Here is a 60,948-nt window from a genome sequence, read left to right on the forward strand (position 1 = left end):
ACGGTGGTGCCAGCATAAATACCACAGAGGACAGATTTAGCGTAACTAGCACTAGAGAGCGAAATACATATTTAATAACTAGAAACAAGAGAATTTTAGACTAGGTGGAGTTGGTTGAGACTCTGGTGAAGAAGTACTGAAAAATGGGCTGAAGGATATTCCTCAAAGTCTATAGTCTGAACGTTCACCTTGAACAATTCAAGGAGAATATGACAGCATATATTCAGAGGAACAATGGACATAATGGACTACCGCCTCCATCAAACACAGTATAATGAGATCATGATGGAAGACTATATTTCATGGCTAATTCGTTAAAGTAATTTAGTGTATACATGTAAATTTGAAAAACGACTCATATCTAATATGAGGAGGTACTTTTCAAATTGTATTAAGTCCACTTTTTGACGTAATTGAGTTTTATATCATTTCCGCATATTCTGAACACGCTCTATCCAATGGTGAAGTCAGTTCGCGTCTAAATGTGTTATGTCCCAAGGAAACAAGGCTTGAAATATAGCGTTTACTTCAAATCATATTTTCTCCATATCTCCGTCCATTTCAAACCATATTAAGTCCCCGTCAATATAAAAAGGACAATTTATTTGCGTAAAGTTCTTTGCACTGAATGATTTGACGCTAATTCTTAACTGTCTATTGCCACTCCATTGATATTGGTTATCAATGTGTGAAGGTTTGTTTCTACTATATACTGTTAACTAAAGAAGATGGAAGGAAAAATGGACAGATTAATGTGTTAATGAATATGAAACCCACATACCACATGGATCATCCGTTAAAGAAATATAGCTCTATTTGCAAAAAGTGTAGAAAACTGGATGAAGTATCAGTTCCATCGGTGATGCCTCTACAAAACAGGATCTCAAAAAAGAAGAAAACTGATGTACAGAATTTATTGAAGAAAAGGTATGGAGAGGACTGGAGGACTAATGATGACTTGAACTTCTACATCAAATTTTTGATGATCCAAGAAACACTCTTGAAACCGGAGAAGATATAACAAGATGTGATTGCTTGGAAGATGAAGGATTGTTACAATTTTGAAATAATAATTAAATTCAGTATTCTCCCAGATATTAAACCGTCCTGTATACTAAATTGTATCATAACACCTTCCTTAATAGCCTTTTTCAGAATAAGACAAACATCTAAAAAAATATTAGCATATATATTAGGCTATGTTTTGTTTATGTAAACGAATTTGATAAATTTGAAGCAAATTCAGAATTCATTTATGTAGTATTCCACATCAAAACATATCATGTCCATACTGTTTCTGTGATTATCAATAACCCCATTTTGAAAATGATTTCAATGAAAATAGATCCTGAATCTCGAAATCTATAAATAATTTTGTACACTTGAAATTTAAATTTATCTCCAAGGATTTAGGAATTAACGATTTCTCTTCTCTCCTGAAATTTTGCTTCAATGGACATAATACGATTTGAAAAGTACCTCCTCATATATAGTATTGTATTGGTCTTTGTATAAGTTGAGTACATATTCATTCTAATTTTGTTTCACTGTAGTGTTTTTTATTTCAATAGACTATTTGAAATTTGAATTAGGTAAATTTCAAAATGTCATTCTCTTGGTCACAGAACCAAAATTTTGAGGTGAATAATTAGGGATACATTCTTCTCATTCTTCTTCCACTTACAGTTCTGGGTAACTAATGCCCGTTCTGCGATAACAAAAATTGATCTGTCCATCGACGAAATGGTCTTCCTAGGTTTCGGGTTCCTCTCGGTTTATAATTTAATATTTTTCCAGTAAGCGATTAACTGGAACCTCTGAACGTGACGACTCCATTTGGACTGGAATTTTTTCATTTCTGTTACCATTTCTTCGACATCCCACTTTCATCTAATTTCACAATCATAGCTTCTCCTTAACTCTTGCACGTCTCATGGTCGATACAAATGTTTATGTCATATAATTACATATGATTAACTATGTAGCCTAGTGAATGTTAAAGTTTCAAAGTCAAGGAGACTTCATACTCTCATAATAAATTTCTGACCTTTGTACTACAATATACCCTGGAAGATTCTCAGGAACGCATTCAAAACCGGAGAGTTGTCCTCGACGTTGCGAAAGGTATAGAGGAACTTGGTCAAGGCACAGAGAAGCCGGTTTCTGCGACGTCAATTCGAGCCAGCTCATATTGAAACCTGCTTTGCACTGCCAAATACTTTCACGGAATTGCAGCTTGAGTTTCCTTTAAGAAGCGGAGTTGCAAATACAGGGTGATTCAGAAGGAATAGTAAATATTCTAGCGGTGACTGTATGGATTACTCTGAGTAAAAATGTTCATATGAACTTGTGTCCAATTTTCAATGTGTGTGGAGCTAGAGCTGTTTGAATGTTACGCATAACAAATCTTACAAATGGTATGAAGGAACGGCAAATGATTACGTACTTTGTATACGTCCAAAGCAATAGCAAGTGTTGCTGTTCTAAAGTTGTTTAAGATTAGTACTGTTCATAAGGGAATTAGAAAAACAGCTGTTTGTACTAATTAGCCTCTACAGATGCGATGCGCGCGCAAGTCTGAAACAGACGACAAGCACTCAGCACTTTGAATAACATGACGTGGAAGCGAAGCATGTATTGTACAGGACTGGTAACTGTGTCCGCGGTCTTGTTGGTGAGGAAAAGGTTTTCTGAGGGAAGCGAAGAGGAAGGGGGGAGTTGAACTTAGTGGTAAACATACTATTATGCGTGCAAGAAACATTTCCTCCATCTAAACTGCATGCTTTTCACGACTCTGTTTAGTGATTTTCTGCCCTAAGGAAAATTGATTTTTTCTTTAATTACCGTCAAAAGTTTAGGTATTGTCGGCACTCTCTTTTCTTGAATATAGAAGTCTTGTATTGTATTTCTTATAACACACTTGTCGAAGTCGTCTACATGCAGTATATTACGAGATATTATTAGTCTCTTCTTTCCTGGCGATTTCAGAAGTCTATCCGGACTGTTTTCTTTTCTTATCTTATGTTCCTTCCTAATCTTCTTTATTATACTATATCCCACACCAGTGTATTCGGCCGCTCTTTCAGTTGATGTATTTAAGGGAATCCTCAAATGTTTTTGCACTCTTTCCTCATCGCACTTCTCTATGATGTTAGCTATTATTTCTCTTGCTTCACTATGAATAGTTGTGTTTGCCTTTCTATTAGCCACACTAAACGAAAGTGTTTAAGACTATCGTTCTTGCTAATATCACTGCTCTATAATCTCGCACTATTATATCTATACTATAGTTATACACATCCTATACTATTTTTACACTACACTACACTACTAATCCTATTCTAAATATACGCACTACACTGAATTGCACAGATTTACTGTAATTACTGTATAAGGAAGTTCTGAATTGAACAATGTAAAGAATACTGTAAACTCAAGTTGACTGCACTCTCGCAATATATATTCAGAACTGGTAGTTGCCTGTCAATGTCATAGCAAAGCCACCCCCATCCCGAACCTTTAGTACCTACCCTCTTCCCCGCGGTTGCGGCAGACCCCTCTCACACGGACACAGTTACTATAACTTGGGAAGGTCTATGTTGGCAGAGCTACCTGATGTCTTGGGAAGGGTCAGGGAGGGTGAGTTGAACTAATCCTGGGACACAGACACTTGTATAACAGTATTTCCTCTTTCTTTCCTCCCTCTCCCTCACCAAACCAGTCCATCTGGAGACGTTGTCAGTGGTGGATGTTATTACAACTGTGTGTTAACATTTTTCAGTGTAGTTTGAGAAGGTGCCTATAATCATTTTATAATTAAAATGTTAGAAGTATTGTGCTTTATATTAGGCCTACTTGTCCTAGTGTTTGTGATTCTTGGTGTAGGAACAAGAGGAAAGCCACTACAGTCTGACGCCAGGGAAATATTGTGCAATGTACATAAGTTTTTCGTAGAGGAGTACGATGCCTTGAAAGTCGGAAATCCTACAATAAGCGTAGTCGAAGTAGCAAAGCGAACTGCTGTTGCGTGTGGAGTATCTGAACGCACTGTTTACCGTATCCTAAATGAAAAGAGAGAAGCAGATGAATCAGGAAGAAAAGTTTCAACTCCAGGCAAAAAGCGGCCGCAAAGAACGCCCACGAAAACCAATATAGACTCATTCACTGCTGCCGACATCAAGAGACAGATTTACTCTTTGTATAAGGCTGATTTCATTCCGAGTGTGGAAGATATTCGTGATTCTCTCGATAAGTCTGGCTTATTTTCTGGCAGTAAATGGTCGGTCCGGGAATTATTAAAAAAACTTAATTTCCGTTACGCTAAGAATAACTTCGGACGGAAGCTTCTGCTAGAGAAACCCGACATAATTGCTAAGCGGTTCCATGTCTCAAGGAGGATGCGCGACTTAAGAATAACCGGCCGCCCTATCGTTTACCTAGACGAAACATGGATAAACATCAATCACACGAAGAGCAAAATTTGGATTTGTGAAGATGGTGATATCCCTCTGAACGTGCCCCTAGGAAAAGGAGGACGATTTATTATTGTGCATGCTGGATCTTCCTCTGGATTTATACCAGGAGCCTATCACAGCTTTAAGTCCAAATCTACCAACGATCCCCATGAGGAAATGAACGCCGTTAATTTCAAACATTGGTTCGAAAACAAACTCCTTCCGAACATTCTACAAAACAGCCTCTTACCATTCTGTACAGTTAAATAAAGCTCCCACTTCTGCATCTTCTAAATCAGACATGCAGTCTTGGTTACGTCAGAACAACATAGAGTACGACCCAAAGGCGACAAAAATCGTACTGTACGACATAATAAAATTCAAAAAGGAAAAAATGGTAAGGTACGAACTGGATACTTTAGCTCAAAGTGAACCACACCGGCATACCGTAGTACGACTGCCACCATACCACTGCAATTTTAGCGCCATTGAGTTCATCTGGGCTCAAGTGAAAAATGATGTCGCTAAACACAATGTATCTTTCAAATCCAGTGAAGTTATAAAATTATTTGAAGAAGCGTTGTCCAAGGATACGCCAGAGAATTGGAAAAATGCGTGTGAACATGTTAAAAAGGAAGAGGATTTTTATTGGGAAAGGGATGGAATGATTGACAAGGCGGTGGATCGTTTCGTAATAAGTTTGGACTCTGATAGTGACGACGATGACGGTGATGACAACATGGAAGTAGAAGTAGAAGAATCCGCCACTGCACATACAAACAGTTTCATGGAGGGTGTCTGTCTCTTGCCACCATCCCCCCCGCAGAGTTCCGGTCAGCCACTGAGTGAGTGAGAGGTAAGAAATATATCCTTCTCTGTCTAAATTTCTCTGCCAACTAAAGAATTCTATACTATAGTCCTCCACAGTAAGGGTGAAGAGAACGTGACTCGCGAGACATTGTGGCTCGCAGTGATAGCTGTGCTTGCTTCTAACCTCCGCCAACCCCCACCCTCTCACTCACTGGAGTCAAACTCCGTTCCATTTGTATTTGTCTCTGACCTGCGAGTGGCATATATCTCTCTCGAAACCATGTACGAAAGTTCCAAGTAGGATGAGAGGACGCACTTTTTTGCTGTCAATATGATGAGAATATTAAATGTATGATTTGTTCACAAGTATTATGAGGAAAACGGTTGTATAACATAAAACGGCATTATACTACATGTTACTGATGAAACATTTAAAGGTTAAGTGTTATTGTTGTTGTTATAATCATCATCATCGTCATCATAATCATCATCATCATCTCTGTACGTCGACCCTTTTTCAGCAAATGTACGAATAATACGGTTAGCTCTTCAATTTGAACTCACTGATTTACTATGTGATGTCAAATGAAAGCCAGATGTAAGGACTTGACAAATGTTGAACTTTCAAATCTTTGCCAAAAAATAAATATCCGAAGCTTCGTTCTTGTCCTTGCTCTGTTGAAGCCATGTTCGCTAAAACTTACGTTTGTGAAAAATTATTTTCAACAATTAAAATAGTAAATACCAAATTTAGATCACAACTGACAGACAAATACCTTCGTGATCAACTACGACTGGCAGTAAGTGACATAATTCCTGATTTTGAAACTCTGTCGCAGAGACATTTTTTTTTAAGTAGGTTATTTTACGACGCTTTATCAACATCTAGGTTATTTAGCGTCTGAATGATATGAAGGTGATACTGCCGGTGAAATGAGTCAGGGGTCCAACACCGAAAGTTACCCAGCATTTGCTCATATTGGGTTGAGGGAAAACCCCGGAAAAAACCTCAACCAGGTAACTTGCCCCGACTGGGAATCGAACCCGGGCCACCTGGTTTCGCGGCTAGACGTGCTAACCGTTACTCCACAGGTGTGGACGAGACATTCTGAAGACAGTTAATTTTAGCTTGTGATATTGTTCATTTCTTTCTTCGTTACACGTATTAAACATCAGATTGTAGTCTTGTACTGTATAAAATTATATTTAAGTGCTTGACATAAGGAAAATGAAAATCCGTTAATAAGTCAGACGGTTGCTTCACTTCACCTTCGGGTGTCCGCCTCCCTCCACAGGTGCTATGCACGTTGCATTTTCGCCAACGCTGAGTAAACTAAAATAATCGAGTCAATTGAAAACCGGTAAGAGTCCTTATGTTCGGTTCATGTTTGCCGAGCCTCTGTAGAATCGAAGCTCCCTTCGCGTTTGTTCAATCTTTCCATTTTCTTATATAATGTTCGGTGTATTTCTCCTTAGTTCCTCCTCTCCCTGCGCCATTATGCTTTAGCTATATAAGGATGTCAGGCACATATCTTGAGAAGTTACACAAAGTAATGAGTATAGGTAATTTTTCTTGTTATTAATATGATTAATATTCACAAAAATACAGATACGTATAAATAAATCAAACAAAATATATTTAAAAACGCATATGTTCAAAGTACCGACTAGTATTGTGCAATGTTAAACCATGAGAGAGGAAACGAAGACATTACAAGCTTCGTTTTCGTCTTATTCCATATGAAAAACTAATCGCAAGAAATGTGCTCAAATCTTTAAGCGGTTTAAAATAGCGTCCTGCAATGTTCAAACATGACAGAGGTAACTTTCTCCACTTTTCTTTAAGTAACTTCCTCCATCTTAGCCCCAAATATTTTCCTAAGCACCTTATTCTTTAACACCCTTAACCTCTGTTCCTCTCTCAAAGTGAGAGTCCAAGTTTCACAACCATATAGAACACTCGGTAATATAACTGTTTTATAAATTCTAACTTTCAGCTATTTTGAGAGCAGACTGGACGACAAAACCTTCTCAATCGAAAAATAACAGACATTTCCCATAATTATTCTGCTTTTAATTTCCTCCTGAGTGTCATTTGTATTTGTTACTGTTGCTCCAAGATTTTTTAATTTTTCCACATCTTCAAAAGAAAAATTTCCAATTTTTATATTTTCATTTCGTAGTCTACAATATTCTGGTCATGAGACATAATCATATACTTTGTCTTTTCGGGATTTACTTCCAAACCTATCTCTTTACTTGCTTCAAGTAAAATTTCCGTGCTTTCTCTAATCGTCTGTGGATTTTCTTGTAACATATTTACGTCATGCGCATAAACAAGGAGTTGATGTAACCCGTTTAATTCGAAACCCCCTCTGTTATCTTGGACTTTCGTAATGGCATATTCTAGAGCAAAGTTAAAAAGTAAAGGTGGCAGTCCATCTCCTTGCTTTAGCCTGCAATGAATTGAAAAAGCATACAATAGAAACGTAGTGTATGAAATTCATTATCGTAAGAGACTCGTAACGAACCTGATCTGCACACATAGAACGAAGCTCTATTTTTCGCAATTTACATATTTTAAAAAATCCAATAAAATATTTTTAGTTTTGCTTTATTTTATTGTAAAATTAATTTTCCATCCAGACCGGGAAATGAAATTAAATTATTCCCCTTCGTGTAACTGTGTTGACGAATCCTCTACAACACATTTAACTACAAATATGGCGACGAGTTTGATTAATAGATACTACCTAATTCCGGTTCACCCGTTGTTCTCCAAAACTGAGGAACAAGAATGCAATATTCCTTATGTAAGAAGTTCATTATCATCATCATCATCATCATCATCCTTTTCATTGAAATCTATGGTGAATATTCTAGTGCGTTGATATATACAGGGTGTTTCCGGGCTGGTTTTATAAACTTTCAGGGATGATGGGGAAGGACACACGTATCAATTTGAGATAAGGAACCCTGGTCCGGAAATGGCTGAGTCGAAAGTTATAAGCAAACATAGTTGTGTGGAAATGGAATTGTAATTTCGCACCACGTGCCATCCTTCCCTTAACCTTTGGAACAACAGTGGAAAGATGGTATGGGCCGGATGTCTCCTACGTGGGTACTTGTCCCGATACAATCTGTGAGCTTGTCTACTGTTTCCATTGGCTCATCCATATTCAAAAATCAGGTCTCGTGTACTCCTCCATTTCACTAGAACTGATCGACTGGGCACTGCAACTTGTACACATACACTGCTGTCTACAGACGTGCATATCAGGACCGAGCATGTCCGTTACACATTACGCCATCTACATTGCTTTAGTGTAGTTTCCTGTCCCCATCCCTCAGACAGCGCACTGAATGGAATACTGTAAGTAGACAACGTAAACAACGTCATATGACTACAGTATGTGTAAGCTGTACAGATAAATACACATAAATAAGGTGTACAGAGGAATAAAATTATTTCATTTCCACACAAATATTTTTGCTTGTAACTTTCGACTCGGTCATTTCCGGACCAGGGTTCCTTATCTCAAATTGATAACTTACATGTGCCCTTCCCCATCATCCCTGAAAATTTGTAACACTAGCCTGGAAACACCCTGTACATAGATAAAATAAAATATAGTGATACTGTAATTTGTTTTACAAAATAAGACAAAGAGAATGTACTACTTTAAAATTGATTAGTTTACGTCTATACAAAATTACTATATGGCAGTGAAACATGAACGCTGAATATAAGAAATAAGACCGTGTTACAGACGAATTAAATAAATTTATTAAGATATGATGTACAATACTGAAAAAAAATAAGAAAACAGTCACAGATTTTCGAGGATAATTCAAAGCACAGGGTAATTGATATACTACCTGCAACGAGAAAGCATTTCAATGTTACTTCAGAGGGTGCATAATCACAAACCAAATGGTGAAAGGAATATAGATGTACAGACGAAGTTAAAAAAAATGTAGATTACTACTGGTATTATTATACAGGAACATCACTTTATTTTTACTTCAATTTTTATTGTACCTGATTTTTTTAATGTACTTCACTCCCACCCCTTCTACTAATGAAGTTCAACCGTCCTCCACACAGATCCAAGACCGCATACACAGTCATAGTAGCCTTATGATCATAATAAACAGTACGTTCCAAAAATATGTTCGCGTTTTCCAGTGACGAAAGAGCTTACAATATTCAATCATTTTCGCACAGGTACTGTCGTCCATTTGCCTACGTCGCATCCCGGTTTCCCCCACCAGCTTTTATTCGCCAGCTAGTGGCTGGGTTGCCTTAGCTCTTTTCTGAGAACATTAATTTCTGTTAGGAATTGGACGTCTACGTAATATTACACAACTGTTTAAAATAACTTAAATAAAAGGGTCTCGTTAAGTAATTGTCACGTGATTTCCCCCCATTCTACGACCCTACGACATAACCACTTGGACAGACAGTAGATAGTATGTCTGAGTAATTTTATCTTTTCGGATCGGGCAGAAGTGAAGATTGAATTTACAGTGCGTAAGGTACTCTTTTATAGAGTAGGCACAGAATTATATCAACATGAGTTGCTACTACGAAGGACGAAACTGGTAATTGGAATTAGGTACAATAGTCTATAGTGCGATAATATGCACAATAGAACCGAAGCCTGTATCGAAATGAACGGTCACCATTTTAAAAAAATGTGTTTAAATATCCATATTATGATTATTTTTCAATTTAACTTCATTCTCTATATTGTACGCTAATGTGCTGTAGACAGCATAATATAGGCTACACTGCATAATGAATACGTCCACATGGACAGCTCAGTTCGTGAGTAAAAACACTCATTGTTAATGCTGTACTGTATTTTGATTAAACAAAAATCTAATGAAAATTATCAAACTCAAAATCGCGATATTTCCTAGTTTACGTAAATGGATGAACTACTTTTCTTCCCTCCTATACCTAGTAAAGTAATTTGTTTGTACATTACGCCATTATCATCGAACTCCACTCGTGGAAGGGGGTAGCAAACGGCGTTGATCCAAAGGTATAGCCAGGTTAATATTAAAAATGTTAGTAAAAGTAAAATGATGTCCCTGTATTATCGTCATCATCATCATCTTCATCCTTACCTTTGAGCTTTTGCAAGTTAATGCAAAATGACAGCATATAGACATATATGAACCAATTTGATTCACAGTTACTTTAGGCGTCACAAGCAACATTCAATTTCTGGAATTTAATCCTTGTCACTGATTAACTTTGCATCTTCTTTACTGTGTTACTAGAGGAAACTACAAGCTTACTAGTTTGGAAGTGTTATTCTTCATTTTCCGAAGCCTAGTGAAGTTCTCGCGCTACCTTCTGGTTTCCTTTTGTGGTAGGGTATATTCATGATTGTGCTGCAAAGGGCGTGTGTTCTGAAATCGAGTTGATTATATAAATGTTAAAAATGTATAAAGAACAGTGATGAATTCTTGAGCCTTTGGCAAGAATCCATGACTGCAATTACAATTCACTTTTCGTTCTAACGAACTGGATTTCACGAAGCATGCATTTAGCGTAATGCCAGAAAATAACATGTCCAACTTAAACGCTGTCGCGTCCCACCTAACTGACAAAACCGACTTTTGAAGTTACCTTGATACCTGCCAAGGAGACATTTCGTGGTCTGACGTCAGCAAGCAGAGGCAATTATTTCTGCCTCTTAAAAAATCGCAATTACTTGCCAAAATATAACAATAAAACCAATTGTTTCCGTTTATCAAGTCCGAAAAATTCAAATTATGTGTCTAAATGTCGACTTAATTGACTGAAAATTCGTAGAAAATGACATGTATATAAAGGATGCATTAAAAGACAAAGTTTTTGAGCCGACCAATGGATTTTTGTTGTTTCTGTTCGCGTTTTTTTATTTTAAAAATGTGGTCTAAGTAGAATCTTGTGTTTTAATAAAATGAATAAAACATCTAGTTATTACGTAATGCAACAAAATCTATTACCAGAGAACAGAAAACTGAAAATTACATGCACAGAATAATGTGTAATGTTAAATTAACTTTCTGTTTTAGCTCCTGGTTTAGTTGCCTTTTAGTGATGCCTTATTGCTGTCACTTATAAGGTTCCAACCGGTCTTTGGACTCTTGAGTCAAATATTAGTGATTATGTCGCTGAGAGACAGGAAAATAAACCATGGCTTTGTCTCTTAAATTATTTGGTTAATAATAGTTTTCGCTCCTTCGTCTTCCACTAAACGTGACATATCATCATCATCTTGGCGTGGATTGGAAAGAAAGGAGGCTGTTCAGTAACCTTTATATGAAACAACAATGCCCTTTATCACCTACCCTGTTCAGCATCTATTTGAAGAATTTAGTGAAGAACCGTTTTCAGAATATGGCAGGAGTGATAGTAAGACGAAGAAGAATAAAGTGTCTAAGACTTTGATGATATGGCGTTGTTGCCAGAAGAGGTGATGATACTAAGGGATAAGTTAAATGACATCTGTGAACAGTATGGAATGAAGATAAATGGTAACAAGACGGAGACTATGGTCATAGGAAGAAAAGTAAAGAAGGTAAACTTGCGAATTCTAAATGAGGCAGTAGAGCAAGTGAACAGCTTCAGATACTTAGGGTGTATTGTAAGCAGTAACATGAGCCGCTGCCAGGAAGTCAAAAAGATAAGAATTGCCAAGGAATAATTTAATAAAAAAAGGAGCATCTTCTGCGAGTCTCTAGAAAAAAAACTAAGGAAGAGACTAGTGAAGTGCGTTGTGTGGAGTGTAGCACTGTATGGGCAGAAACATGCCCATTACGACGAAGTGAAGAGAAGCGACTAGAAGCATTTGAAATGTGGATATGGAAAAAGATGGAGCGTGTGAAATGGACATACAGAATAATAAACGAAGCTGTGTTGGAAAGAGTTGGTGAAGAAAGAATGATGCTGAAACTGATAAGAAAGAGGAAAAGAAATTGGCTGGATCACTGATTGAGAATAAACTGCCTACTGAAGGATGCACTGGAAGGAATGATGAACGGGAGAAGAGTTCGGGGCAGAAGAAGACATCAGATGATAAAATTAAGATATATGGATCATATGAGGAGACTAAGAGGAAGGCAGAAAATAGGAAAGACTGGAGAATGCTGGATTTGCAATGAAAGACCTGCTCTTGGGCAGAACACTATAAATGAATTATTATCATTATTATCATTATTTTGCATGTGAGACCCTGAAAAGAATTAAAATGACTCTTGTTCTGCTGCATGACTGGTCTCAAAACGAAGGAAATGTTAACTATCGTTATGATGTATAAAAATGGTTATCATGTAATTATATACACCTATAATTGAAATAGCCTAATTTATATTCTGATAAACCAAGGACAGATGGACAACATCGTAGACAGTGTCTGAAAGCTTAAATCATGACATGTAACACTCCCTTCGGGGCAGACAAGTACAGACCTGTTCCCCGCCCCCCAGATCGGTAGACGGGCTAGGTCCTACCGGTTTCGTAAATTTTTTACCTAGTTATTTAACTACAGGTGTACCAACGCAAGAAACAATTTTCAAGTTATCGGCCAGGGGCGGCCCGTCCTTATGTGCTACAGTGCTACAGCACAATGATAATTTTTGCTCAAATAAAGTATTTGCAATACCATAGTATTTGATCTGCCATTTGACAATTTCCCGTTGTTATGTTCATGACGCGTTATAGAGTGTTTAGTCTTCGCTCTTCGCTCTTTGGTGCCTCAGGGGGTTCGTTGTGCTACTCAAAACTTACATGAGAATGTAGACAGTTAATGCGCATGTGCGAAGCTGAAATAACTGCTCTGATTGGCTATTTTTACGCGGGGAAGTGCTGTAGTCAGCTTCAGTACAACACAGCTTGGAGATTGCAAAAGCAAAGCGTAAGGAAAGAATGCTTGTTTGTGGAGGAACTCGGAACTATGTACAATGTATTTGCTAATTCAAATGTTCGACTGCTGCTGCCATCTAACAGTTTTTTGAGGTACCTCCTGAATCAATCAGCAAGCGACGGAAAATTGAATCCCAGAAAATTTATGCCAAGGAGGTATGTAACCGTATAATTCAGGAAACTACTCATCGTTTGCAATCTTTAAGCTACCTAGACGCAACAAAATTGTTAAACAGCGAATTTTTTGACAATTTTTTTCATAATTTTCCTGAACGCGAACTTGAAGTTGCTGTCAACAGCTATACTGTACTGAACAAAAGAATGTTAAAGATACAACTTGGAGTTCTATACGGAAGATCCGATTCCGAAATATAGATGGCTGTTCAATTGTTACAAAACATAGTCTCCAACAATTCACGGGATCCATTCTGTGAAGTAGTGAAGTTGTTAAATATTTTGGTTACAACACCAATGACCACTGCTGAGCCAGAAAGATGTTTTTCTTGCTTGAAACGCATAAAAACGTTTTTAAGGAACACTATGTCCCAGGATCGCCTCACTGCTCTTGCAATACTGTCAATATGATGTCCAGGATGGAGGGATTTAACGTTTAACAAGTTCTGCAGTAGGAAGGAACTCCATATTTCGTCACTAGGCGAGTCTCAAATTAAGATAAATACATATAAGTGTGTACAGTAGGCCGATATAGAGATTGTAGCACACTCATTATTTTGACCACCAGCCGCTACTGGTGTTTATAATACTTGTATGTGGTGCATAGGAAAGGAATGTATGGAAGTTATCAACTTTTAAACTCTATTTTTTTATTTTATTGGGTTATTTTACGACGCTGTATCAACATCCTAGGTTATTTAGCGTTTGAATGAGATGAAGGTGATAATGCCGGTGAAATGAGTCCGGGGTCCAGCACCGAAAGTTACCCACCATTTGCCCGTATTGGGTTGAGGGAAAACCCCGGAAAAAACCTCAACCAGGTAACTTGCCCCGACCGGGATTCGAACCCGGGCCACCTGGTTTCGCGGCCAGACGCGCTGACCGTTACTCCACAGGTGTGAACTTTAAACTCTATGTAAGAAAGAAAAACATTAAATATGTTAAATTGTTTGTGGTATATCACTATTAAATACAGGATATAAAATTGGGTCTAAAATAAGAACACAATCATTAAAACCGATAATCCAAACTAGGCCTATATTTCTTAGCGAACAAAGAGGAATTAGAAAAAGGTAGAAGCTGTAGTGATGTTATTTTTATTATACAAAAACATATAAAGATATATGTAAATAATTAGGGAAAAGAAGCACACATTCTATTTCAAAGCATTTGATGAGGGATATGGAACTCTACTTCGGTAACTTCTACAAAAAGAAAGGTGGATTCCAAACTAACATTAAGTCAATATAATAAGTTAACAGAAAAATGACAAACCCAATGAAAAAATTGTATGCTTCTAGTGCCTGGTATGTCTTTGTTTTTCAAACAGATCTAAGTAGAGGCTTGGGAATGTCTGTTAAATATACTTACATAGTTAGATAGGCTACTAGTGGTCTGAAGCAACAATTAGCTGCGTGTATATTGGATGACTATTTAAAAAATAAATAAATGTATAATTAGACTAAAAAATAAAGAAATAAAGAGCACAATACTTTTGTACAATGTCACTGAAGACAGCAATTCGATCCAAAGACAATTCTTTGGAATAAATCTAACTTTACATACTGCGTATGCGAACAATTGAATCAAACACAACACTGATTGAAAAACATAACTTGACACAATTAGAATGAGACTTATATTACAATAATATTTCTTTGTAAGCAATGTTTTTTGTATATGCCATATCACTATCTTCAATAAACAAAGGATTTGAACCTGGGCCCACTCGTTTCATAGCCAGACGTGCTGACCATTACTCCACGGGGGTGGATATTCCCACTCTTATTGTTTTTAGCTACTGAATATCTTACTACGTTATTAAAGGTCAAGTTTCGTAAGATATTAAAAAAATTGGAGATTTATCCTTCGAAGAAGTGCAAAAATTCAAATATCTTGGCGCAACAGTAACAAATATATAAATGATACTCGGGACTAATTAAACGCAGAATAAATATAGGCAATGCCTGTTATTAAACGGGTGGGAAGCTTTTGTCATTAGTCTGCTGTTAAAAAATCTGAAAGTTAGAATTTATAAAACAGTTATATTACCGGTTGCTCTGTATGATTGTGAATCTTGGACTCTCACTTTGAAAGAGGAACAGAGATTAAAGGTGTGTTGAGAATAAGGTTCTTAGGAAAATATTTGGGGCTAAGAGGGATGAAGTTACAGGAGAATGGAGAAAGTTACACAACGCAGAACTGCACGCATTGTATTCTTCACCTGACATAATTAGAAACATTAAATCCATACGTTTGAGATGGGCAAGGCATGTAGCACGTATGGGCGAATCCAGAAATGTATATAAAATGTTAATTGGGAGACCGGAGGAAAAAAGATCTTTGGGGTGACCGAGACGTAGATGGGAGGATAATATGAAAATGGATTTGAGGGAGGGGAATTAATCTTGCATAGAATAGAGACCGATGGCGGGCTTATGTGAGGGCGACAATGAACCTGCGGGATCCTTAAAAGCCATTTGTATGTATATATATATATATATATATATATATATATATATATATATATATACACACTACTGTGCAAAAGTCTAGGCACCTCGTGCAATACGTAAATATTGTGTTCTAGTTCTTATAACTGAGAATGAAAGTGGTCTGAAACAAGTTAGAATAAAGTCTTAATGGTGAAATAGGTACAAAAATTCGTCTCCGTCATCAAAACCAAGCTTAATGTAAAACCATGGAAACACCACATTCCTCTGCAGACCCATCACACAACTCCCGATGGGGTGTATTGAATGCTGTGTTTACAAATTACATATAAACAGAACACGTTGCAGTCCATACTGTGTGCTAAATGAAATGAATAGAATAGAACAACATTGAAGTTAGTAATAGACTGTGAATCTTCTTGGTAGGTTGAACAAGAAAAAAAAGCAGCTATGGTGAAAATTTCAGTTTAAATGAGATATAAAATTTGCTTTTTGAGTGAGCAGGATCATTCTCAAGCAAGTATTATACGACAAACTGATGTATCGCGTTGCGCCGTACATGAGATTCTGAAGACAAAGCTACAGTTAGGGACAGTAGACGAACGAAAGCGGATTGGCAGGCCCAAGAAATTGACTGTAAGGGATGAATAATATCTGAAAGTGACAGCCTTAAGAAGTAGAGCAGCTTCAAGTGCACAACTGGCAGAAGAACTTTCTGAAAACTGTAATACCACAGTACATGCATCTACAGTACAACGGCAACTCATCAAAAATGGTCTCTATGGACGTATTGCTGCAAAAAAACCTTTCTTACGGAAGGATAATAGGACAAAGCGATTATCATGTGTAAGAGAACACAAACTATGGCGAGCCATTCAATGGAAACAAGTCCTTTGTAGCGACGAATAAAAATTTGAAATCTTCGGAAGTCATCGAAGGCAGTATGTCAGGCAGAGGAAAGGGGAATGGTTAAAGGAGACATGTCTGCAACGAACTGTGAAACACGGGGGTGGTAGTATGCAAGTATGGGGTTAATGGAGTGGTTGATTTAATAAGAGTTGAAGATAAGGTGTCAGCTGTTAAATACAAACAAATATTGATTCGTCATACAATCCCGTCAAGTTTGGATTAATTTGGAGAGATTTTGTCTTTCAATAGGACAATGATCCGAAGCACACAGCAAATATAGTGAAAACCTATTTGCAGCAAAAACAAGCTCAAGGAGATGTTCAGTTGTTGGACTGGCCTCCTCAGAGTCCAGATTAAAATATTATCGAGTGTCTTTGGGATTATCTGGACAGAGAGAAGGTAAAAAAGCAGCCAAAGTCTGCTGTTACATAGTGGCAGATGCTTTCGGAAACATGGAGGAATATTCCTGCCACAGTTTTCCAGAATTTGCAAAAAAGTATACCTAAGAGAATTCAGAGGTACTGTTGGCTAAAGACGGTCACACATCATATTAGTGTCATGAACCTACTCAGTGACTCTTTGTGTGATACTATTGTTTTTTTGTGTGTTTCTAAATACTTTGGTAATAAATACTTTATTTTTCATGGTATTTTTGTTCTTTTTTTACCATTTTTATTGCCTGCCTAAGACTTTTGCACATTAGTGTGTGTGTGTGTGTATATATATATATTAAATAACTATAAAATATACTGAATAGCACACAAAATTTTACTAAACAAATAAATAAATGAACGAATAAAACATAAACAAATAAAAATGAACAAACGATTACACGAACAAACCGAAAAATCAGACAAAGCAAAAACCAAACAAAGAAAAAAACAAACAAACCAAAAAGAAAAAACAAAAAACAAAAAACCTAAATTAAAAAAAAAAGAAGAAAAAACGAAAAAAAAACGAAAACACCAAAAAACAAACAAACCAAAAACCAAACTAAAGAACAAGGAAACCAAAAACCAAAGAAACGGAACAAAACAAATGAGCCGTTCAGAGCAGAAGTTGTGTAAGTCAAAATTGGGTAATGAGGTTTAACCCCTTCAGACCTGAATTTAGATTAAAAACAATTGAAAAAAATTGGTCACATAATCATTCTAGGGATCCAAAATTCCCAAATCAAGTGTTCACAGAAAATCAAAATTTGGGGACAATTTTGATCCCTGGGGCCCCAAAATTTTAAATTTTGTTTTTAATTTAGGTATAGAAATGTTTCAAAAATAATAATCTCCATTTCTATCACATTGAATTTTTCAAAATATTTAAAAGCATCGGAGACATTTAAAAAAAAAAGAAACTATGTACACTATAATGTACATCAGGCCTGAAGAGGTTACAGTAAAAATTCTGTAAAATACAGCGCAAAGTAGCAATTAATATGTCCTTCGTGCTATCCACTGAGTACTAATAGTTTAAATAAAATAAATATTAGTTGCTACTTTGCGCTCTATTTTACAGAATGTTTACTTTAACCCTCATTACCCATTTTTGACTTACACCACTTCTGCTCTGAACGGCTCAAAAATATACACAAGAAAGCAAAGAAGCAAGCAAACAAGCAAAAACAAACTAAACAAACGAAATAAATAAATAAATAAATAAATAAATAAATAAATAATATCAACTGCTGTTGCGTTTTTACCTACGACTTTAATGGATCCGGTTTCACTTTCCAACACATTGTTGTACACTTTTCCTGAATTTTTAAGCTGTGTCTGTATGTCACGTTGATAACATAATGTTCAGGGAATGGAGCTACTTGAGAATGTTGTGTTGCTTCAAAACGACAAAACCATCATAATATAACAATAGGACAAGCACATCCATTATAGTTTGTGGTAGCAAAGCCAATCCGGGACAGATTTACTTTGAATATTAATTTGCACTGCTGTTTATCAATCATCATCACATATCATCCTTTCACCTATTGATACAACCTATGATTTAAAAAAGAACTTAAACAAAAAAAAAGTTTACCTTGTGTTATGTTATTCACGGACAAGTAAAGCCTTCGTTTTTCTGAACCGACGCATGCGACGTGCGAGATACGAGGCCCGCCTCGCACAAATCCGGACTACATGAGAGATAGTGAGTGGCTTCTTTACCTGCGAAATGCGAGGTCTGTTTACCTCGCAGCCATAGAAACCACTCACTATCTCTCGTGTAGTCCGGATGCATGCGTCGGTTCAGAAAAAACCAAGGCTAAAAAGGCTGCGCCGCCAAAGTCTCTAATGATGTTAAGAGCAAGTGATTTTAAGTAAACTATGATGACTTCTAGTGAAAAAAATAAATAAATTTCCGAAGTAACATACGCGTTTAAGGGGAGAGGATGGTATTTTTTGGTGAAAAATGAGTAAATTTTCAAAAAAAAATTCTTTAAAATACCCTGTGATATGTGTGGAATGCATAGCATAACATTTTGCGGGTATTTGTGCCCTTATCGGATGTTGAGTCGCCATTTTTAAACTTTCTGCGTTATGGATTTTTAAATCACTCGCCCGATTTTCGAAAAAAAAAATTCTTTAAAATATCCTTTGATATGTGTGGAATGCATTGCATAACATTTTGAGAGTATTTGTGCCCTTATCGGATGTTGAGACATCATTTTTAAACTTCCTGCGCTATGGATTTTTAAATCACACGCCCGCTTTTATCGGTTTTCAGTAACTTCATTTTTTTGCTACTTTGCCAGACAAAAATGGATATAATTTCTGAACTATTAAAGATACATGCATGAAATTTAGAACACACATTCTTTTAGACCATTAGGAAACTTTTCTCTGTAACATAATTTTGTTAATTGATTTCAATTTAAAAATACGTCCGTTTGTTTGGAAAGGAAATCAGAAAATTGTTAATAAATTTTTATTGTTTATTTTACAAACGTAGGGACTAATATCAAAATTCTGTTACAGACAGTTTGTAGAACATGCTTTTGCAAATACATTGCCAAAAACTGTTTGAATATATCTTTAAAAACGGTTTAGATATATCGGTTTTAGTACAATCCTGCATTGGGTATATATATTTTTTTTTAAATTTGGGCCCCCAAATATATTTTTTTTTTTATTTTTATTTGGTTGAGTTACCACAGCTATAAGCTCTCTACACACAAAAAATTAATATTTTACACCAAATAGGAAAAAAGTTTTAAAAAATACCATCCTCGCCCCTTAATAAGGACGATTGAAGAGGCAATAAATGGCTTTAATTTCGTCTTCTTCGGAATGTTACGAATCTGAGTGTGATCATGGAGCCTGCTGAAGCTCGAAGGTCAGTGAGTTGTTGGGGCGAGGTGCTTTAATGCGACATGCATGGAGGCAGATCAACAGTCACCATGTCGACGTCTGCGGCGCTGCTCCTGATCCTCGGCTTCTGCGCCGGCGCACATGCGCTCAAGCTGCGTGAGTACATCACACACCGGCAAGAGTGTTAAGTTTATGTTGTATTACGTACGTGAGTAGTGAAATTCTGTTTCTGTTGCGTTTTTGAGGATACTTAAAGTTATACTGCCCGAACAGTGAAAGAAAAAAATCCTAAAAATAAATTATTATAGAACTAAATTACGTTAATGTAAACTATTCAAATGTTGACTGCAAACACACGTAGACTAATAACCAGATAGCGGATTTTAGTCCCGATACTGAACATTAGATGTACAGTCCGCGTCACCGTTTTTTGGCGTGTGAAATAAGTAATGAGAACGTTAATTCCAGTGTCTTATACAGGGACATCATTTTATTTTTACTAACATTTTTAATATTAACTTGCCTATACCTCTGGATCAACGCCGTTTGCTACCCCCTTCCACGACTGGAATTCTATGATACTGGCGTAATATACAAACAAATCACTTTACGTAAATGGATGAACTACTTTTCTTCCGCCCTATACCAAGTAAACTAGCAAATAATGCGCTTTTGAGTTTGATAATTTTCATTAAGTTTTCGTTTGATCAAAATACAGTACAGTATTAACAATGAGTGTTTTCACTCACGAACTGAGCTGTCCATGTGGACACTATTCATTATGCAGTGTATGTTATACTGTCTACAGCACATTAGCGTACAATATAGAGAATGAAGTTCAATTGAAAAATAATCATAATATGGATATTTAAACACATTTTTTAAAATGGTGGCCGTTCATTTCGATACAGGCTTCAGTTCTAATGTGCATATTATCGCACTATAGACTATTGTACCTAATCCCAATTACCAGTTTCGTTCTTCGTACTAGTAACTCATATTCAAATAATTCTGTACCTACTCTATAAAAGAGTACCTTACGTACTGTAAATTCAATCTTCACTTCTGCCCGACCCGCACAGAGAAAATTACTCATACATACTATCTACTGTCCGTCCAAGTGGTTATGTCGTAGGATCGTAGAAAGGGAGGAAATCACGTGACAGTTAGTTACTTAACGAGGCCCTTTTATTTAAATTATTTTAAACAGTTTTATAATAATACAGTACGTAGACGTCCAATTCCTAACAGAAATTAATGTTCTCAGAAAAGAGCTAAGACAGCCCAGCCACTAGCTGGCGAATAAAAGGTGGGGGGGAAACCGGGATACGACGTAGGCAAATGCACGACAGTACGTGTGCGAAAATGATTGAATATTGAAAGCTCTTTCGTCACTGGAAAACGCGAACATATTTTTGGAACTTACTGTTTACTATGACCGTAAGGCTACTGTATATGCGGTCTTGGATCTGTATGGAGGACGGTTGAACTTCATTAGTAGAAAGGGTGGGAGTGAAGTACATTCAAAAACTCTGGTACAATAAAAATTGAAGTAAAAATAAAATGATGTCCCTGTATTTATCGTAGTCAGTCTGACAACTGTGTTTGGCAAATGGCTGATGTGACGTGTAGGCATATGAAATGGTACTATTCTCAACTGGACTGGCAACATGCTCACAAACTGGGCACTATACTCTAGGACACACGCCAAAAATGCTGGCGCCAGCTGGAAGTCAGTTGCAGTGAACTCATTGCTACGCTCCCCACGTAAGCCAAGGGACGTGACTAGAGATGACTAGAGACTGGAGCCTTGAAGTTAAAAGAGAACGGAATTTGTGCAATGGGCCAATGACTTGAAGGGTAGCGGCGAGTGGATATCATTGATAACAAACGACGTCCGCATCAAGAAAAACAAACACACACAAACAATTGATTTATAAAGTAAACCTATACAAAAAAACACAATCTTTGCTGTAAACTTTTAACTTAAAATGTTACTGTTTCACAGGCACTACTTTTACTCAAATGGTTAAGCCTATATTATAATAATCTTTCCCGTAAAATTTAACTTAAAATATCAGTACAACAGTAACCCAGGTACTACCATTAATGAAATGTTTAAGACTAAATTACATAATCTTTGCTCTAAAATGTAATCAATATCTATACTAATAATAAATCTGTAGCCAGAATTTTTCTGGTAATTTTCGATTTTCCAAAAATAATTGGTGTTAACATGTATAATTAACCATCCTGAAACCGAAAATAGCTTTTTTGAAATTTTTGTTTGTATGTCTGTCTGTCTGTCTGTCTGTCTGTCTGTCTGGATGTCTGTTACCTTTTCACGCGATAATGGCTGAACCGATTTATATGAAAATTGGAATATAAATTAAGTTCGTTGTAACTTAGATTTTAGGCTATATGGCAATCAAAATACTTTATTTAAAAGGGGTGTTATAAGGGGGCCTGAATTAAATAAATCGAAATGTCTCGCTTATTATTGATTCTCATGAAAAATGTTACATAACAAAAGTTTCTTTAAAAATAATTTCCGATAAGTTTTATTCTATACAAAATTTTGATAGGACTGATATTTAATGAGATAAATGAGTTTTAAAATTACAATGACAACGCCATCTAAGGTGCTGTACTGAAATAAAAACAAATGACTTCGTCTATAAGGGGCATTGGACAACAACAATCGAAAGCTATTAAACATAGCCTAAGGGAATGTTTCTGTGTTTGTATGAAGTAATATCGGAAGCTAATTAATTGTTTAATTATTATTTCATCAATGGAAAGTGTAGTTGCTCTATATGGACATAATTCTACAACGTTATTACAGTAACTTCTGAAACATATAGCAAGTAATATGAAGTATATAGATTAAAACTAAATGATATGTCAATTTCCATTAAACTATGGTTGCATGCAATAACACTTAAGAAACATGTTAAAGGAATTGTCATTGTACCAAATGATTGCACTCTGGACCAAAATTACCGCATTTTAATTATTTAAATACATTTTAACTTAAGTAACATATTAAACGATTTATCTTTCTATCAAACACGAATGTTCCCTGGATCAAATTTCCTATTTTAATTATGTAATTACTTTATATTTATTTCTAACAAGTGCAGCGGAGCGCACGGGTACGGCTAGTTTAAAATACCGGTACTACTCTAACACAGGTAGGCCTACTGCTCTTGTTTACAGATACGGAATTAAGAAATGGCCTGAGTCTTTGTAGCAGTCGTCTATGTATGCAACAAGCTTCGCAAGACTATCTACTAGTAGCATACATTTAGGCGCCCTTGTTTACTGCACATGCGCAACGCGTTGTATCTGGAACTTAGTAAAATTAGGTGACTCAAGTTTTGTTTCTGGGTCTCTACAAGTGTACTTTTCAATGCAATTTTGAAAGTGCTTGTCTTCAACTTCGTTGAAAGGAAAGTTGGGTTTCACATCATTTCACACAGATATCTGCAAAACTCGTCCGCTGACACTGAATTACTACTTTAAGGTAAATCGTCAAACTCGTTTCTTTCTATCAATATTAATTTAATAATTTGTTTCTTTTTCTTTTTTTAATTAAAGTGATGCTACTGTAAGTACAGTCTTTTAGAACAGATTATGACAGCCTTACATAAATTACAAACAATTATTTCGCCACTTATACATACTGTCTTCCGAATTCCTTTACCCACTTCTGTACTTTTGTACACAGATAGTTTTAAACTATAGTCGCGTCGCTGTTATTTCCGGCGTTACTTCTCCTCTTTGCTTACGCCTTAGGAAGTGAAGGTTCTATAAAGTCTATGTAGATAGTATCGTTCGCCATTTTTGTTCTTTCGGTGCCGAGCTACCAGACGAGGAATCTATTTGCCGCACCGTTAAACATTATCATGTCGTAGCTCCTATGATGATAAATCAAACGCACTGTAATTGAGCGGCAAATAACTTCTTCGTGTGCTAACTAAAGAGCCAAAATGACGGGAGATTATATTAAGTATTTATCGAGCCTTAGGAAGTGCATAACGTCATCAGCAGTATATGAAAAGATGCACATGTTTAAATGTAGCCGACCTGCAATGTGATTGGCTGCCGGAAATAAGAGCGACGGGATTATAGTAGAGCAGAGCATAATATCATAAACATTGCCTTACTGAAGTATACTATAGTTCTTTAAGGGTAAGAAACCTGTTCTAGGGTGACCTTAAAGTTCATTCATTTGTTGGTGATTGTGAGCAGAGTCTGTACTGAAGGGCACGTACTGTATTGTATATCCCGTGCACACTTATACTCATTTCAATATTGTGAGACTAAGAAAACGGGCTTTATTGATGACGTTATCTTCGAATACTTCATGAATTTCCTGCGAGGAAACATTGACAGTGTGTGCCATCGCTGACTCCAGCTAGAAAACTACTTTCTTCATAGTTAATTGAGCAAAAAAGGGTTGCAAAATATTTTGAACATAACTATCACTACCGTTTTGTTTCTTCATAAAATTGGATGTATTACTCTGCCACCGCTAAGTGCGCATCACACTCCAAATTTTTTGGTCATGTAAGGATTCTCATATAGCAGATTTGGCTTCTTTTCGGAACGGTAATATTAACTTATTTATGCATATACAGAGCTTTCATTTTAAAACTTCCCAGTCTAAGTAACTATAAAATTTAAATTTAATTTAATTAAAAAAAGAACAAGTCAATTTACATATTGACAGGGAAGTTTAAAATCAGTCTTAACTGATTATTAAGTTTCAACTCCTCACCTCTAGCCACCCCCACTTTTAAATTTCAAATAGCACCCCTAACTTGTGATACTTAAATTTGAAAGAGTATTCAATAATAGTAATATGCGTTACAAGAGCTGTATGTTGAAGTTTTCATGTTCGAGGAAAAGTTTGAAAAAGCGAAACGTAGTTGAGCTTTTTTAATTTCCGAGAATTGAAAGAAAACATACCGCTCGTGTATCGTACATTATTTTGTGCGAAGATCGTTTATTACATACCTGAAAGAGGAATTTCTAATTAGTTGCAATGAAATCTCCATCTTGGTTTCTCTTCAATCACGACAATTTATCTATCTTCAACATTGTTGCTTTAAAATGTTTTCTGTGTTTACTATACTCCAGCAGGCCGTGATATACGTCTGTCTTTTTTTTCCCTCCCCCAGTCTATAAATGCGAACTTAAAACAAACGGTAAAGTTATGTAATGATTTATTTTTCATTTTAATATTTTAACAATATTATTTATATAACATAGCTATTGCAGTAATAACATCGGCATCTGGAATCTTGTTCATTTTTTCACGGCTTCCTTAATGTTACTTGCATCACGAATGCAGTAACTTTAGTGGAGTAGTAGAGTTTACTTAATTTTCGCAAATATTTAAAAACAATAATTAACACTGCAATTTAGGTGAAATTGCAGTGGTAAGTTTCCAACTTGTAATTATTACTATATTGAACGTCTCTAAAAATAATATGTTAAAAGCCTAAAGCAGTAAAATCAATATGTCACTTAAGCGGTAAGAAGAGTGAAATTGTTATGTGTGTTAGGTTGGGAATACTGAATGTGGAATTTTACACTTTCCGCGGATTTGTTTTGTGCGGAAACCAAGCAAATACGCACGATCTCGCACAAAATTGTTTATAGGCTACATCTAATTCATTTGCTTTCCCATCTTTTGTTTCCTATCGTCGTCTGATAACCTGTATTGTTATTGTCAGTTGATTGTAGAATGAAAACACAGTTTATTTTGTGCAATTCCCTAAACTTAATCAATAAGGATGATTTCTGTTCTCTCTTGAAGGGTATACAACATTTTAAAATAATTTAATACACAAACACAACTACTACAGGGACATCATTTTATTTTTACTTCAATTTTTATTGTACCTGAGTTTTTGAATGTACTTCACTCCCACCCTTCTACTAATGAAGTTTCAATTGTTCTCCAGACAGAATCAAGGCCGCATATAGTAAAAAGCACTGAGTTATTGAGTACAGTACGTTCCAGAAATATGTTCGCGTTTTCCAGTGGACGAAAGAACTTTCAATATTGAATCATATTTTCGCACAGGTACTGTCCGTTTGCCTACGTCGCATCCCGATTTCCCCCACCTGCTTCTGCACGCCCCTCTGTAAAAGCAGGGGTGTCTTAGCTCTTTTCTGAAAACATTAATTTCTGTTAGGAATTGGACGTTTACGTAATATTATACAACTGTTTAAAATAACTTAAATAAAAGGGCCTCGTTAAGTAATTAACTGTCACGTGATTTCCTCCCTTTCTACGATCCTGCGGCATAACCACTTGGACGGACAGTAGATAGCATGCCTGAGTAATTTTATCTGTGCGGGTCGGGCAGAAGTGAAGATTGAATTTACAGTAGTCTACGTAAGGTACTCTTTTATAGAGTAGGTACAGAATTATTTCAACATGAGTTACTAGTACGAAGGACGAAACTGGCAATTGGAATTAGATACAATAGTATATAGTGCGATAATATGCACATTAGAACTGAAGCCTGTATCGAAATGAACGGCCACCATTTTCAAAAATGTGTTTAAATATCCATATTATGATTATTCTTCAATTGAACTTCATTCTCTATATTGTACGCTAATGTGCTGTAGACAGTATAATATACACTGCATAATGAATACGTTCGCATGGATAGCTCAGTTCGTGAGTAAAAACACTTATTCTTAATACAGTGCTGCATTCTGATTAAACAAAAACCTAATGAAAATTATCGAACTCAAAATCGCGATATTTCCTAGTTTACGTAAATGGATGAAGTACTTTTCTTCCCTCCTATACCTAGCAAAGTGATTTGTTTGTGTTTTACGCCGGTATTTTCGAACTCCAGTCGTGGAAGGAGGTAACGAACGGTGTTTCCGGTTCTCTAAAGGTATAGCCAGGTTAATATTAAAAATGTTAGTAAAAATAAAATGATGTCCCTGTACATTAAATGCTCTATAGTCTTTGTAGTTTTATCCTCTTCAATTCTAATCAATAATAACAATAATCCAGGTTGCCAAGCGACGATAGAAAACAAAAGATGCGAAAACAAATGAATGAAGTGTATAAACGAATACTCTTTCAAATTTAAGTATCACAAGATAGGGGTGCTATTTGAACTTTTACAGTGGGATGGCTGGGGTTTTGTGGGTGAAAACTAATATGCAATTAAGATTGGTTTCAAACTTCCCCCTCAATATGACGTATTTTCAGTTTAATTAAATCCTATTTAAGTTATATAGTTATTTAGATGGGAAGTTTTGAAATGAACACTCTGTGCATGTATATATACACACACACTCTAATTCGGTGAAAATTTTTTATTTTATCTTTATTATTATTATTATTATTATTATTATTAAGACAATAGTCCATTTGCGACATCATTTCTACCTATGAAAAAAAAACTACAGTTTCTCAAGTGTTTTTTTCTAAAGCAATACAATAAAGAGAACGAATGTGCATTGTATTCAACAGATATTTCTGTTATCTCTCAAATTACAAACATTGAATGTATATATGACAGTTTTCTTCAGAACCCTTATTGTTCATGACAGAGGAGAATAATTTTCAATCACGTAAGAATTAAAATGAAATTTATGAATTGTGTTTCTATTTCAGCCTCCTACATCAAGGCGTGTTCCAGAAACGACCCAAATATCAACGACTGCGCCAAGAAAAGTGCCACGGAGGCCATTCCTCACTTTATCAACGGTAAGCTCTAAATTTATTCATGTTTTTCACTTGCATATCTTGATTAAATTAAATGAAAATAGCAGAATTTCTAGTTATTTTGTCACAAGTAAATATTATCTGATAATTAGATATCTGGATAGATAGGAAGGATTGACAGATAGACTACTGGTAAATATAGACATACTGGTAGACAGACATAAGCAGACATACAGACACCCAATTAGATATACAGGGACATCATTTTATTTTTACTTCAATATTTATTGTACCTGAGTTTTTTAATGTACTTCACTCCCATCCCTTCTACTAAGGAAGTTCCAACTCCACACAGAACCAAGATCGCAGATAGTAAGCAGTACTGAGTTACTGAGTATAGTACGTTCCAGAAATATGTTCGCGTTTTCCAGTGACGAAAGAGCTTTCAATATTGAATCATATTTTCGCACAGGTACTGTCCGTTTGCCTACGTCGCATCCCGATTTCCCCCACCTGCTTCTGCTCGCCCCTCTGTAATAGCTGGGCTGTCTTAGCTCTTTTCTGAAAACATTAATTTCTCTTAGGAATTGGAAGTTTACGTAATATTATACAGCTGTTTAATTTAACTTAAATAAAAGGGCCTCGTTAAGTAATTAACTGTCACGTGATTTCCTCCCTTTCTACGATCCTGCGGCATAACCACTTGGACGGACAGTAGATAGCATGTCTGAGTAATTTTATATTTTCGGGTCGGGCAAAAGTGAAGATTGAATTTACAGTACGTAGAGTAGGTACAGAATTATTTCAAGATGAGTTACTAGTACGAAGGACGAAACTGGCAATTGGAATTAGATGCAATAGTCTATAGTGCGATAATATGCAAAAAACGAACTGAAGCCTGTATCGAAATGAACGGCCACCATTTTCTAAATTGTGTTTAAATATTCATATTATGATTATTTTTTAATTTAACTTCTTTCTCTATATTGTACGCTAATGTGCTGTAGACAGTATACAGTAATATACACTGCATAATGAATACGTTTGCATGGATAACTCACTTCGTGAGTAAAAACACTTATTCTTAATACAGTACTGTACTTTGATTAAAGAAAAACCTAATGAAAATTATCGAACTCAAAATCGCGATATTTCCTAGTTTACGTAAATGGATGAACTACTTTTCTTCCTTCCTATACCTAGTAGAGTGATTTGTGTTTTACGCCAGTATCATCGAACTCCAGTCTTGGAGGGGGGAGCAAGCGGTGTTTCCGGTTAATATTAAAAATGCTAGTAAAAATAAAATGATGTCCCTGTATTTATAGTAGAGTTCAATGATTCGTTTATAATTTCAATTCGCATTTGATCAGGAATTACACATTACGTATCCCTGGTCTTGATAACGAGCTTAATTTATTATTGTATAAAGAGCCACTGAACGATGAAAGAGGACATTAGATTTCTGAACAGCTTAAAGAAATAGGCTGGGTAGGCTACAGTAATTGAGCCTAGAAAGCGAAAATATAGCTACCTGATGTGAATAAGATGCAACTTACGTGAACTTGCTTTGTCTCCTCAATTCAGTAGGCCTATATCAGCGATGTCAAAGAAAGAGCGCATGAACGACGTTCGATTCCTTCGCGTGCTTACGTGCTGGAGTGGAATTCCGTAAACACAGAAACGAGCAAGACACAGGGGCGGACAAAGTGAAAATGATCTGGTGTCCAGATGTAATAATTCCTTACACCTTTGTTTATACATTTATATTAAATGCAATTATCTGATAGCTAAATAATTTATATATGCTTTACAATAGTCAGCCAAGGTTAGTAGTTTTGCAGACTATTATAGCAGAGTACTGTTTTAGTAAAGGCTGGTTCACAATAAACCGGAAAGGAGAATCGGAACGAAAACGAAAACGGTAAAATTGTTAAAATGTACACATTTAAATGTGAGCATTCACAATTGACGAAAAGCTTGCCGGAGCCCGATCGGGAACTGAGAGTTGGCCAAGTTTCAACTTTGGCGTCCACGTTTCCGATCACAGCCCACTAGATTCATTCTATTGCCATCTAAAAGCTATTTTGTCGTCGTATATTTTGTAGCAAGAAGACCGCGACATAACCTATGCATTATTTTGTTCTGTGCTGTGCATCATGGAGCAAGCTTTATTTCATGAGATTCTAATCTTGAGTGTTGAGGAAAATCCTCACGTTTACGATAAGCGGCGCGCCTCGTATAAAGATGAGAAAATGAAGGAGAATACGTGGCTTTCAATAGCTGCGTCTTTGAACACCGTTCCTAAGTGAATCATATTTTATTACTGTATTGGTTGTATTACACACTACATATTCATGCTTCAATTCAATAACTACTGTTGTGATCATTTCTGTTCTATTACAAATGTTTCTTCTATAATTATTTTACGTTATGGTAGACTTAAAATAGGTTGTGCTAATAAAGATGCATGGGCATATTTATAGTACCGTACCTAATGAAATGTTTCAGTTGAAATTTCGAAGTTGGTTAACCTGTGTTTATGTTGGCTGCCTTGTACTCATGAGAGAACTCCATTGGTCAATTATACACAAATAACATCAGAATGCGTAATATCGACTTTACATATCTTATTGACATGCATATCGATATCATAGTCGTCTATATTCTCGGTTTATTGTGAATCAAAAATTGTCATATTCACGTCTTCTGCTTCTGGTTTTCATTCTGGTTCTCGTTCCCGGTTTATTGTGAACCAGCCTTAACTTAAAAATAATATAACAGAATGATTTCTGAATATTCTTGGTTATTACAATTACTACCTTCAGTAATAGCGAAAATAGGGAAAATGAATATTGCAAAATGAAGTTTAAGGAGAATAGTCAGCCAAGGTTAGTTTTGTAGACTATTATACCCGGCAGCCATATGAACTTGGAATTTTAATGTTTGTTTTTATTGAACATTGTCTATAATTACGCTAATGTGATTCTGACAAAAACATGATTGATTGATGATTGATTGATTGATTGATTGATTGATTGATTGATTGATTGATTGATTGATTGATTGAATACTGTTTTACAAATAACATAACATATATAATGATTTCTGAAAATTCTTGGTTACTAAAATCACTACTTTATCTTCTGTAACGGCGAAAATAAGGAAAATTAACATTTCAAAATGAAGTTTCACCAGAATCGTTCCTACGATTTCTGTTCGATACCAGTCTTGTAATATTTGGTACTATGTTATTGAAGTAGTAAGTCGAACTGTAGCACGCATACCGTCATCAGATAATTTGGCCTTTAGTCTTGACTTTGGTAGCTTCATAAATTAAAAAAATATATATTCACATACATATAAGCTACCGAAAATTGTTATAATTTGAGTTGCAAATTTACGGACCATAGGGTTCAGTTCAGGGCTCAAACATTTGTAAAAGGTAAGGAGGTCCTGATTATTATTATGTGCATGTTTTAACAACGTTGCATTCCCAATACCAATTATTTCCAGTGGCGTAGCGTCAATGTAAGCTAAAAAGCTCAGCTTCCCCAGTTAATAATAATTTCATAATAAACCTGCAGTTTATGAACAAAATTATTTATTAATTTTAACAGAGTTTATATTTATGCCTTAAATATTGTGATGCGGCAGCTCAGGATGATTTGTGATGCAGCAGTAAACAAGAAGCCTGCACACACCAGCTTCCAAGCAGACTGGTTTCTTACACTCATTCTTCTGTGTAACCCACCCCGCAGATTTTCCATCCCTTTCTAACTAAACTACACTGGTCGCAAGGCTCGCAAGAAGCTAGCTTTGACATTGATAATAAGTAGTTTCCGAGTTATCCCTTTTCGTAAGTTGTGTTCAGTTGATGTGTTAGTGTGCATTGTGGCTGATATAATAAATAATGAGTGAAATAACAGTTCCTGACACTAATTTACTTGAATTTTTTTAGGACAATTCTATTATCAAGACTGACTTACGAACAAAAGTGTGATCTAAAAAACAAATGACCGACTCCCTTGCTGTCAATGAAGGACACAATCAAAAGACCGACGCATACTTACGTAATGATACTAATACTATATCTATTGACCGTTAATATTGTAATTTTTCTGAGTATGACAGGGAGTGAGCTAATGTTATACGTATACGTGTCTATTTGTTAGGGATATGTGTAAACCGTGAAATCATATTTTACTACGGTAAGTACCATTTGAGGTCATGCCTTATTGGTGTTACGAGGTTCCAACCATTCTTCGACTGCTGACTTGATATTGAGTACTATTTATTTTAAGACTATATTTTTGTAATACGTTTTCTCATATTGCATGAAAGACAACTTGAGTTAGCTTCCCCTGCTCAAAATTTCATGCTACGCCACTGATTATTTCTAGCTGCAATCTAGTGGTACAGTTTCTATGTTTGCAGCAAGAGGTCGATAGAAAATTTCTAGTTTATTTGGCTGGGTGCATGATTAATGCCAACTGTACATTGTACAACCCTCACTGAAGCACGTATTCGTAGCTGCGTGCTCTACGTGCTCCAGTGACGCAAGCGTTCTCGTAGCGCTCTGATTGACATCCCTGGCCTATAAAGACTCAACGTCTTTACTCGGAACAGGAAAGGCGCAATGACGTAGTTACTATAATACGAACTCAAGGACAAGGTAAAGCATGTACGTAGCCTATATGCCCTGGAGTTCATTCTCCTGTTCACTTTATTGCTCTGATTGGACTTGTTTTTGTTTGAAACAGGTTTTCGACACTAGCTGTTGTTCTTGAATGAGGTAACTTTTTTTTTTCGTATTGTCCTGGAAATGTTTGTAGTGTAATAAAAATCTAAATAAATCGATTAAGGAAAATATTTATAAAGTGTTGAATTAAGGACAAAATTCTATTCTAAAAAGGAAAGAAATATAAAAGTTCTGGTTTGCGATGATATCTAAATACTTCTCTGATATCTAATTGGTAGGCTAAATTATTTTCGCGTCTATTAGAAGAAAATTTTGTGTTGTATTGGTGAGGAAGCAAGACCTGGCATGAGAGCTCTGCGAGAAGAGAAAGAATGAGCTTTCAAAAAGGAAGATTCTTTCAGGATGGTTAAACAAAACTGTTTGCAAAAATATACCGCATATCAATTTAGTCCACTGTAAACCTCTAGGGGTCATATACAAAGATATTCTTAGCGCGGGCTTCCAGTGGATGATCAGCGAACTAACGTTTTTCGTATTCATAAACCAGTGTTAGCGATATGATATGATATGATATGATATGATATGATATGATATGATATGATATGATATGATATATAATGTTATATGATATGATTTATAAAACAGTTACTGTATATTACCGGTTGTTCTGTATGGCTGTGAAACTTGGACTCTCACTTTGAGAGAGGAACAAAGATTAAGGGTGTTTGAGAATAAGGTTCTTAGGAAAATATTTGTGGCTAAGAGGGATGAAGTTACAGGAGAATGGAGAAAGTTACACAATGCAGAGCTGCACGCATTGTACTTTCACCTGACATAATTAGGAACATTAAATCCAGACGTTTGAGATGGGCAGGGCGTGTAGCATGCATGGGCGAATCCAGAAATGCATATAGAGTGTTAGTTGGGAGGCCGGAGGCAAAAAGACCTTTGGGGAGGCCGAGATGTAGATGGGAGAGTAATATTAAAATGGATTTGAGGGAGGTGGGATATGATGGTAGAGACTGGATTAATCTTACTCAGAATAGGGACCAATGGCGGGCTTATGTGAGGGCGGCAATGAACCTCCGGGTTCCTTAAAAGCCAGTAAGTATATGATATGATATGATATGATATGATATGATATGATATGATATGATATGATATGATATGATATGATTCCTGTACAAATAATCAGTCGATAGCCGGGCTAGCGAAATGTCTGTTCATAGCATCCTAGGTTCGGACGAGATTGGGAGTAACATTATTATTCCTTGGAATTAGCCAGTTTTAAGGCTGAAGAAGAAATCTCGCGCCATATGCTGAAAATATAACAAGGAAAATCGGATCCGAGGACAACGATGATGATGATTGGTGTTTAATGATTTACGATTGATGATGATGGTAAATACAGTCGTGGTAATCATACTCAAAGTGTGTCGCTCTATTTTCGTGCAGTATCATAGCTCCCCTCTTAACATTTGCACGGCTCTTGGTAGATGGAAAAGTTTCGGTTATAAAATTGCGTATAATTAGCATGCTTTCAAAGTCAGCCTGCATCTTTTCGTAATACATGTCTCACGTTCTTCTATTACAAACTCGAAGCTTATCAGAGATGCATTAGAAGCCAGGGGGTTGCCCTGAGAGTTGCAAAACTTCATAGAGGAACTTGGTCAAGGTATCCAGGAGCCGGTTTTTGTAACGTCATTGCAAGTTAGCTCAGGTTGAAACCTGCTTTGAAGTGCCAAATACTGTACTTTCGCGAAATTACCGCTTGAGTGTTTTAGAAAACAGAGGAGTTGAAATGTAGCGAAATATATAACTGAAATAGGGACTTTCATAATCCTACTTTTAGCAGACAGACCAGCCTCATGGGCTAGTAATCAATCTGACTACAATTAATGAGGTTCCGGGTACGATGTCCGTTTAGAACACAGGAATTTTTCCTTAAAAGGGAATGTTTCTGTGTTCGTTCATGGTCTGGGAATTAGATTAGGCTTAAGGTTAAAGACCTCTCCTGGCACTTCATAATCATCCTATCATAATATCATCGGGTCAGCGTAACTCCGCCTTCCAGGAGTCCCAACCTCAGAAGTTGTTTACAAATAAGCCATTGGTAGGAGAGACCAGAAATATCAAATGACAACCTGGTGGCTTTGGAGAAAAAAAATTTAACAGACATACGTAATACCATATAATGTAATGTAATGTAGAATGGTTTTAGTAAAAGCACAGTATTAGTATTAGATTAGTAGGCTCTGAGTATATTATGATGCTTTTCCAATTCACTACCGGTTAAAGCAAGGAGATGCACTATCACTTTTACTTTTTAGCGTCGCTCTAGATTATGTCATTAGGAAAATTCAGGATAACAGAGAGGGTTTGGAATTGAACGGGTTACATCAGCTGCTTGTCTATGATGATGACGTGAATATGTTAGGAGAAAATCCACAAACGATTAGGGAAAACACAGAAATTTTACTTGAAGCAGGTAAAGAGATAGGTTTGGAAGTAAATCTCGAAAAGACAGGTTTGGAAGTAAATCCTGAAAAGACAAAGTATGTGATTATGTCTCGTGACCAGAATATTGTACCAAATGGAAACATAAAATTTGGAGATTTATCCTTCGAAGAGGTGCAAAAATTCAATTATCTGGGTGAACAGTAACAGATATAAATGACTCTCGGGAGGAAATTAAACGCAGAATAAATATGGGAATTCGTGTTATTATTCGGCTGTCATTAGTCTGATGTCAAAAAATCTGAAAGTTAGAATTTATAAAACAGTTATATTACCGGTTGTTCTATATGGTTGTGAAACTTGGACTCTCACTTTGAGAGAGGAACATAGGTTAAAGGTGTTTGAGAATAAGGTGCTTAGGAAAATATTTGGGGCTAAGAGGGATGAAGTTACAGGAGAATGGAGAAAGTTACACAACGCAGAACTGCACGCATCGTATTCTTCACCTGACATAATTAGGAATATTAAATCCAAACGTTTGAGATGGGCAGGACATGTAGCACGTATGGGCGAATCCAGAAATGCATATAGAGTGTTAGTTGGGAGGCCGGAGGGAAAAAGACCTTTGGGGAGGCCGAGACGTAGATGGGAAGATAATATTAAAATGGATTTGAAGGACGTGGGATATGATGATAGAGACTGGATTGGTCTTGCTCAGGATAAGGACCAATGGCGGGCTTATGTGAAAGCGGCAATGAACCTCCGGGTTCCTTAAAAGCCAGTAAGTAAGTATAATACAATATACAGCACTGTATAGTACGATATAAATACAGTACAGTATATAATAATGAATAAACTGTCTCGCGCTGCAATGTGGCAAAGTATTGACCGATAGGGACAATACGTGCGTTAAGTCTAGTCGTTTCAAAGACTTAGAACGAGTGTAGAGAAATAAGAAGAAAAGAAAAAACGGAACGAACATGTTAGAAAGATAGAAACATCGATAGGAAATTTGTACTATACTTCGTGACAAACTGTCAATGGTTTCACGGCTCTAGCGAATCAGAGGAGTACAGCGTTGTCTAATCGAGAGGTATCACTATCAAAAGAGACAATCGGCGCTCAGGTATTTCATTCTGAAATCCATAAGAGTCCCAGATATATAGGCAATAAATTTCTAAGTACATCGAAAACAAAAAAAAAAAAAAAAAAAACATAATTGTAGCTAGAAACTCTCCCTCTGTACAATTATTTTAAATACACTAGTTGTAGTAGCCTAGTTTTCGATCAGCAACGCAACGGGAAATTGATTTCTCTCTCTTCAATTCTGTTTCCGTCTGTTTCATACGGACAAGCGATATTACTACGTCGCAGCGATCTGCTATTGGTTCTCGCCGTATGCAGGAGATTTGCATTTCAATATAGTATACATGATTGCATTTTTTTCAGTCACCAGTCCATGCCTGGTCTCGGTGGTTGATCAACAACGAGATTCTCTTACATCCATCCCAAAAATAAGACAATATTACGGCATACGGAAGATTATCTTATTGTTTACAAAAACAAGCGCCGAACTGAGAACGAACTATAAATATTTAAAGTAAGAACAAACCTGGAAAAAAGAAGTTCTGAAATGGCTTAAAGAATCAGTAGTCTTGAAAATATGAAAAGTATGCCAGTCATCCAAATCAAAGCTTATATTGGTAAAAAGAAGAGCGGAGATATGTTCAGAAAAAAAGTTTGGAGCACAATTAATTACAAAAGTATATTCAGTATATTCAGTGTTGTACAGTCAGAGCACACAAAATTGTGCAACTAACAAAGTCAGTAAACAACAGAACAATAAAATTAATTTAAAAACTCTCAACAACGTTGACATTAAAAAACTCATTAATTTCATAAAATGGTTTGTTGATTAACCAACCGGAGACAAGTCTGTTAAAAGACTTCCTTTCCAGATTAAGAAGTTATCTCGGAAATTTTTTTTGCTACTTTTAAAGACATAATAAAATAATTATTCATTGTTTTGGTGAGCCTACACTTAGGTATGTCAAAAAGGTATTGTATATATGAACATCATTCCTATGTGTCAACATTTGTGAGTTTTCTTTGACGAAATTTAGGGCTTGATAAATATACAATGATGTTAGTCATAATTTTTTCATTCAAAAATAACGGTCTGCAGTGTGCCTTCATTGATGAATTAGTTACAATTCTAATAGCTTTTTTTTGTAACATAAGTACCTTATTAGTATGAGTACTATTACCCCATAAAAGTAGTCCATAAGAAATAATACTATGAAAACAAGAAAAATAGACAAATATAATGTAATTCTTTGGAACATACATTTTCAAATTTCGCAGAATAAATATTACTCTTGACAATTTTTTACAAACAGAATCAACATGGTCTGCCCAAGTAAGTGTACTGTCCACAGTAATACCAAGAAGTTTAAAATTATTATTTTCCATGACTGTACTACTAAATAACAAAGATGCAGTTTTACTTTCATTTAAAAGAAATTTATTAGAACTAAAGCATTTTTTCGCTTTATTAAAAACGCAATTAGTAAGAGTTTTCAATTCATTAATATCACTATGATTAATGTTGCATTGCTTCTTGTTACAGGAGATCCTAAATACAGGATTCCTCCGCTGGAGCCAATTATAATTAATGAATTGAGTGTGAAGAAAGGTTCAAATAATTTCGGAATGGAATTCATCGCCACTAATGCTGAAATGAGGGGCCTCAAGGACACTGTGATCAGAGAAATCAGGTGAGTGCACGCACGCACGAGGTAAAGCAGGCATTTAATTTCTACTCTAAACCAATCTATAAGAAAGTTATCAAGGAACAGCAGAAGCTACGTGCCTTCGACCTATCTTACGACTAGAGCGTCGCTTTCTATGCTGGAAATCAAGGATCAAATTTAATTAAATTTTAAGTAGAATTTTTGGAAGAAAATTACTGCGACCGAACGGATTTCTCGGAGCCATTTAAACATCTAAAAACGAAAAGTTGATCTGGTTATCACATACCTACATAATTTAATAAACAATACTTAACATGGAAAATATATTTTTGATCCTGATTTACTACACATTAAAATGTTCATCATTTTTTAAAGTCACCATAAATGATGCAGACAATTGCGCATCGGATACCGCAAATCACATGTCCAAACTAGGCTATTTAGTCTGATTTTCCAGTGCGATACTCGTATTACACAGTTATAGCTCTGACTACCCTTACAGTTGAAGACCTAATTTTCTAGAGGTGCTAAGTGCCAATTGTTTCAAATGTCATTTTATTCAATCTCAGGAAGGAATATCCATATGAGAATATCATACCGTACTAAATTCTCTTTGTCGTAGTTCAACTGTAAGTGATTAATTTATATGCCAAAAAATGGTGTCAGAGGTATCTCAACATGCATTCCGCAGTGTATTTTAATCAATATCTCGGGAAGTTGTTTTTGGCACTTAGTACCTTTAGAATGTTGTATTCGACAGATAATGGAGAAAAAATGGGAGTATAAGGGTACAGTACATCAGTTATTCTTAGAATTCAAAAAAGCATATGACTCGGTTAAGAGGGAAGTATTATATAATATTCTTATTGAATTTGGTATTCCCAAGAAACTAGTTCGATTAATTAAAATGTGTCTCAGTGAAACATACAGCAGAGTCCGTATAGATCAGTTTCTATCTGATGCTTTTCCAATTCACTGCGTGCTAAAGCAGGGAGATGCACTATCTATCACCTTTACTTTTTAACTTCGCTCTAGAATATGCCATTAGGAAAGTTCAGGATAACAGGCAGGGTTTGGAATTGAACGGGTTACATCAGCTTCTTGTCTATGCGGATGACGTGAATATGTTAGGAGAAAATCCACAAACGGTTAGGGAAAACACGGAAATTTTACTTGAAGCAAGTAAAGCGATAGGTTTGGAAGTAAATCCCGAAAAGACAAAGTATATATGTATGTCTCGTGACCAGAATATTGTACGAAATGGAAATATAAAAATTGGAGATTTAACCTTCGAAGTAGTGGAAAAATTCAAATATCTTGGAGCAACAGTAACAAATATAAATGACACTCGGGAGGAAATTAAACGCAGAATAAATATGGGAAATGCGTGTTATTATTCGGTTGAGAAGCTTTTATCATCTAGTCTGCTGTCAAAAAATCTGAAAGTTAGAATTTATAAAACAGTTATATTACCGGTTGTTCTGTATGGTTGTGAAACTTGGACTCTCACTCTGAGAGAGGAACATAGGTTAAGGGTGTTTGAGAATAAGGTGCTTAGGAAAATATTTGGGGCTAAGAGGGATGAAGTTACAGGAGAATGGAGAAAGATACACAACGCAGAACTGCACGCATTGTATTCTTCACCTGACATAATTAGGAACATTAAATCCAGACGTTTGAGATGGGCAGGGCATGTAGCACGTATGGGCGAATCCAGAAATGCATATAGAGTGTTAGTTGGGAGGCCGGAGAGAAAAAGACCTTTTGGGAGGCCGAGACTAGATGGGAGGATAATATTAAAATGGATTTGAGGGAGGTGAGATATGATGATAGAGACTGGATTAATCTTGCACAGGATAGGGACCGATGGCGGGCTTATGTGAGGGCGGCAATGAACCTTCGGGTTCCTTAAAAGCCATTTGTAAGTAAGTAAGTAAGTAAGAATGTTAAGTCATCAGTTTACACACATTCTCATATTCAGTCCGCACAGTACAATAACCAAGAATCTCCTTGTTTTGCACAAGTTCACAACTTGATATGAAGTACTTCAATGCATTTTGAATACAACTTCAACATATCGTGTGCAGGCTCGACCTGAAAAAGCAACACATCGAGTACGACCTGCTTTTCCCTGAAGTCAACATCACGTCCCGTTACAACATATCCGGCAGAGTGTTGGTGCTGCCCATCACCGGAGATGGAATCGCCGAAATTAATCTGAGTAAGTATACAATGTTCGCAATATGGCAAAGCAAAACCAGTCGCTAATATATGCTGTTGATTTGCATGATGTCCAGAACCGTTCTCCCAGACTTCTTTCTTTAGAAGGTGAGGTACTTTATTCCTAGGGATTCAATTTCTACGAGATGTAAAGTCGTTATTTCTGATTAGAGAATTTTTATGGTCTAAGTTTATTTTACACAGTGTAAACACAAAAATTAAACGATGTAACATCTGTAGTTTTCTTATGAGTTTAAATGCAATGTACATGGCATGATGGCATTGACCTTCAACAACCCAGGTGGAGGGGTTTGTTTCCCAGATGGTTGTAGGGCGCAGAGTTGCAAATTCTCGTAACTCATGTATTTTAAAAAGCAAGTTTTTCTGGAAAACTATTCAAAATAAAGCAAAATGGTATTTGACTTTTCTGTTGCTCTTTACTTAAGTAATCGCCAACGATCATGTAGGCCAGGGCTGGGCACATTACGTGATTCTGAGAAATGAGCGCTGTGTGCTTTAAAGAGAGGTTCTTCCGAGCGCTGTGACGTATGCATACTGAACGTCATTCAGTGTCGGTGCAGTGGTGACTCTGCAATATGATGGCGAACTTTGAAGACGGAACTTCCGCTTATACACTAAAGCGTCCCGCTACTTCCAATGCTTTTAATGTATCATGGGAGGGGGGAGTTCTTTTTGGTAGAGAGCAGTGGACTAGTAAAGTGTTTTATTTGGCATAAAACACTCCAACTGATTAAGAAGTTCAATATCCAACGACATTATTCTTTACAACATGCTACTGAATATGACGAATATGTTGGTAATGAATGCCATAAATTAATACAACTTAAAGGAAATGTTTCTCAGGTACATTATATTAGAGTATCTATTTGATATTTACATTGCATTATAAGTTATTATACATTTAGTAATATATAATTTTAAATTATACAAATATTATGATATACTATACTATATCACAATCACAATCCCAATCTAAACACCAGGTCATAGGAGAGCAATTCCTGCCATAGAACATCCCACTATTCATCCTCTTTTACTGTCTCAGTCCCCCCCGTGAATGAATTTCTCTACCTCAGAAGATTAGGGGGTGCCAGACAATAACCACTTTCAAGAAAAGGCTAAACGGTTTCTTACGGGCGCAGTAAAATTGAAGTTATAATTGTGATCGAGTTTAATAATTTAATTTAGTTTAGGTATGACTAGGCGGCCAGGTAGCTCAGTTGGTAGAGCAGCTGGCTACGGACTGGAAGGTCTGGGGTTCGACAGGTGACAGGATTTTTTCTCGTTGCCAAACTTTCAGAACGGCCCCGAGGTTCACTCAGCCTCGTATAAAATTGAGTACCGGGTCTTTCCCGGGGGTAAAAGGCGGTCAGAGCGTGGTGCCGACCACACCACCTCATTCTAGTGCCGAGGTCATGGAAAGCATGGGGCTCTACCTCCATGCCCCACAAGTGCGTTCATGGCATATTACGGGGATACCTTTACCTTTACCTTTTTAGGTATGACTATCATAATTACATAATTATTTTATTGGTGTTGCGAAGATGAAAAGAATTTTCATTGTATTATATTAATTATGTATTATATTGTCTTATATTGTAGTATTGTATTGCTTTGAATTGTATTGTATTGTATTATATTGTATTAATTATGTTATATTCACAGCATTGTACTAGTTTTCTATCATACTGGTTGGGTGAAAGTGAAGGCCGAATGGCCTTAACTCTGCCAGTTAAAATAAACCATTATTATTATTATTATTATTATCATTATTATTATTATTATTATTATTATTAATTTATGGTCATATATCACATCATATCATATTATATCATATATCATATGATATAATTATAGGCCTATCATATCATATATCGTATTATCATATTATATTATATTATATTATATTATATTATATTATATTATATTATATTATATTATATTATATTATATTATATATTATGTATTAACAGGATGGCAATAATGCACTTAGTGAATCGGCTATGAGAATTAGCTACAAAATTTGCCACGAAATTGCAAATGAATTGCAAACATTCAACGAAGGTGAATTCATCAAGCGATGTTTAATTATATTGGCAGATGAACTCTGTCCACAGCAAGTAGGGGAAGTGGAAGCCATACGCCTGTCTCGTAGAACCGTGGTGAGGAGATTGCAGTATGTGCGTATGGGTTATGTAAATAAGCTTAATGATTTGTGTGTGTGCATAGATCGAAGTCTATTTCATTAAATTAATAAGAGTGTTATAAATTCTGTAATGTACAATGGACTGATGTAATATCCTTATAAACTATTATGTACTGACAGACTGAATGAATAGAACAACCGTGGCTCTTGTTATATTAATGCAGGGAAGGTAGCTGTAATGCGAGTCCGCCACTGCGTGAGCGTTCTGCTCTGGCTTGGAATTGAATTGCCTTGCGGAACGAGAGCAGCTCTGGCCGACTAAATGGAGCCGCTCTCATGCCCGGCCCTGATGTAGGCGCTGAATAAAATCGGCTCTGTGCGATTCGTCTATGTGTACTACCCGTCATTGAAACGCTGTTAAGATGTCCTCCCTGTTTTCAAACCGTTTCCCACCCAGCGGCTACTTCAGTTGCGGAATGAGATTAAAGTCGCATGGACTGAGATCAGGCGAGTAGGGAGGATGTTCCAAGATCTCGCAACTCCACCGCTGCAAAAGGTTCCTGACAGGTGCTGCAGTGTGGGCTGTTTCGTTATCATAGACGATTGCGCCATTGTCCAACAGTCCTGGACGTGTCCTCCGAATTGTACGCCGTCCACGTTTGAGAGTCTCCAACAACGTGCAACAGTTCGATAAGGCAACAAACTATCACCCAATGCTTCTCATTGCTCAGAATGATACTGACGAGCATTTCTGCGACGAAGAATTGCAGTTTTCATGTATGACGGCTGTTCAACTTAACTTACATTTATCTTGGAGCCTACAGTCTCTAGCATACTAACTTTTGCGTGTGCTGTCAACTAGCCACCAATGCACGCAGAAGCAATCTGGTGGTGGCATCACGTACAGTGTACAACAGGTTTTCGAACGTATATACTGAACTAATCACATTTCCTGTTATTCGGAAGATATAACATAGTTGTTATGACTTATAAAATGACCCTCGTATATACACATATGGTCTGTCCAAAACATCTTCCGACCTGACAAATGGCGCCTTTAGCATATTATCATGGCAACCATTCAAATCAACCAATCACGAGAGACGCGTAACCATGGTAACGGGACGGTGTTGCCGTGTCTATGTTTACAAGTTGCACGTGAATACCACGGCCTAATGGTGAATACAGTGCCCGGAATAACTGAGTTGGCTGGTTAGCGCGTGCTTTGTGTGAATTAAAAATATTATTTAGTTGTATTATTGTTTTAGTGTATCGATAATTATTGTGTTTAAATTATATTGCACGTATTATCTTCGTTGTCATTGGTGGAGTGTGTGACTAGTGTGCGTTTTCTAGATTCTGCGAGAGTTTCTAAACAGGTGACTTGTGGAATGTCGGAAGGAAAGGCAGTCGGAGAACAAAGAATATTGTACAAGGTGCCCCGTTAAAGAGTCAAGCGTGAGAGACGGTGTGTTATGTAAGAGAGTATTTTGTAAGGTAAAAAGATAATGGCGGGCCTCTTTTACCTTTGGCGCAAGTCGGAATGAAAACTGTTGCTTGTGTTAAAATTAGTAAGAGCACTGTTATCGATATTGGAAAAGAAGAAGGCTGTGCAGATTTTTAATCATAAATATGTTTACAGTTTACAATTTTTTCAACGCCTTTCTAACAATATTACATTGAAGACTACCGGCACTACTACTACTACTACTACTACTACTAATAATAATAATAATAATAACAATAATAATAATAATAATAATAATAATAATAATAATAATAGACTAATAAAAATAATAATGTACACAAATTTTAATGCCTAGTGTTCAATAAATTGGTCAGAACTGTGTGTGTTCATGTCAGCCGTTCGTTACTGCACTCTATCGGCAGCGCGCTCGCTTACACTTAAGATGGCCAACATGACAACACTGCTCCCCCTTCTCTGTAAGCTGTCAAGTCGGAAGTAGTTTTGGTCAAGGTATAGTTTTACACTAACACTAACACTGGCCTTATATTATTTCTTATAACTTCTTATACTTCCTAAATTAAAGTTTCGTATAGACTTCTGAACATGTATCGTTCGTCAATCAGGCATTTTCCTGTTCTGATCTCATTCTTTAGCTGCTGTTTTATTGTTTGCGTTCCTGGTTAAAAATCCTAAAATGGCTAAAGAACACTTCTGTCTCAGATACTTACAGAAGACGAGATCGACGAATTACTACTACCTTACTTAAAAACTCCTTCATTCGAATCCACTACACTAATATCTTCATATCAAGCAATGATATGATTAGTGTTTTGAGTGAAGCCATACCTTAACATATCCTTATAAAAGAATGCCTTTCCTAACGTCTTGTCCACACATGTGGAGTAACGGTTAGCACGTCTGGCCGCTAAACCAGGTGACTCGGGTTCGATTTCCGGTCGGGGAAAGTTACCTGGTTGAGGTTTTTTCCGGGGTTTTCCCTCAACCCAATATGAGCAAATGCTGGGTAACTTTCGGTGCTGGACCCCGGACTCATTTCACCGGCATTATCACCTTCATCTCATTCACACGCTAAATAACCTGAGAAGTTAATAAAGCGTCGTAAAATAACCTACTAAAAAAACTTCTTTATTTTCTTTCAGTCTCTCACGCCGATTCTTTTGTTTTAAAAACACAAGAGCCTGTATTGCCGTTTTTTTATATCCATAGCATTCCAGTTCAGTATTAACATATTTATGTGTGTAGTATGTATGTATTTTTTTTTTAATTTAGTACACATAATCGCCATGCTCCGTTACTCGTGGATAACACTACATGCCTATCTAAACATTTAACTAATAATCATTATTAAATACTTAGTCTAGCCTAACATGTCCTTTCTTTATCTACATATGATTCAGTTTCTCGAAGTCTATTGAATTTACAAATTTTATGAAACTGTTTCTATAACTCTTTATTAATCTATTTTCCGATACTGGCCAGTTTTCCCGTTTTAGAACAGTATTCACTAGTTTCTCTCTTTCACTCGATATCACTTGGCATTCGCAGAGGATGTGGTCCACAGTCTGGTTCCCTCCGTTGCAGGGGCACATTGGAGAATTTACTATCTTGAAGCGGTGGAGATATGATCTTGTTTTGCCTTGTCCTGTGACTATTGCAGTGAAGTTTGGTGTGGGCCTGATGTTTGTTTTTAACCTGTCATTGATGATTGGGAAGAACTGCTTGGTTTCTGCTCCTTTTGTTGTCTGGTTCCATTGCAGTTGCCACTTTTCTGTGCTCTCTACTTTTATGCGGTGTATTATTTCCTTTCTCTATATCTTGTGTATATAATTTGTAGATTGTCTTGTTTTGCTGCCTCCTTAGCGAGTTCGTCTGCCAGTTCATTTCCGTAGATCTCTATGTGAGCCTTCACCCATTTTATGTGAATCGTCCATCTATCGTCTTCAAGCTGTTTGTATTTTTGTTTAATGTCGTCTATTATTACATTTCGGTTCTGGTTGTTTTTTAAGAGGTCTATGGTTATTTGGCTGTCAGTAGTTCCTCGCTTCACACTTTTAGCATCCCACCACAACCGTGATACACGTTTACAGCATAACCATGTTCTATCAATTCCATTCCATCAAACATCTCTCTACTCTGCTTCCTTCACAATACACACAGCCCGTTCCTGGAATTCCTTGTCACAGGAAATCAGGAGCAGTCGGAGTCTAAAATCTTTTAAGTACACTCTACTTAGAAATGTCTTTAATGAACAGAACTAGACTCTTGCGGAAGTTTCTAAATAGTCTTAAATGACCAAGTTATCTTTTTTCTCCTCTCTCTTCTTCTTTTTTTTTCTCTTTTCTTTTTTATTATCTTCATATATTACTTAATCATGTGTGTTTGTATGCCATTTAGTAGGACTTTGCTAATCAACATTTTATGTCTTGTCACCCATACGTATTCTCCAATTAGTATATTAACTGAATAATATATCTCAAGTAAATTAATCGTCCAATTTGTCTCGGGCATTTTAAGTCTTATAAATTGTGTGTGTGTGTGTGTGTATTACCCTTATGTTATGTAACTGATTTTGATTATATGTCATTTTCTACTTATTTTATATATTATGTAACTGATCTTGACTATTTGTAATTTTATATTATGTAACTGTTCTTGTCTATTGTAATTTCCTACTATATTTTATGTAATTTCTAAAGTATTTTCTTTTGTGTTGTTTTGTAATCAAATTTTGTATCTCATGTAGGATATATTATTGAAACCTGGTTGAGTGGAAGAAAAGGCCTCACGGCCTTAACTCTGCCAGGCAAACTACTACTACTTACTACTTGCTACTACTACTAGTATGTATGTATGTATGTATGTATGTATGTATGTATGTATGTATGTATGTATGTATGTATGTACAGTATGTATGTATATATTAACACTACAATTGGGTTTACACCCGGTGGCAGTGATATATAATATATAGGGTAAACTGGGGTCTGTTGGACAGTCGGGCATGTTGGACACACTGTACTTTAACGTGTTACCTCGACACTTGTGAGCACCACATTCTGCTAGAAGTCAATGACGGAAGTAGCCACGAGTGGGGCTACTTCCGTCATTGACTTCTAGCAAAATGTGGTGCCCACAAGTGTCGAGGTAACACGTTAAAGTACAGTGTGTCCAACATGCCCGACTGTCCAACAGACCCTAGTTTACCCTAATACAATATATAATTCTACAATAATTACAGCAATAATAGAAAAAATATAAAATAAACTTAAAATTTCTAACTATAAATAAATAGAATAAATCTAGGACTAGCTATAAATAAAAACTATTCTATAATAACGCCTACAATAAGCAAAAGTAAACCTAACTTATAAGTACTTCTATTCCACCCAACTATTACCAATTTAAGTAATTACATATCAGAAATTGTTGAATATTGATTTTAACACTGTATTTTGTGTCGCCACTTTTTCAGAGAATGTGTCATGCGTAATCGCTTATGACTTCGTAAAGAAACTGAATCCAGAACTCAAGCAGGAAGTCTTGATACCTTCCAAATCGACACTTACGTTCAACGCCATGGCAATGAAAATCCATCTGAGCAACCTGTTCAATGGGGACAAGTTTCTAGGTATGTCACACTCAAATTGTATAAGTCTTCAAATGAAATTTGCTACTGTGTTACACTTCAAAACATTTTACGTGCCGGACAAATTTAGTACCTACGAAACTTCATTGCATCGTATGTCTGAAACGAAACGTTAGATGTATCCCGCTTGTTTTCGTGGTAGAGAAAACAGGAGTGTAGTGGTAGAAATTTGTAATTTAGAAACTCCCTTGGGACTTCTAGAACGTCTGCCAGTGCAGTGGCCTTCTCCTCCGGAGTAAAGACAGTGACAACTGGTAGCGACTATTAGTGGTTGAAGTAGAAAGTAAGATTTAAATAAGCAAACTTAAAATCAAAACTTTATATCAAAACATATAATTTGTTTATCAATCTGTTGTTATCTACACACTGAAATGCTTTAGAAGAAGAGTAATTCTTGTACAAGTCCAGAAACAAAATTTGAACCACCTCTGGGTCTCTACATACACTTAAACTGACAATTGTTATCTGAAAATATAAATAAAAACCTCACTACTGACAAGGAGAGGAATCGCTCTGTATATCACCGAATTAAATAAGATTGTGTGAGATGAAAGTACAAGACGTACTGTTTCAAGTCATACCTGGTATGGGTGGCCAATGAGCCCTCCTTTTGGAAATATTGGCTATTGTTTGTGACATACTTCCGTTAGGTGCCTAATAGGAATGCATTAGACTGCATAACAGCGTAGCTCATATGGTTGGATGCTGAGTTGTCATCCAGGCAACGTGAGTTCGAATCCTAATGCCTTCTCACTTTTAAAGCTTGATATTATTATTATTATTATTATTATTATTATTATTATTATTATTATTATATTATTATTATTTTTTTTAATTCACCTTCAGTTGTCAGCTCCTATATTCAAAGCCGTGTTGAAATATGCGTGGTGTGCATCAAAATTGATAAACGAACGAGAAGTGTTTGTGAATGTGAATGATATCTGTTTCGCAGCAGAAGTGCGGAAAAATGTGTGTGACTGTGGACTACCTTATTTCATTTGCTGTGCATGGTGCAGGAAATATGTATGTTTTGTGTGTTTTTATGACATTTATTATAATGAATCGGGACAAAATTAAGTGGAATAGCTGCTACAGAAACAGAACAGACACCAGTGACATCTTACCTGCCCATATGAATAATATTTCATTGTTTATCCTTTACAATACAATGTCAGTTAATTATAATTTGTTTAAAACAGGATGAAGCGTACAAAACATTGAGAAATACGATATATATAAATAGATAACGTTGATCACAATATTAATCATTATTAAAAGAAAAAAATATATGACCAGTTAAGATTCGAACTTAGGTTGCTGGGATAAATTGTTTGTGTTTGTAATTTGAAGTAGTTTGCATGATATGTATTATCAATTTCTGTATATCACAACTGGTTGAATTGTTTATACCTTAAATTTAATTAAATTGTTTTGTATTATAATATAGCTCAACTTATGAATGATCGTTTGCGTTTGTAAATTTAATAATCTGATTGGCTATGTATTGTATACTTTTAGTAGAGCCATCGATGTAGCTCAGTCGGCAGACTCGCTGGGCTGCTGTTCCGGAGCTGCGTTCGGGCTTGGGTTGGATCCCCCTTTGGACTTTGGTTTCTTCCGAGGTTTTCCACAGCCATGGGACTGAAACCGGATGGTCTATGGCGAGTCCTTGGCATCAACACCTTTGATTTGATTACCCCCTTTGATTTGATTACCTGGTTGGGTTTTTCCGAGGTTTCCCCCACCGAAAAGGCAAATGCCGGGTAATATTTTGGCGAATCCTCGGACCTCATTTCATCTCACTACATCTCGCCAAAATGTAAAAAAATTGTACAACATTGTAAAAATTGTAGAAAATTACTAAATTGTAAAACTATAAAAATTTGTAAAAATTGTAATTGTAATATTGTAAAATGTTGACATGTTCCACATCTTAAAGCTTCATTGCTCATGTAAGATCTATGGAATAAAATAAATGAATGAATGAATGAATGAATAACAACTCAGCATCCAACCGTATGAGCTACGCTGTTACACAGTCTAATACTTCACTACAGTGGAACCTCGATGCATCGTTCCCGTTATCGTCGTTTTCCCGCCTTTTTCGTCCGCCGCTTTTTTGGTCCCGAAAATAGACCCATATAAATAACGTTTTTTTTTTTTTTTCCGGTTCCATCGTTCCTCGAACTATCGTTTTATCGCATCGATCGTTGCGAAATCACGGTGCCGACGCCATATTTTCCCGCATGGATAGTTTTCTTTTACTTTGAAAGGGCGAACTTTTTGCTCTCCATTATTATCTTTGAAGCAAGAGGATACAGGAGATTGCGATCCGCAGACTGTGTCAAACTTTGAGGAGAAACGTAAAATGTATTACGCCGCCATGATACGTGACGTGATTCGCCACCTTAGTGAAGCGCGCGAATTCTCCACGTGTGTTTGGTATAGTCTGCTGATGCGGAAATTCTGTGCAATGAAGACTCATTAGATTCTGAAAAGAAATGCAATTTTATAGTAACTTATTGATTAATCATATTTTTCCACACAAAAACGATGTGGAGGTGTATAAACACTTGATACAGTATTATTATGGAATACATTACGCATTCGTCTTACCTAATGAGATTTGTCGTCTTAATACTGCAAATTGTTGTGCTACAACGCAGACGCTGTTCTCCACAGTGGTAAGACGTGTTTCTGTACATTGTTTATGTTCAGTACAAGTTTATATGCTTAGAAACGTACAGGAGAATTATGTTTGTAGGGTTACTAAAGAGCTAGACAAGTTCCGACAATATTTTTATGCGTATATTATAGGCCTAATTTGTGACGCAGGTTCTAGTTGCATGTAATGCAATAGTATGGGCTAATGGAAGCCCGCCTGCTTGGGAATGGATTTGTGGCAATACATATCTGCATTCTGAACGTATCACGAATCTGCGTTCATGATTTTCTCATACTTCATTTCTTTCTAAATTATGCATCGATTAAGTGGGTATTCCCAGTTAAATTATCTAGAGAACAGTGGGATATATTCATAACTCTGTTGCGTCTATTATACACCTAAATGCGGTAATTTTTTTATGGTTTCCCGGTATTATCGTTTTTCCGTATTTATCGTTTTTATTCCTTGTTCCCCCAAAAAACGATGGATCGAGGTTTCACTGTATTAGGCACCTAACGGAAGTACGTCACAAACAATAGCCAATATTTCCAAAACGAGGGGTTATTGGCCACCCATACCAGGTATGACTTTAAACAGTACGTCTTATACTTTCATCTCACACAATCTTATTTAATTCGGTGATATACAGAGCGTGTCCTATTCTTGTGAGTAAAACCACTGATCGTGATCAGGTGTAAAACACGACTCATCTTCGAGCACACGTCCACTTGCATTCTGCACCAGTGCCCCGAGCGACAGTTCGGAGCTGCTCCCTTGGCCAGGTCTGGACTGTATTGTCGCTTCTAACTCCTGTGTGTTCATGGATGTAATTAAGTGTAAATGACGTCCAAGTCAACACTGTTAACCAGAAATGTTTACTTGAAATTTGAACTCAGGGTTTCAGCGCGGAAAGCTGATGCAATAACTTCTATACTTTGTCGGAAGAAGAAATACATATTTCTGTAGCTTCCTGCGGTTATAGCTGTACTCTGTCTGTTGCAGGCGACAATATGAACCACTTCCTGAACGAGAACTGGCAGGAGCTGATACGGGAGATGGGACCGCCAGTGGGGGAAGCAATAAACCAGTTCGTCTCCGCACTCTTAAGCAACGTCTTTGAGCTAGTTCCCTATGACGATGCCTTTCTGGACGTATGATCCATCATCTAGTCAAATTTCTATCTCATCATTCGGTTCATTCACAGTAGGCTACTTACTGGCTGAAACACAAACATAGGCCTACATAACTTGGATCATTTACTTAGATTAACATTTCGCAATGTTTTATTCACTGATACGAGTATGTCTAATTTAACACATTGGACAATGGAAAATGTTAAACATTGAGTAATAGTCTTCTACATATTTGACTAAAAATGTTAACTCTTCTTTCTTAAATCCTAAAGTCCATTCGTTCCGGTCTGTGCGATGATAGGCCTTCACTTACAGTAAAGCAGGATATCTGAATGGCAACGATGTACTAATTTGAAGTGAGACGTAAAAAATAAAGTCCGATTTATTCTTAAATATATCGTCGGTTTACAAGCAAAACACATTAAGTAAAAATATCACTCCTGGGAAAAAGGTGTTTGAAAGTTCTTGACAAATTTCAATCCTCAAAATATTATTATTATTATTATTATTATTATTATTATTATTATTATTATTATTAAGTTGTTTCTCTTTATGTACATTTCATTTTCAAATTGAGGGGTTTTGGGGAAAAACCAGGCAGTTCCGATTCAGTACTTTTCGAGATAATGAAGAAAAACTTGCCGCCAAACAATAAGCATGTACAGAAAGAGGCAGATAAAAAATGCATTATGTATGTATTTATTTACACTGCAAGTGGGCATGCACCCGGTGGCAGTGGTATACACAATATAAACAATACACAATAAATTTACAATACACAATACAATTATACAATACACAATAGGCCTACAATTTTATACACAATACAATAAGAATACACAATATAATTTAACACAATAATAATAAAACCTAAATAAAATACCTAATTTTACATTACAACCTAGTCTTTCACTTTACTCTCATCTCACTCACTGTAGTGGCACTATGACGCATTTCACTGACACTATAGAACACATTTCATTGACGCTACAAATTATCACTGATCGGAACTATTCACTGCACTGTAAAACCATAACTTCACTGACTCACCTCGCTTCACTGATACAACAGTTCAAATAAGTCAAATAATTACACCCTTATGCATACTGTACTTATAAACAGAACTACATTTAAACTAAACATTTCTAGTCTAAGACCCTCTTACACTCTATTTTTAAATAATTTACAATTCAAACCAAGGAAGTAACTCGTCAGGCTAATTAAATACATGTCACCAAATGTTAAATGTCGCCTTAATTTTAATTTGCACTTTATACACAACTTTTTAAATTATTCTTGAATCTCCTTAAGGAAGGACAGCCCTCAAAGACCGCTGCAAGTAGGTCATTCAAATCATTTATAGTTCTATTTAAAAATGAGAATTTACCTACATCCGTTTTCTGTTTCCTACATTTGATTTTAAAATCATGATCGTTCCTACCATAGTACGTTGGCTTTTCTAACCGAGCCGTTATGTCTACCCATGCTTTCTGACCTAGATGTGTTCTATACAATGATGTTATTCTAGTTTTCCTACGTCTGTTTTCCAAAGTTTCCCATTTAAGTTCTTTTATCGTATCGTTTCCATCTTCTCTTTTACCTTTAACAAATTTAGCTGCCCTATACTGGATTCTTTCTAAGGAATTTATCTGATATATTCTATAGGGATCCCAACATGTAGTTCCGTATTCCATTAACGGTCGCACTAACGTTAGATATGCTATTTCCCTCGATTTGGGGCTAGCCTTTCTCAAGATTCTCATAATAAAGTGAAGTGCCCTCCATGCTTTACCCGTAACATTATCAACATGCTCTCCCCAAGAAAGTTTGGAGTTTAAATACACTCCTAGGTATTTACAACATTGTACTTGCGGAATTACAACACCACTGAATTCGTAATTAAGACTAGTTTCCTCTCGGGTTTTACAAAATGTTATAGATTTACTTTTAGAACTATTAACTTTCATCCTATGCATTAACGCCCAGTTGTAAATTTTATTCAAGTCTGTTTGAATAGCATCTACATCTGAATTATTTCTTATCTTTCTATAGATAATGCAGTCATCTACAAATAGCCTCACATTTGATGTAATATTCTGGCATAGTTCATTTACGTATATTATAAAGAGTAACGGACGCAGAACGCTGCCCTGTGGCACCCCTGAACTTACATTTCCAATTTCCGATATTTCATGACCTACTCTAACTCTCTGGGTTCTACCTTTTGAAGAATTCTTGGATCCATAGCACCACTCTTATCTATTCCTAGCCTACTTAACTTATCTATCAATATGTCATGTGGCACCAAATCAAATGCTTTCGAAAAATCAATCACAACTGCATCGATTCTTCCGCCTCTATCTACCTCTTCAGCTAGATCCTGAACCGGTGACGTAATTCGACTATCACATAAGAAGCCTTCCCTAAAACCATGCTGGCGGTTGTAAAACCAGTCTTTCGCATTTAGAACATGACGAATATAATCCGATATCAAATGCTCCACGACTTTACATACGACAGATGTAAGGCTAATCGGTCTGTAGTTTCCGACATCTAATTTATTTCCACCTTTATGTATGGGTACCACTATAGCTGATTTCCAGTCACATGTAATAGCTGCATTGTTTATGGAGACATGAAATGTACGCATTAATTATGGAATTATGGCCTCGGAACCTAATTTAAGAATCTCTGTAGCAATACTATCTGGTCCTCTAGACTTCCGACTTTTTAATTTCGTTAGTCTCTCTCTAACCCCTTTGGAAGTTATTTTGAATGTCGAATTTGGTTCACATTCACGGTCCGTGACACAACCACTCCTATCAGCGGGATTATTATTATTATTATTATTATTATTATTATTATTATTGAAAACCGAAATCAAATAGGAATTTAATAAGTCGGCCTTTTCTTTGTCATCAGTTATACTTTCTCCGTTTTGATTTCGTAAAAGCACTACTCCTTCATTTTTTCCTTTTCTCCTGCGTACATAATTATAAAACTGTCTCCAATTGTTACTTTCATCTTCTTTTAAATTGGTTTTTAGAAAATTTTCCTGAGCTATCCTTTTTTCACACTCAAGTTTCTTAATTATTTCGACATATTTTTCCCAATGCTCATGGCTTCGTTTACGTTTAATAAATGCGCGCCTTGTCTTTTTCTTTAAGTAGCGAATATAATTAGTGTAATATTCAGGGTCCGGATTTTTCTTAATTATTTTAGAAGGTACACATTTTACTAATGCCTCGAAAATTATGCTGTTAAATTTATGCCATACATTTTCCATATTTCCTTCAGTTCTTAGAAAGTCATCATGCTTTTGTCGTAAAAACGTTTGTAATTCATGGACATCGGTTTTGTTGAAGTTCCAGACAGACACTGGACTTGACTTCGGATTTACTGTGTTTTCCCAGAAGATTTCTAATAAGACGCTATTGTGATCACTTATTTTATGAAGACTTTCAGAGATGACAAAGAGAGAGACAGGTCTTACTAGGTAAACATCTAAGAGGGCATTGTCACGCGTCGGACCATTTACTACCTGCGTGAAATCTTTACGCCAGATCAATTCATTAACAAGGATCTGTGCATCTGAATTCGTACCTGAAATCCCGTTCCAGTTAATTTTCGGGAGATTTAGATCCCCAGCAATTACTACGTTTCGGTCTTCTGATACTGTATTAAGATATTCATTTAGTTTGTGCAAAGTTAAATTGTTTAATTCACTGGGTGGTCTGTAACATGCTATTACATCTAAGGCTTCCCGCCCATTTTTTATCTAAACATTCAATATTTCAACTTCCTCATGTATCCACAGAAGATTGCTACTTATTTCTATCTTAGTACAAACGAAAACTCCCCCTCCCTTTTCACTTCTATCCTTTCTGAAGACTATAATCCGACCTAAAAATTTCCGATCATTTATGTCTTCCCTAAGCCATGATTCCGTCCCAATTATTACATCAGGATTATAAACATCGACCAAGTTCCAAAACGGAATAAGTTTATTTCTAATACTTCGGCAATTTATCAGCAGTAGTTTTAATAGGCCTGTCCTTACTTGAACATTCGGAACCCCCGTGGCACCTGGTCGTCACTGCTGGTCTCCGCCGCTCGCTGATAGGTCTTCGACCGCACCGCCCGCTGTTAGTCCCTCTACCCCTCCGGCCGCTGGTAGACTCTCACCCCCGCCAAACGCCGGTAGTCGCTCGCCCCCGCCGTCCGCTGATGGTCCTTCGGTCTCGCTCCCCGCTGATGGGTCCACGATCCCGCCGCTCCATGTTGTAGTGTCTACCCGCGCGAAGAGGGAGCCCATATCTGCAGCCTTCCTCCGATTTAGGTGGATTATAACTGTGAATGTAATTCTTGGAACTACTTGGTTCTTCGACCAAACGATAGAGCGTAATTTTTTTGTCCTCTGTGCATAAATAACTCAAAAATGAAAAAAATTGGAGCTCTCTGGTTTTATCCCCAAACCCCTCAATTATAAGTTTCTACACATAAATTATATACATTGCATACGTTTTTTTCTCAGAAGTAATATTTTTTACTTAATATGTTTTGCTTTTACCGGTTGGGTTGTTCTGTACGGCTGTGAAACTTGGACTCTCACTTTGAGAAAGGAACAGAGATTAAGGATGTTTGAGAATAAGATGCTTAGGAAAATATTTGGGGCTAAGAGGGATGAAGTTACAGGAGAATGGAGAAAGTTACACAACGCAGAACTGCACGCATTGCATCCTTCACCTGACATAATTAGGATTATTAAATCCAGACGTTTGGGATGGGCAGGGCATGTAGCACGTATGGGCGAATCCAGAAATGCATATAGAGTGTTAGTTGGGAGGCCGGAGGGAAAAAGACCTTTAGGGAGGCCGAGACGTAGGTGGGAAGATAATATTAAAATGGATTTGAGGGCTGTGGGATATGATGATAGAGAACGGATTAATCTTGTTCAGGATAGGGACCAATGGCGGGCTCATGTGAGGGCGGCAATGAACCCCCGGGTTCCTTAAAAGCCAGTAAGTAAATAAGTAATATGTTTTGCTTGTAAACCGACGTTATATGTATATAAAATGAAAGGAAATAAAGTATTTAATGTTAAGAACATATGCTGTCCTACATTTCAGAGGAAGATATTGTATAGAGACGACTAATGGATTGGCAACATTATAAAGATCATACATTTTCTGTTAAGAATGCAGAAAGTTTTCTAATCTTCAGATGCGATATTGATGAGTAGGCTCCGTATTCCAAGCTACCTAAAGACTGAAGTTAAAGACACACTGGGTATATAGTACGCCGAACACAAGTAAAGAAACGGATAAGGATATAAACAAACGTGTCTCGCTGCGTGTTCGTGGAGTACAGTCAACTCCCGACAGTCTGAAGGTATAGGCTATTAGTAAACAATATATGCTTGAGCCGTGATTGTTCATTTTCGTCGTGATCTTTGCAGTGAATAATAACGTGCATCCGTAAGTTACGGAACTTGATCATATTACAAGAAATTCTTTAAATAGTACATGACGTTATTGGTGCATGATATAGTGCAAGATATTCCTATTGTCTGATATTTTTTCGTGTTTCGTATGTAGCTAATCACTGAAAATCCACTGATTTTCTATGTACTTTTCTAAAAATTCCCTAAAATGTAGATTATTTAATTTATTAATTGGAATGTTGGCATTGAAATCATGATAGGCTACACAAATCCATGCTAAACGAGGAGTTAATATCTTTATAATTTTCATATTTTGATGGTACTGATTCTTTTGGATTACGTTCAACACACTTTCTGTGCAGTGTCTTTCAGAGCACTGTTTTTGTCACTTTCACGGTTATTTTACGCAACGTAGGCTATATGTAATTTTGTCTATATTGACAGTGAAAATATTAGTTCAAATATCCTCAACTATGCTCTGCAATATTACACGCTTGAGCGTCTTACCTAAGGCATTTTACCTCTCCAATGAACCTTCAATCAGCCACAAAGATGTAGGTATTTAAATAATACGACTAGTAAGAGCAGTGATCGATAAGACTATTCATTATGACTGCGTCCGGTTTTGATTTTATAGAGAAAGAAGGCAGAGTATGCGTAACTATTTTATACACGAACGTACCTGTACTTGCGATGTGACGCCGTATATACTTCGAATCAGGCAACTTCATTCCAGTTTATAGGTAGCTGGAATACGGACCCTATTGATGAGCATTCATTCATTATTTTCTGCCTAAGGGTAGGTATTTCACTGAAAACCCCAGCATTTTCCAGCCTTCCCTATTTCCCGCCTTCCCAGTACCGGTACTTATATAGGGACATCATTTTACTTTTACTAACATTTTTAATATTAATCTGGCTATACCTTTCTATTAACGATTGAAACAGGAAACACCGTTTGCTACCCCTTCCACGACTGGAGTTCGATGATACTGGCGTAAAATACAAATCACTTTACTAGGTATAGGAGGGAAGAATAGTAGTTCATCCATTTATGTAAACTAGGAAATATCGCAATTTTGAGTTTCATCATTTTCATTAGATTTTTGTTTAATCAAAATACAGTACTGTATTAACAATGAGTGTTTTTACTCACGAACTGAGCTATCCATTCGGACGTATTAATTATGCAATGTATATTGTACTGTTACAGCACATTAGCGTACAATATGAGAATGAAGTTAAATTGAAAAATAATCATAATATGGATATTTAAACACATTTTTGAAAATGGTGGCCGTTCATTTCGATACAGGCTTCAGTTCGTTTGTTCATATTATCACACTATAGACTATTGTACCTAATTCCAATTACCAGTTTCGTCCTTCGTACGAGTAACTCATGTTGAAATATTTCTGTACCTACTCTATAAAAGAGTACCTTACGTACTGTAAATTCAATCTTCACTTCTGGTCGATCCGAAAAGATTAAATTACTCAGAAATGCTATCTACTGTCCGTTCAAGTGGTTTTGTCGTAGGGTCGTAGAAACGGGAGGGGGGAATCACGTGACAGTTAATTACTTAACGAGGCCCTTTTATTTAAGTTATTTTAAACACTTGTATAGGCCTAATATTACGTAGACGTCCAATTGATAATAGAAATTAATGTTTTCAGAAAAGAGCTAAGATAGCCCAGCTACTAGACTTTACAGAGGGGCGAACAGAAGCAGGTGGGGGGAAACCGGGATGCGACGTAGGCAAACGGACGACAGTACCTGTGCGAAAATATGATTCCATATTGAAAGGTCTTTCGTCACTGAAAAAAGCGAACATATTTCTGGAACGTACTACACCCACTAACTCAGTACTGCTTACGCGCCCTCGGCTCTGTGTGGTGAACGGTTGGAAGTTTACTAGTAGAAGGGGTGGGAGTGAAGTACATTCAAAAACTGAGGTACAATAAAAATTGAAGTAAAAATAAAATGATGTCCCTGTATTTATGTAACTGATAACCTGCTTGTTAAGTGCTCGACATCTTGTTGACATCCTATCACTCATGTTTTGCCACGTGTTCGTACAAAAGTGTGTCAGATCTCGAACCGTTGAGATATAAGCTAAGGTTCCTTAAATTTTGTAAATTATTAAAGGAAAAGAAATATAAGGTCTACTACTATTTTTATTTGTTTTCGGTTTTTATGGTTTGGTTAGTTAAGATTTCTGTCGCTAGGTAGAGCTTAAATCGATGTAAAACTTTATAGATATAAAACCTTAGTTTTCAGGATGTAGAAGTGCTCAATAAGAGTTGTTTTTGTGTTTATAGCAAGTTTTTTGTGAATGATCCTATTCAATAGTACGACTGTTAGTTAATAATGTTAAGATTTACTTTAGAAAATATAATGTCGAAGTGAATGTTTGTTATTGAATTCGAAGTCTTGGAAACTAGGTTTACGAAGCAATTAGATCTAGTGGTAATGGGCTGAAATGCCAAGAGCACATAGGGCCAATAATTAAAAACGTGTTTTATATGTCTTTCAATTATTATGTGTAGATTAAAACCTCAAGCTTCTCAATTTTACATTCATTTCAACGATGTTAAGGTAAAATATCATAATCCTCAAACAATTAAAACTGAGATTTTCACACCATACTATTTTTTATGGCTATTCTACGTATATGTGAAAGAATTTTACCTTCGGACAATTATTTTTGGTATAATTAATAATTCTTAGAATTTGTGCCAATTATTATTATTATTATTATTATTATTATTATTATTATTATTATTATTATTATTTCATATATGAGTATGTTGACATTCTTAACTCTTAATAATAACTCTTTAACAATAATTTTTAATCACATACCTTAATATTCGTCCTCAGCACAAGACATTGCAACCTCGGTTTTAGACCACGTGGATTAGACAAGTAGGTGTCATATTTTAATAAGGAAGCAGCTTATTGGTTGCAATATTGGAATTGAGGCGAGTGATTGGAGCGGCGACATAAGAAATTAAAAACAATAATGCAATTTAATTTTAAAGACCTACCGAATGTTATGCACGAGGCCGCTGAAAGACCTGCCAAATGTTAACCATGAGAGCGCGGCGATAATATACATTTTTGCACAACAGCATTCATTGTTGCAAAGAGAATATGAATTGCATGAAAGACAATACTGTAATTTACATTCCGTGAAGTCACTTTCATTGTAGCGGTTACAGAAATAAATTAAAATATACCTGTAGGCAATTTTTAATAATAAATTAATAGATAGATAAATAATCAAATAAAGGCAAAAAAGGCATTTATTTTGTAAATTAGGCATTTATATTAAAAAAGGCAGAAAAGGGCAACATAAAACTGTGACAATCACAAAGGTATAATTCGTACAGGGTTACTTGCAAAATGAAGATAGATTCAGCACATTTAAAAAGGCATTCTGCCAAAGTTCCAGTCTCTGGTGATGAGTTTCTGAACTGATTAAACTTGCTACCAAGCTGACAATATATAACAGATGTTTCATTATGTTCTTTCATTAGTGACTAAAAAAAACTAAGGATTTTCGGAAATATGTTTATATAAACTTTTCTTCTTGTTTTGTTTTGAGAAGCATGCACCCAAGGTTTGTCAAAGTATTTCTGAAACACTCTGTATACTGTTTTATACTCTCAGTGGCGGGTAAATTTTTCTAAAGCACGTCTATGCGCATGTGTCACTATTGCTCCTCGTTCTGTATACATTTGTGACTACTGCTAATGTTGATTCTTTTAGTTATTTAGCGATGCTGTATCAAATACTAAGTTATTCAGCGTCGATTGAATTGGTGATAGCGAGGTGGTATTTGGCAAGATGATGCAGAGGATTTGCCGTAGATTACCTGACATTCGCCTTACGGTTGGAAAACCTCGAGAAATACCAAGTAATCAGCCCAAGCAGGAACGAGGCTATGTCCAAAAGCATTTCCAAATCAACACTAAAACGTGCTTACCGAAAGAGCTATCCTGTAGATTTTAAATTCTGGAATTGGCAGTCTTCACTCTGCTATTATCTTCATCAAATTTTGCCTTCCATATATTGTATTTGTGTTACAATAATTAATTTCACAAAAATTTAAGGGGTTAGGTACAGCTTACAGCAGTAAAATGTTTCGAAATATTCAACATTTTTTTTCCCTCTATTATTGTATCTTGTAGAATAATGAAAATTGGTATGTGTAAAACATTATCTTTCTGCTACAATAATAATAATTCTTTATTTATACTGGCAGAGTTAAGGCCATAGGGCCTTCTCTTACACTCTACCAGGTCACAAAGTATTCAAGCAGTTAAAATTTAACAAAAAAGTTACAGAACAGAATACTAACATATTATAAAGAGAAATAATAATAGCATAATAAAATCGACACTAAACAACATGAAAATAATACCATAATAGAAAAAAAACAAGTAAAATACATTGGAATATAGCAAAAGCAACTCATTTAGCACAAATGGTTAATATGGAAAAACGTAAGGAAGAATATATCAAAATGGAATG

The 60,948-nt window shown here is 36.2% G+C and overlaps 1 protein-coding gene across 1 annotated transcript; it reads left to right on the forward strand.

Moving 5' to 3' along the window:
- The first annotated feature begins 20,068 nt into the window (after nucleotides 1–20,068).
- Nucleotides 20,069–58,985, forward strand: LOC138704427 (protein takeout-like). The gene is made up of 6 exons (XM_069832295.1): nucleotides 20,069–20,182; nucleotides 27,687–27,779; nucleotides 37,523–37,670; nucleotides 39,734–39,867; nucleotides 46,995–47,150; nucleotides 50,836–58,985. Exons 1-6 carry the CDS (start codon nucleotides 20,089–20,091, stop codon nucleotides 50,988–50,990), a joined length of 780 nt encoding a protein of 259 aa, XP_069688396.1. The 5' UTR covers nucleotides 20,069–20,088; the 3' UTR covers nucleotides 50,991–58,985.
- Nucleotides 58,986–60,948: the final 1,963 nt, after the last annotated feature.

Source organism: Periplaneta americana, chromosome 1 (assembly GCF_040183065.1).
Source record: "Periplaneta americana isolate PAMFEO1 chromosome 1, P.americana_PAMFEO1_priV1, whole genome shotgun sequence".
NCBI lineage: Eukaryota > Metazoa > Arthropoda > Insecta > Blattodea > Blattidae > Periplaneta > Periplaneta americana.

Bases quoted from the DNA above. Each gene is read 5' to 3' on its own strand.
- LOC138704427 (XM_069832295.1), top strand. From the start codon at position 20,089: ATGCATGGAGGCAGATCAACAGTCACCATGTCGACGTCTGCGGCGCTG. The intron at 27,780-37,522 runs GTAAGCTCTAAA...TTCTTGTTACAG, and splicing joins CATTCCTCACTTTATCAACG to GAGATCCTAAATACAGGATT. The intron at 47,151-50,835 runs GTATGTCACACT...TGTCTGTTGCAG, and splicing joins CAATGGGGACAAGTTTCTAG to GCGACAATATGAACCACTTC.